Source organism: Lissotriton helveticus, chromosome 12, assembly GCF_964261635.1.
Source record: "Lissotriton helveticus chromosome 12, aLisHel1.1, whole genome shotgun sequence".
Classification (NCBI taxonomy): domain Eukaryota; kingdom Metazoa; phylum Chordata; class Amphibia; order Caudata; family Salamandridae; genus Lissotriton; species Lissotriton helveticus.
The window spans coordinates 856,404,010-856,476,098 of record NC_136073.1 but is presented as its reverse complement, the minus strand read 5'-3'; the positions used below and the strand labels follow the sequence as shown (position 1 = coordinate 856,476,098).

Sequence of the window (72,089 nt, the reverse complement as noted above, 5' to 3'; positions counted from 1 at the left end):
CCATAGTATATCATTTAAATATCATTCATTCGTGTAATTCATGTAAATATTCATTTTATGCAGGACGGTGAATTTAATCTGTTCGCTAGCAAAACCCCCCTGTTAGTTACGTTACCTCAGTCAAAATACATCCTTGTAAAATGCCCTAGCAATCTGTCCCCCCATCTATACTATCCCGGTTGTTTTGATTATAATTGTGAACAATGTGAAAGCAGCAGAGAAAGCTACATCGTATACCTCCCTGACTCCGCCCGAAATACGTGCTTGAACTCTTCGTCCTCTTAGAGTGTAGAAATGCTAATGAAATCGTATTTTTTGTATCATACGTTATGCCGCCATGAATGCTCTCAAGTTGCAAGGACCCTCCATGCGTGGTGTCATTTTTTGCACCCTTCCAGGACCTGATTAGCCTAAAACAACAAAGTCGCCAGATGTCTTGTTCTGAGCCAGTCACAAAGGCCGGGTTTTGGGAGGCAGCAGCATACGCTTGGGGCGCAAGATCAAAGATGCTGGAAAGTTACTTGCAGGCTCATAATGTGTGTCATCCCCATTATTAACAGTCTGAGAATGTGTATGCCTAATAAACCCCACCACTCAGCACCACCACAGCATCACTCAGCACCACCACAGCACCACTCAGCATCACCACAACACCACTCAGCGCCACCACAGCATCACTCAGCGCCACCACAGCATCACTCAGCATCACTCAGCATCACCACAGCATCACTCAGCACCACCACAGCATCACTCAGCACCACCACAGCATCACTCAGCACCACCACAGCACAACCACAGCACCACTCAGCATCACCACAGCATCACTCAGCGCCACCACAGCGTCACTCAGCACCACCACCTCATCACTCAGCACCACCACAGCATCACTCAGCACCACCACAGCACCACTCAGCACCACCCCAGCATCACTCAGCACCACCCCAGTATCACTCAGAACCACCCCAGTATCACTCAGCACCACCACAGCATTCTCAGCACCACCACAGCACCACTAAGCACCACCACAGCACCACTCAGCACCACGACAGCACCACCACAGCATCACTCGCACCACCACAGCATCACTCAACGCAACCACAGCATCACTCAGCGCAACATAGCATCAATCAGCACAACCACAGCATCACTCTGCGCAACCACAGCATCACTGGTTCAAATATGTTCTTTCAATGTTTCAAGCTGTTTTCAAGCTTTCACGCTTTATTACAAATCACAAAAAAAAAAAAATATTTCACTTCTGTTCTTGGATTTTCGTCACAATAAAAAACACTGAACATAATCTTCACAAAAGTTATTTACAAAAGTTTAAGCTATTGCCATTACAAATTAAATAAATTATTTAAGTATTAATTATTTAAAAAAATTAAAAGCCATTGTTATTTGTAATATCAATACATCTAAGTCACGTAAATACAAAACATGTTGCATTACAAATGCTATAGGTGTCACATTTGCGAAAGTTATAACTATTGGCATTGTAAATGACAAAGCTATTAATTTAGCTATTTTAAAAAATAACACATACATTTAAAAAAAATCATTTATAAGACCAATAGCTCAAACTTTCCTAATGCGAGCCATATTGCATTTCCAATGCTTGTTATATACTTAAGACCAGACCAAATACGATAAAAAGCCACAATACTTAAAAATTGTCACTTATCAAAATATGCTTTAAAAATAGTTCCTTGATGTCGATAGCTCCGTTCGGGGCTATCACGACGTCGTGAACAACAAATCCAAAAACAGTTCTGGCTGACCGTGGGGTCGCAGGCCAACTACGGGGTCAGTCAGACCCGCGAACAGTACCTTTCAGAGATGCAGGGCGATGGGGCCCTTGAAGTCACTCACATTGCAGGTCGAGCTCCTTTCTGATGGGATCCGGAGCGCTGGCGCCAACAGGCGTCGGGTGCTGCGGAGTGAAGCGTAGCATTGCGGCGTGCGGTGCCCCCAGGTCGCGGTGCGAGCAGCAGCTCGGTGGCGGCATCAGATGGCGGCATCGGTGAGACCAGGGTCGCGGTGCGAGATTGAGGCGGTGCTCGTCACAGTACTAGCAAGTCACGGTGCAAGCAGCGGCGTTATCGTTGCTGAAGCGATGTCGGCTGACGAACTGGAGTCGATGGCGCCGGCGTCGGTAGGCCAAGGCTGGAGTGTGGGATGAGGGTGGTGCGTCGTGTAACTTATGAGCTTTGCCCCCGATCCACAGTGCAGGCAATAGCGTTGATTTCAGCGGGAAGTGGAGGCATCAGGAAGGCCACGGCGTCGTCGTGTAGCGAGGCGTTGCAGAGTATGGGCCCACAGGTCGCAGTGCGAGCAGCGGCTCGGTGATGGCGTCAGCAGGCGTCGTCTGTGAGACCAGGGTTGTGGTGTGGCGTTGCGGCGGTGCACTTTGCATTGCCAAAGCTTCGGCATGAAGCAAGGCGGTGCAGAATGCTGTGCCCACAGGTCGCGGTGCGAGCAGCGGCTCGGTGACGGCGTCAGCAGGTGTCGTTGGTGAGACCAGGGTCGCGTTGCGGCAGTGCACTTTGCGGTGCCTTCAGGACACTGGTTCGGTAGGGTCATCGTAGACATCATCGGGGGCATTCTTCGGGTGACAGCACAAAACACACAGTCCCCAGTGCTGCTGGTCAAAGAACCTGAAGTCTTTGCTGCTCCTGAGACTTCGTGAACAGTGGGCAAGCTCTACCTCAAGCCCTTGGAGAGTCTCTTTTTTTTTTTTTTTTTTTTTTTTTTATTGAGATGGATCAGACTTTCAATAAAACAGACATACAACTTTACAAATATCAGCCAAAGAGAAAATTACAGTTTAGACATAAGGATTAAAACAAGTATACAAATATAGGTAGTTTTATACAGCTTCCAATGATTTATCAAAGTTCAAATAGCTTACCTTGCCAGATTAAATACCAGACAATGCAGGGACCCTTTAAGATCTATCAGCCAGTTATTTTCCTCCAGTTACTAAGGGGAGCCCAAATCTTTTTACCATAGTCTTTCTTCTTTTTACCCTTAAAATTATATAGACAATCTTCGATGTTATGTGTCCCAAGCAATCTCGAGAGCCACATCTGAAATGTAGGAGCTACCGGATCTTTCCAGGCCGCCGCAATTAAAATTCTAAAAACAGCGACGGACAGAAAAATAAAAGCTTCGGCTTCCGGTCCAACTCTATGATTTCCATCCCTGCCAATCAAAACAGTGGTTGGGGATAGAGGAATTTGACACTCTAGCAGCCCCGATAAAAACTTCTCAATTTCTATTAAAACGGGTTTAAGATTCTGGCAGGAGTAAAACATATGCATTAGATCTGCAGGACCTTGGCTGCATCTTGGACATCTATCTGTATCCCTTTTTCCCCATTGATACAGCTTAGCGGGGGTATAATAAAGATTAAAGACCATCTTATAATGTTGTGCTTTCAAATTAGTCGCTCTTAGTACTTTCTTGTTTAATGCCAGCGCATAGTCCACATCCACGTCTGGGTCCCCTATTTTTTGAGCCCATGCGCTTTCAACTTTTCCAATATCCTCTTCCAGACCTTGTAAAAGATAATTATAGCCTATTTTAATCTTCTTACCCCCTTTAATTATGTAATGCACAATCGGATTTAACTCCTGAATAGACACCCTAGGTCTAAGTGCCTTCACTGTTTGTTCTAGCTGATTATATAACAGCCAATGATTGGATGGGATACCAAATTTTTGTTGCAAAACCTCAAACCCTAAGAGATCATCCTTACACATAACATCCCCCAAAGACCGAATGCCCAAGCTCTTCCACAATTCACTATTTCTATTCTGTCCAAGATGTTGGAACGGACTTGAATTCCAAATGTCTATTGTACCATTGATTTTAGGGATCTTGAGAAATTTCAACAGCGCCTTCCATGCACCCCATGCACTTAACATTACTTTACTTTTACTCCTCTTAAAATACAAAACATTAATTTCACGTATTAGGACCCCCCTAGCTTTTTCACCCATTACTAATTCATAAATTGTGGGGATTCTGTGGGTACCAAATGGTACTTCAGGAGCATCATAGTACAGTAGATGGTTCATATGCAGCAGTAAGCAAACCCAGTGGTATAGCCTTAAATTAGGTGCAGATAATCCGCCTCCCTCCAAAGGTGAAGAAAGTCGAGCTAATGATCTTCTAACTTTACCATATTGCCATACAAATTGTGAAAACACTGCTTCCATTTTTTTCATTAAGCCTTCATCAATTAATAACGGTATGGCACGAAATAAATACAATATTTTTGGGAACATCGACATTTTCAGAACATTCACCCTCCCAATCAAAGACAGCTGTAGTACATCAATCCTCCTCAAATCTTTATCAATTGTGGCGAGTAGGGGGCCATAGTTTTCCTGAATAATCTTATCTACATTTGAATTAATTTTTACCCCTAAATAGACTGCGGAGTCCACATATCTTTGATCCCTTTTCTGAATGTTCTTAGTACAAATTATTATTGTTTTATCTGAATTGAGTTTGTATCCCGAACTGTTCCCAAACTCCTGAGCCAGACTACTTAGTTCCTGCATTGCCGCCTGCGGGTTGGTGGTAACAATTGCCAGGTCGTCCGCATACGCCAATAACTTAGTAGTATGCCCATGAGATATCACCGGAGATATTCTATCCGATGCGAGAATCTTCCTGATTAGCGGGTCTATATATAACGAGAAGAGTATAGGTGAGCAGGGGCAGCCCTGGCGTGTGCCTCTCCTGATCACTACCTCGTCTGATTGAAAACCCATTGTGGTAATTCTGGCTACTGGATCCATATACAAAGCTTTAATAGCTCTCCTGCAATTTTCTCCGAAGCCCCTTCTAACCAACACCTCCCACATGAAGTCCCACACCACACGGTCGAAAGCCTTCTCGGCATCCAACAGAATCATGGCCATATCTCCACCCATTGCAGCTGCCGCATCGAATAATGAGATTGCCCTTGCTGTATGCTCGGTAGTACCTCTCCCTGGGACAAACCCATGCTGCCAGGGTGAGACAAGTTGGCCAATGATCTTCGCTAGCCTTTTCGCCCATACTTTAGAGTATAATTTGGCGTCTGTATTTATTAACGAGATAGGACGATATGACCCTGGGTTCTCCTCTGGTTTTCCCTTCTTATGGAAGATGACAATATTGGTCTGTTTCCACGAATCCGGGATATTACCTGAACAGATTATTCCATTAAAAAGGTCTTCGAGCAGGGGGAGAATTTCATCTCCCAGGGCCCTATACACCTCGATTGGTAGACCATCTGGGCCTGCAGCTTTACCTGCTGCTAGTTCATTCAAAGCGATTTTAATCTCCTCTGATGTTATATCCATTTCTAATCGGGCCCTCTCTTCCTCCTCCAACCTTGGAGTTAGGGGAGACTGATCTTGCATAAATGGTACCACCCCTGGCTCCTGATCATACAGCTTTTGATAAAATTTCTGAAACACATCCATTATAGATTTTGGGTCTGTATATTCACTCCCATTATATTTAATCCTCCCAATTTTATTACGATTTAAATCTTGCCTAATGCGGAGCGCTAATACTCTACCAGCTTGTTCTCCAGTCTCGTATCTCCTTGCTCTTTGCGTTTGGTATTCACAAATCTCCTTCTGTGTAATTATTTTTAAAATTTCACCCTTAACCCGAGCCATGTTCCTGACCGTCTCCCCACTATCTCTACCTGAAGCTATTTCCTCAATATGACACCTCTCTATTCCTGCTAGATCTGAGGTGAGTCTCCCCACCTTACTTTTATCCTCTTTCCTTAGTTTTGCTGCAAAACTAATCGTCTCACCCCTTAATGCGGCCTTAAAGGATTCCCACACTCCATTTCTGGAAGCACTGTATCTATTACACTCGAAGAATTCCTTTGCCCAGTTTTTAATATGTTTAACAAACCTTTCGTCATTTAATAGTTTCCTTTCGAATGTCCATCTAGATGTTTTCCTCTGTACATTAGGGACCCTATACGTCAGAATTACGGGATTGTGATCAGAAATTATACTCGGTAATCTATCAATGTTTACCCTGCCAATTTCGCCAGTTGTGACAAAGAAGTAATCCAATTTGGAATACTTCTGTGCCGGGTGTGAAAAATATGTGTACCCTCGGTCTCCGGGAACTTTTTCTCCCCATACCTCCACCAAACCATGAGACTGGATCAGAGAGCTTATGGCCCTATTAACTTTACGTTTGCGGCCCGTATAGACACTGCCCCTCTGCCAGTCCGCCGAGATGTTCATATCACCGCACACTATCAGCGGGGCAGTCCAACTGGCCAGCTCCTCTTCTAGTTTGTCATATACCCCTGGGTCATCCTCATTCGGACCATATATTGCACACAGCGTGAACCCCAGATTCAGCTCCACCAGTACCCATCTCCCAGAACCATCTGTTTTACTGCGTTTCACTCCACCCAAATTGCTTTTAGCTAAAATAGCCACCCCTCTGATCATTGATGACTGCGATGAACATCCGACCAAAGTATACCCATACATCTCCAACATCCTTCTTTTATTCCAGGGGATATGGGTTTCCTGAATACAGACTATGTCTATATTATTTGATCTAATCAGATGACTCAATCTCTGCCGCTTCTTCCAATCATTTAACCCCCCAGCATTGATAGTACAAATCCTAATGTCTGACATTATTAAAGTATTTGCATTTCCTACCTTGACTAATTACCATGTGTCTGATATCTGCCCAGTTCCACTTCCTTTCCATCTCATTGTTTTTCAAAGATTTTACCCCCCTTCCCTCCCCTCCCCCACCCCTTCCTCCCTCTGCACTCTCTCCCTCCCCTTGACCAGCTCCAGAGTGGAGCTCCCCCTCACCCAACCCCCTAGTTCTGAGGCGCTCAGACCGATGGTCTGTGCACGTGATGGTTTGCAGCTCGGATTGAGGAGAAGAACCTGTGCCCTTTCACCAAATATCTATATATTTTTTTTCCCCCAATTTTTTATTTTAATACTATCACCCCTTACCTAATACAGTTCCCTCCACCCCACTATCTGTGTTCCTGTGTCCCCGTTTTATACTTTTTTGCGTGAATTGACAGGACAGAGTTACATATATGTTATATCCACTATTTCCACCTCATTTGAACATTTTAACATTTTAACCAGTTAGCCCCGTTTCTAAGCTACCTATGAGAATGACAACAGGAATTCTTTTGCCTTAATTTCAGAAGAGAAATATAGTGTTTTCCCATCTTTGATTATCTTCAGCTGGGCGGGATTAATCAGGTAGGCCTGCATGCCCTTATCCTGAAAGGGTTTGATCAGCTGCCTTAATCTCCAACGTCTCTCAACTGTAATATGGCAAAAGTCAGGGCGAACGAAAAAAGTATAGCCATCAACTGTCTTTTTTTTATCTGGCCTTGCCCTCTCAGAGATAGCTTGCCTCAAATTAAAGTTGCCCAGGAAAATTAATATCGCTCTAGGTTTGTCGTCCTCTTTCGTGTTCTTATGAAGATTAGCAGGGGTGCGATGCGCTCTCTGAACCTCTCTGTCAAGATCCCAATCCTTCAAGTCAGTAAAGGCATGTTCAAAGAGTTTTACAACAAATGATTTCATATCTGTACCCTCTGATCCTTCAGGGATTCCCAGAATGCGTAGGTTATTCTGACGCGATCTGTTTTCCAAAGATTCCAGCTTCCACTGTATATCAGTTAACTGCTTAGTTTGCCCATCCACCTTATTGGAGGCGGCCTCTGATTCCGCTTCAGTAGAAACAATTCTGTCTTCCAGATTGGTGACCCGCTCCCCCAGATTCACACACGCCTTAGTCAGCTTCCTGACCGCCCCTTGTATTTTTCTGACAGCTGCCTGAGATTTGCGACTCTCCTGTCTTGCTTCCTCACGATGCGCTAGAATCTCCTGATGAATAACTTCAAGAAGGGACATTTGTGCAGATTCCCCAGCTGGGCTAGCTGAGGCAGTATTTGTCAGTGGCTGCTGCTCTCTCTTCTGACCATGCGTTTTCGTTCTCAACATAGTTTTCACCGCTGTGCTCGGGGGGCTACCTTCATCCTGTTCCAGATCGCTACCAGTCTCTAAGTCGCTACCTTCTTGCTCCAAGCTGTCCTCCTCATCTTCCGACCATTCCCCACCCTCTGAAACTGAGAAGAATGCCTCGCTTGGGGCTTCCTTTTTGCCGCAGGGGTTCCCCCCAGAATCTTCCTCCAGGATCTCTTCTAATGCTTGAGGTATTAACACAACATTGACAATGGGATCCACTTCCGGAGCCTCTCCCTGCTGTTCTACCTCCTCTATGCTTCCAACAGTATCAGGCTGCCCCTCTTCCAAATTATCCGGGAGCCCCTCGGCCACCTTTGGTATACTCTGTGACTGGATCTGGTTAACATCACCCTTAATATCCATGGAGTGTTTGTTCTTACTCACTTTTTGGAAAATGACAGAGATTGGGGTGGTGCCCTGGGAATCAGAGTTCAGTTTGCCGCTCCCTTGTTGTTGTTGTACAAGTTTTTTAACTAAGGGAGAACCTTTCTTGTTGCCGTCTAAATCTACCAATGAATCCGCTGCAGCGGCTGCCTTCCTCCTTGCTGCAGCTTTAGCGGTAGCACTCATTTTCGGGGCCATTATTTCCCTCCTCCTCTCCTTGAGCCCAAACTGCCTTTTACTGCCTGGGCTTCCTGGGCTTCTAAAGCTGTCAGTATGCTCCACTTTCCCTACCCACGGAACCAACGGAACCTCCAGTGCGTTAGATTTCACTAGAGCCTCACCTTGTGAAGAGCTCACTTGTCCCTGCGGGCATGTATTAGCCTGTCGGGTTTCAGCCGGGCGGGGTTTTCTGCTCCGATGCACACTCCGTTTGATCAGGAGACCCAGCGCCGCTTGTCTAGTGAGGGCAGACACCACAAACTCCGCCGCCTCCGCCTCTGCTAGCAGCTAGCAGCCCGACAGCCCCGCCTCTCCGTCTCCTCGTCACCTGCAATACCTCCAGCAACAGCCGCTTCAGCGGCTGACGGCAGGTCAGTTTCATGCGGCGGGATTTTTTTTTTTTTCCAGCGGCGATCAGTCCCCCGCTTGTGTTTCTGCCTCCGATCAGCCTTCAGTTTCCAGCCGATGTCGCTATCGTTACCGGCATTCAGGCAGCAAAGGCAGTAAGGGGTTTACAGAGATCTCATTTCTTCATTATTTTCTTATGCACCTCCTCAATCGAGCTGCTTTCCCGGCCGTCTACACGGCCGCCATCTTGCCTCCCTGCTCCCTCCCTTGGAGAGTCTCACCAATTTGGTTGCAGAAAGTCCAGTCCAGGCCTTTCACTGCCCAAGACAGAAGCAGACACTGCAGGTCAGCCCAGCAAAGCGGTCGGTCCTTTCAGCAGTTTCTCCGGCTCTCCATCTGTACAGTCTTCTTGATCCAGATGAGTTCTAAAGTTCAGGGGTCTGGGACCCAGCATTTGTACACAAAAATCCTTTAATCTGCCAGGCTGAGGGTGTCGTTGTCCGGCCAGAACCAGTTGGTCCTTCTCTGCGTGAATTCCTGGCAGGAGGTGGAGATGGTTTTGTCAGAGCCAGACCAGGCCATTTGAGGTGCAAGGAAATCTCCTCCCGCTTTCCCCGTCGTTACCAAGGTCTATCCAGCCTTTTTCTGACCTACCTAGAGTATTGGGAGCCACCCTACTTCCTAGTCAGCTGTCGTCCAAAAACCAGACAGGCAATCCACATTCCAGCAGAGGCACACGGGATGACCAAGCAAAATAATACCCACTTTCTAAAAGTGGCCTTTATGAACTCAGAATGAAAAGGACACCCTCGCTAAAGGCTGCGTCTTTAGACGCTGAGTTCAGGCCTACCAAACTTCCTTCAGTTACACCTTTCTCGGGCTACGTATGTGGGTGGCACAATCCGTGCTGCAGACCCACAAGTAGCGGTGGACTCACAAGCCCCGGCACACGCAGTGCTCGCTAATGGGGACTGACAAGTAAGTCACACATCCAATCATAACACAATTTACCACGGGAGCACCAGTGCTTTACCACTGATCAGCAGTGCGAAAAGCGCGCAGAAACGTTATACCAGCAAAAACAGCATAAAAACCGGGAGGGCAGCAAGCAAAAACTCAGGGGAAACACGCCAAAAGATGCCAAGTCTAACAGTTGGGAGGAGTGTTTGTAATTTGGTTTAGACCTCCCGCAAGGATTTGAGACCCTGGAGTAAGCAGGGGTAGTACCTGAGTGGCAAATTGAAGTAGGGGTATTGTTATTCTGGAGGTGAGTTGAGTGAGGTCAATTTGTGTTCAAGGTTGGAGGTTATACGAGTTAGGTTTAGAATATCAGCCCTAATCAGCAGCAATTCAGATTTCATAGTGTTGAGCGTGGCTTAGGTGTAGTGACTCAAAGGAGACTTCTGGAAGGGGGAAGTCTTGAAGTGTAGAGAGTTAGTTGAATCAGGGTGGTTGGGGGAGCTGGCATTTTTGGGGTCCTAAAACATAGTTTTGGTAATGGTTGGATGGTCTGCAAGCAGTCTTGCTGGGTTGCAAGGGTGGGAGAGTGTAATGATCTTGTTGATAAGAGTGTGGGTGCGACGGTCTATTGGAGAGTGGGAAGTAATGGTATTGTATTGTAGTCATCGGGGAGAGACAGACTAGTCATCAGTGGAGGGAATGTGTTGTACTGTGGTGGAGTTTGTGGAATATTTATTCTCCACTTGGGGCGAGAGGTGATGCTCAACCTAAACACACATTCTCTAAGCTATTGCAAAAAGGACCGCAAGGTTCTGGTGTGGGCTACAACTCTCTAAGGGAGTTGAAGCCGACACTAGGTACCTTGAAGTCCTTGTGTGAGGAGGGAACCAATAATGAAGCATGTCACCTGTGGGTGAGTGAAGGTTCTCGTCCTAACAGCATGATGCTTTCGCCGGTCTTCTGATTATCACATGTGTTTTTTTAGATTCCTACACTATAGTTACCAGAAGTACAATTGTGTGAGTGGGTCATAACTTTTATAACCACATCTTAATACCCCCCAGCAGTCTATGTAATTCCTGTTTAGAGTACCTCATGTAACGTAACTGGAAAATATGTAAAGCGCTCTGATACCTGATTCGGTTTGGGTCTAGTTCGCGCTATATAAAACTCTGGGGGGAAAAAAACTGTGAGGGTCCTAGTGTGCATAATATAAAAGACACTAGAGCATGGAAGGGATTTGCTGCACATTCCTGCGAATGTCCTACCTTTCTCCTGTTTTAAGCATGATAATACATTCATCTCTCACTTCATTATTCTCTGTTCCATTCCTTCAGGAGGTGTCCTACTTTGTTAGAAACTAGTACGAGGGAGGTGGGTAGAGCACTGCATGGTGCAAGATGTGTTTGGATTGCTTATACTAAACTAAATTGTTCATTATAACCAGTGCATCCTTGCCCTGCATGTTAAATATAACAAATTCATGGGTGGCAAATAATTCTTCAGGGAAAAAGCGACAATACAATTTAGTGTCATTTAAATGACATTTCCTTGAAAGGAAGTAACCTCCTTTAATGGTTAACTCACTTTTCGATTTACTGTGAACCCAAGCAGTCAAGCAATACGTGTGTCAACACAGGAAGTTTCAGCTGCACTTTCTTTATATAAAACTTGCTTAGTGAAGACTGCCTCGAATTGAGGGTTCCTTGCCCAACAATATTTAGTTTGTTTGACAGGCAGATCTGTTGATGTGGCAACCCACAAGCACAGGTAGCGGCACGCCCTGTAACTTGTTATTGAAACCAGATGATCAACAGCATCCACAACAAACAGGAGCTGGAGCGTGCTGGTAAACCAAAATCACCATGATGACCACAATGCTATCAAACGTGACCTAGAATCCCAGCCATGACCAGCCACACACTCCACCAGCTGCCTTACATTAGAATACGACGACAAGCCGTGTTTTGCACACTACCACACCCCATGAACTGCCCTTTCACTTTTTACAGCGACATTCCAACTTCTACCCGAGCTAACCTCCCCTTCTACTCAGGACTCTGTACAAACCAGCGACTGCAAGAATGCGGACTACAATTCCCAGCGACCAATCTTACGTGGCGTCACAGATTTTGGTTGGACGAGTAGCTCGATGACGTCACAGAGAAGGCGCGGCCACAGAGAAGCCGGAAGTGGAGTGCAGAGAGCCCTTCTCCGGCAGCCCCTGGGCGTGGGGAGCGGTGACAGGTGAGTGTCCGGGGTTCAGGGGTCACTGGGGCCACTCAGGGCACTCCAGCTTCGGTACCACTGCCGTGACGTCACCTATGGACCCCTCTGCCCCCCACAGCATTGAATGACGAGGAGTGACTGAAGTGACAGACCGTTCTTGTAGGGCGTGCACAGTCAGGGGCAGTGAGCGCTGTGTACATGCAGGTACAATGAGAGTGAGGTCAGATGTGTGAGGGCCTGAGGGACCCATTTAAATTAAATACAGAATGAACGTTTTTTGGGGGATGGTCCAGGCTTGGGACGAGGGAGGCTACTTTGAAATATATGGATAAATTATGCCGAGTGAATACGAGTGAAATAGGGCGATACCCTCCAGATGAGGGTGAGTGACTGGTATACCGCGGTGCTCAGCCTTTCAAGCTTGTGACTGTGGTCCTCTGGCAGCGACAAGCTTGAAGTTGCAATTGAAATGAATTTGCCGGAGAAATAATTTGGAAGGTCACGGTGGGGCAATTCATGTTTTAATTTTTATAGCGGCGGGTGAGGTATGTGGAAGTCCGTCCCCTCTATTTGAGCTTACTTACGACACGTCATGCAGAGTCCCACAGCGTACATACTAATTTTCTAATGTTGTGCCCCACGTTAGTTTATATAATGACGTGTGGCAGCTGAAGATGTCGTACCCCCGCCCACCACGTATCATCATTGATCATATAATGGTGTGCTACAATGTCAACGCCCCCCAAATGTCATCAGTGGTCATACAATGGTGTGCTGCAATGTCAACACCCCCTCAAGTGTCATCAGTGATCATGCAATGGTGTGATGCAATGTCAACACACCCTTCCCCAAGTGTCCTCAGTGATCATACAATGATGTGCTGCAATGTCAACACCCCTCCCCAAGTGTCATCAGTGATCATATAATGGTGTGCTGCAATGTCAACACCCCTCCCCAAGTGTCATCAGCGGTCATATAATGGTGTGCTGCAATGTCAACAACCCTCCCCAGGTGCCATCAGTGATCATACAATGGTGTGCCGCAATGTCGGCAACCCTCCCCAGGTGTCATCAGCGATCATACAATGGTGTGCCGCAATGTCGGCAACCCTCCCCAAGTGTCATCAGTGATCATATAATGGTGTGCTGCACTGTCAACACCCCTCCCCAAGTTTCATCAGTTATCATACAATGGTGTTCCGCAATGTCAGCAACCCTCCGTAAGTGTCATCAGTGATCATATAATGGTGTGCTGCACTGTCAACAACCCTCCCCAAGTGTCATCATTGATCATACAATGATGTGCTGCACTGTCAACAACCCTCCCCAAGTGCATCTTTGAACATATGATGACCTGCTGCAATGGCAACACACCCCCTCCCCAAGTGTCATCAGTGATCATACAATGGTATGCTGCAATGTCAACAACCCTCCCCAAGTGTCATCAGTGATCATATAATGGTGTGCTGCACTGTCAACTACCCTCCCCAAGTGTCATCATTGATCATACAATGATGTGCTGCACTGTCAACAACCCTCCCCAAGTGCATCTTTGAACATATGATGACCTGCTGCAATGTCAACACACCTCCACAAGTGTCATCAGTGATCATACAATGATGTGCTGCAATGTCAACAACCCTCCCCAAGTGTCATCAGTGATCATACAACGGTGTGCTGCACTGTCAACTACCCTCCCCAAGTGCATCTTTGAACATATGATGACCTGCTGCAATGTCAACACCCCTCCCCAAGTGTCATCAGTGATCATACAATGGTGTGCTGCAATGTCAACACCTCTCCCCAAGTTTCATCAGTGATCATACAATGGTGTGCTGCAATGTCAACACCTCTCCCCAAGTTTCATCAGTGATCATACAATGGTGTGCTGCAATGTCGGCACCCCTCCCCAAGTGCCATTAGTGGACTTACAATGATGTGCTGCAATGTCATCCACATCCCTCCCCAAGTTTCATCAATGATAATATAATGGTGTACTGCACTGTCAACACCCCTCCCCAAGTGTCATCAGTTATCATATAATGGTGTACTGCACTGTCAACACCCCTCCCCAAGTGTCATCAGTGATCATATAATGGTGTACTGCACTGTCAACAACCCTCCCCAAGTGCCATCAGTGATCATATAATGGTGTACTGCACTGTCAACAACCCTCCCCAAGTGTCATCTTTGAACATATGATGGTGTCCTGCAATGTCAACACCCCTCCCCAAGTGTCATCAGTGATCATATAATGGTGTGCTGCACTGTCAACATACCATATAATGCTAGATCACACTATGTCACAAGTGATCCTGCAGTGACCTGTTCAACAGTGATCATGTAATGCTGAGTCCAGCATCGTATGAATACTTATGTCATTCATTTCGGTGTTTTGCAAAGAGCGATGGGATAGTTAGATACAATAGAACACAAATTGGACAAATAACAATGAAAATAGAGAAAAGGCAAAATGGTAGCAAAATTAAAACAGTGCATTAGACTTGCGTCTGGTAGAAGGGAGGTTCCCTCTTTGTCGCCCGTGGCCATCTAATGCCATGTTCCACAGCGTCTTTATTGAGTGTGTAAGGTCTTGCTCGACAGTGTCGCTAGCTGACATCCTATAATACAGCATCTTACGGTTTCCCCAGTAATTGTGTACTGACTAATGTGTGCCTCAATGTCACATTCCATTATATTTGTCACTAGTGCTCTGGTAATATTGTGTTTCTATCATGCTTGATTGTGCAGGATTGAGAGATCTCCCTGGGGAACTGGAACTGTCCTTGCACTAAGGAATCCACTCCATAAACTTTTAATTTTAGACGTGTGCAGTACAAATAGGAAAACTAGGTTTCTCTCATTTTCATAGACCATGCGAATAAAGTAGCATCTTTGGCACACTATAAGCTACGCATGATTAAGAAAATAAGTCCGTTTTTACCAGCAGCTGCCATTAAAACCCTGGTTAGCTCCCTGGTTCTATCGGCCCTTGACTACTGCAATGGTCTATTTTTAAACACTCAGGCCAGGGTCCTCAAAAAGTTGCAGTCGATACAAAATGCTGCTGCCCGTCTACTCTCCGGACTTCCAAAATTTGCGGCCATATCAGGAACAATAAAAGATTTACATTGGTTGACCATCCACAATAGGATTAAATTTAAATCCTTATGTTTAGTCTACAAGTCCTTAAACAACAAAGGTCCCCAATTTCTAAAGGACCAGTTGGTTCGATACCTGCCCCCTAGACAGCTCCGGTCCTCCAATCTCAATCAACTCATGGTCCCTCGATCCAAAACAGTCTCCTGGGGTGATCGTCGTTTCCTCATAGCGGCACCTAAACTATGGAACACCTTGCCCCAAGACATTAGACTAAGCCCATCACTCCTGCAGTTTCGCAAGAAACTAAAGACATGGTTGTTCAATCAATAACGGTTATCTCTGAATCACTCTGAACACTACAGGCCACACCAATCAATAAGTCTGCAAATCTCAGCGCCAAGACGCCCTCGGGTATAAGCCGCGCTTTATAAATGCTAAACATAAACATAAACATAAACATATAAAAGTTGCTTAGTTGCAAGAAGTTATAAGCATGTTCCAGCAGCATTTATTCTGAGGCATCGCATCCGCAACTCTGTGGAAGATGGTGTGCACAAGGTTAACATTCACATCGGGTACGCAGATCGTACCATACAAACGATAATACAAAGATAGATGACTAGTTGTAGTGTACTGCTCAGCCAGGATGTATGGAAATTTTGCTTGTAACTTATTGTACCAAGTTCTCCCTTCTCATTGTAAAGAAGGGAGAAGATGTAGTGTACTGCTCAGCCAGGATGTATGACGTGAGAGAATGTGGAATGTTAGAATGTCGTTTGGATGTCATCAGTTGCTGAATGGGCTGAGCAGAGCACAGACTCCTCCTGGTGGGGCTCTCCTTCATCTTGAATACAACTAAAATAAATACATCATTTAAATTACAAAGAATGGACTTTTTATTGTTCATTACACTAGTACCGCTATAACTTGACCTAAGTATGGGAAACTGAGCAGCTGTAAAGAGGGACACATTTTTTTTTAAAACACCTGTATCTTGGATTTTTAAGTGCTAACATCTACTTAGAAACAGAATGGCTAATCGGTGTGAGCGTTTCAATATCACTGAAAGCCGGTTTTGCCCGTTCCTGCTACAAATTACTTACTACAAAGTATAGCATAAACATGAGTTTAATAGAATAGTTCAGTTCAGTTCAATAAACTTTATTTGGGTTGTGAAACAACCAATAAAAGCAATTGCATAGTAAATAACACTCATTAAAAAACAATTTACAGCGACAATACCTTCTTACAAATAATGAATCTTTAAAAATCATTTTACAGAGACAATATATAGACTAGTTAATGGATTATTGTTGTCACTATATGCTCTATATAAGGGTTTGCATCGTTATAAATAGGTCTCCAAAACTCATTGTTCCTATAAACCACGCATGCATCATGTGCCTTAGTTATGACAGTTAATGCTCATGGTTAAAGTTTGGCAGCATGTGATAACGCCTTGATCAGCTTATTCCAACCTTTTGTATTTCAATATGTGGTATTTATATGGCGTGAACCTAGCCACAGTGCAGTGGAGCGCTGCACAACGCCCGAGGTAGAAACACCATCAACTTGCGATTGAAGGGGTAGCTGGTTTCTTAGTGTGAAAGCGGATGTTACTTCGTTATAATGTAGTTTTCCTTAACGATTGTTTCTTCAGCTCTTTACTAAATTGTAGCAGGATTGGTGTACTGGATTACGTACCAGACCCCGGGTGCATAGTTGGTGATGGGCTGTTGCCTTATTCTTTTCTTTCTTTTTTACATTTGATTTTCTCATATCTGATGGTGTCCCGGCTACATGAGTAAAGAGGGCCACCAGTGATGAAACAAATAAACAGGGGTGCCATTGTGATGTTTGTAGATCACGCAGCAGCTTATGAAGATTGCTTTTGTTGGCAAGGACAGCCAGTGGAACTCATGGGTGATGTTTCCCTGTTCATTAAGGCCCTGGTTGAGGCAAGCTGCTGCATGTAGAATGCCCTTAATGGGAGGGCAGGTCAGTGTGGAGTCTAGGAGACTGGGGAGCAGAGCATTGCCACCATCTAGATGCAGAAGTACCAGGGCTTGACTTGCAGTTCTGAAGTTGCTTTCTGAGAAGAATTATTTCACTTTTTTAACGGAGAGAGTTGCTACTAGGTTGTCTTTATTTTCGTTTGGCAAGAAGGAATTCAGTTTTTGTGGCTTTAAGGTTCCTGTAGGTTTGATACATCCTTGACGAGATGAGGTGCAAGCAGTGTATGTGACATTGGGCGTCTGTAAAAGAAGAGACTTCCAAACGTAGTTGTGTGTCATTGGCATATTGAATTTTTATGCTTTTTTCAGTGAGTACAATTCCAAGAGTCTACATGTAGAGGTCGAAGATGACAGGGGACAAGGTGGAACCCTAGGGAATTTCGCAGGTGATCTGCATCTTCTCGGATCTGGAGGTGCTGATGTGAATGTACTGGCGAGACTTCAGAGTGTTGACGAGGGTGTGGTAGTAGACAGTTCTGAATGCAAAAGCGAGGTCTAATAATATCAGGAGAGAGGGTTCTTCTTTATCTGTGGCCAGGAGGACGTCTTTGATTTATAAGTTAGGTATTTTACATCCAGATCAATAGTAATGCAGGAGATGGGTGGAGTTGGTGTGATCTTCAATTTGTGCATAGACTGCTTTTTCAATGATCTTCCCATTGCAGGGTTGATGAGTGATGGCCCATTAGTTGTCAAAGTTTTCAAAGTCTAGTGTGGGGTTTCTTCAGGAGCGGGACGATCTGGACTTGAGAGCCTTAGGGAAGATGCCTTGAGTGCAGCAGCCATTAATCCTGGAGGATCGGGGTGAGAGAATGTCTCCAGAGAGGGCTTTGATGTTGTTCTGTTTGAGAGCCAGTGTCATATGGTCCATTGTTTCTTAAGCATTGCTACCGGTTTGGCTTTGGTCAATTGCTTGAGGTCCTGATCATGATTGGTCTTCAACTCCTATTAGCACCCAAAACCTCATTATGAAATATATGCACTTAATACAGATCTTTGTCCCCTCGATTTGCAGCAGGAAGAACTAGACCCAATCAGAGGATGAAAATTGCACAAAAGCGCTGTTTGCACATATAGGAATTTTAAATAACTGGCACTATTTGTATGTCGTACCCCATTCCCGGGTTCACTGATTGCAAATTGCACTCCTGCTAATTTGCTAACATTGTGCTATTGCAAAATTATGAGTCTGGACTTTGCACCCAAAATATAGGCAACGTCGTAATCGAGCCTTAAGTCTTTTGTCCGACCCTTGTATGTTGGGCTGTTTGGAGACATCCATGTTGCTTTCAACTTTATTTTAGCAAGAGAGACAACTTGATCCATCAATCTGTCTGTAGCTGTCTCCCCAGTCTTAAATTGCAAGAGTCCAAACAGGCAATCCTTGTTTGTATACAGTATGTGTGTGCCTGTTATTTGTCCTAGGTAGTTTCCCGACCCAAACATTTACTCAGTACCTGGTTGTCCTGTGGACAATGTATAGTATACTTGATAATAGTGCAGCACAATGGTAATAGTCACCGCTAAAGGTATGCCGAAAGAAGAAAGGAGAGTACAATGCTGTTTATGTAAGTATTGCAACTGTATTATGATGTAAATAAAGAAAGTGCAAGGTGTCCCAAGTGAATTTAGAACCTACATATTGAAAGTGACAAGTTATGACATAGAGTAAGGTTTCATAATGAACAAAAACGACCTTTTGATAAGTACACAATAATTATTAGCAGCCTTCTGACACATTAGATGGGGCTGAAAAACTTTTTGTTTTAAGTGCGTGTCAACAGCATTTTGACCCCACAGTCAGTAGGGGATCTCATCAGGACCTAACAATGAGGGACACCTGGAGCAATCACGATAAACTGGCAGAGTGGTGATGTGTGCACCAATAATGGGAGTGACTCAGAACAGAGTATTGGGAAAGGGGATAGTTACTCACATGGGGCCCAGCTGGGCACCCTGAGAAGTGAAAGGGAACTGACAGTCCTTATGGAATGTTGCGGCTACACTAGTCCGTGTTCAATCCAGAAGTAAAACATTTCAGGTCGTGTTGTCAATTAACTTCCAGGGTGAGGAAATCGAGAGAGGTGAGTGACCCATCTCTTGTTAATCTAAGGCAGTGGGCCTCCGTAGTTATTTAGCATGCCCATCTGAAGAGGACCGCCAAAGATAGCCTCCTGTTAAATGACTACCCTGGTTCCTGGTGAATAGGGTGGCCTTTGTTTCCCTGAACGTGTAATTGTATTGCATCAATTTAAACCCAGTGCTTGTTGAGACTCCACTTATGCAACAAATCCTGTTATAGTCTATGTCTGTCAAACCTTCCCCAGGGTCCTCTCCTTCACCTTAATGCCTTCAGCGCTCACACAGACTAGGGCTTTTTTGACAAGCCCAAGTGGTAGACATAAAAACATGTTAGCACAACAGTGAAGAAGCAAGACGCCTACCTATGTAGGAAAAACTCAATGTATTGATAAACCAAGAGATTAATGCTTAAGTGACAGAAGCGTGAAAACTAAACATAACTCATTCAGGAACTAAGCAAGTGCATAACGGGAAGCCTAAAAGGATATAGGGATGCTCACTAAATGCAGGTAATGTAACATCATATCTAAAGACTAAAGGGATGCTCAAGAAGAGAGTTATAGGGGACCGAAAAGAGATCATCAGAAGCAGACCCAGGCAAAATTTCCGTTAAACCAATATGTTTTGGGACTTTCACGTTATGCTTATTTCTAGAAGTTCCCAAAAGTAATGCCACTGCACCAAGTAGGGTAATTCTGCTTCATTTGTGGTGAAAGTTTCCTGCAGGAGCAAGACAACAACTCGTGCGACAGTAGCGCGAATGGCTGTAGGGCATATCACTTCCATCATAAAATAACACCTTCAAGTTCTTCTCTCTCACACGTCTTAATTTGAATATACAACTGAATCATAAAAAAAACACTTCTAAAAATCTCATACATAGATTAAGTACAAAAGCCACAACAATTATATAGACTGCTGCGATTCTAGAACGGTTAAAAACTACACACATAAAAGTACATTTGGCAAGTTTTATAATCTAAGGCCAATACATACAGCTTTAAAAGTTAATGATTTTGTTCCAATGTAAGGCACCTTTTTAAAAAGAAGAAAATGCCAGCATCAGTTACATCATAATCTGGTAATAACTGTAAATGTAGTTAAGCCTTTTCAAACTGCTGAAATCCCATGGTTTTTAAAAGTGGTAATAAGTACCTCTGGCATACAAAAAAGAAATAAAGTTCATAAAAATAATACCAGATATTCCAAAGTTTGGAGGGAGCAGCCACTGTAAAGGAATACCTGGATCGAATCAAGATCAAACTGGCCAGGAGGAAAAGAAATAAGTGGACGTATTGAGCCCAGGCGGAATTTTCTCTAGGGGTGATCTTTACCAAGGTTGTCCACCAGTGGAGAGAGAGGTCCCAGGGCCTGGAACAGTTTTCAAGAGCAAAAGAGATCTAGTGGTAGGTTTCTCAAGCCTCTTAGACTCCTTATCTTCTTTTAGCCGATTCATAAGCCGTTCCCTGACTAGTCTCCTATTTCCCTTATAAAGAAGGTGGAGTCTCATGAACAAATCAGGGCAACATTAGGTCCAGGCAGTGATCTTGATGTAATTTAACCACTGTATCTTGTGACCATACTCACACCCACGGCAATCTTCAGTTGTGTCCCTGTTAAACGCAGCGTGCTCACCACAACCCACAATAACAATGGGGCCAGTTTTACACAGTCCTCACATAACCAAGGCCCAACTCTTCTTGGAAAAATAATGTTGAGCTGTTTGGGCCCAGACCCAAAAGTTTCCTACAGAAGACGTTCTCCTCTTGCTGGACGACCTTACAATTGCGGTACTCCCAAATTGCGGCACCATATATAAGTACAGAAAGACATTTCATTTTGTTGATTTGTAATAAGGGCAACATGAGTTTACTCCTTCTCGATCATGAAAATTTAAATAAAGCGCTACAAGCTTGACTAAAGCGTGTACAGCGAATGGATAGACTAGTAAGCCAATTAATATGTTAATCAAATGTATCCCCCAAGTAAGGAAATGCAGGCACCCAAATGGCTGTTGTTTTTGACATGTACGTTTTTTGAGTTATTTTAGCTCAAAATGCAATCTCCCGTCCAAAATGTAGCGCTGAATGCTGGTTTTGCATTTTGAGTAATTGAGGCAGAATTTTGGGGAGTTGCACAACAGCAATTTAGTTGAATTTTGCATACCCCTTATCAGAAGTTGTTTTAGGAAATGAGTAACATGGTTACTCTGAGGACTAGGCCAACACCAGGAACAGCTGAGTTGGTTTCAACACCTGGAATGTAGATGTTCAGGAAAAAAGTATCAGGGTCACAACAAAAGGGCCATCGTATACATCAGCAAAGTAGATTTTAAGAAACAGCAGTATAGTTCCTAGATTCAAGAAATGCATGAAGCAGAAGGAACACATTTCCTTGAGTTGCCTGCACAGTGCACATTGAAGGAAGCAGCAGCTGGCACAGGCCGTAGAAACAAATACCCTAAACAAGCTGCTTCGTCGGTGTTACGAACAAAGCACACTCCTTTCTGGAGCTGCCCTAGTAGTAATCAGGGAAAAACACACAAATAATGGACAGAATGCGTAACAAATCAAACATTCACCCCAGCCAAGATATCTGGGTTAAATCCATCGATCTTTTTTGATCACTACACCACCCCAGTTCGGACCCAGCCATATGCTAATCAGTCTTGACCCTGCTCCTCATGGGAACAGTCCGGCCCGAACTGCCAAGCCAGGTCCTCCCTTAGTAGTATTCAGGAGTAAAACTTTTCAAGACACTGCTTTAACTGAGTAAAGCAAGCGACAGATCTGTGCAGCATTCACCAGTGCTCTTGTCTACCATGTAGTGCATAGCGTACACTGTGAACGATGCTTTCAAACTCTGGTTCTAGAAGCCTTTAACATGTTAATCGAGAACACACATGTTCTCAGCTAGAGGTGGGTCCTTTGACCACAAGCCCTAGCTTTCAGGACATGTTAACTTTTCCTGGCTTTGGTAGCCATTGGAAATGCAGCTACAACATTAAAATGCACCTTGGAAGTTGTAGTTTCTGGTTGCGTGATACCACCATGAAAACCATGATTCCAAGTTGACCATCTTCGTTATGAAAATAGATTTATGTCAGACAATCTAAAAACCCAACTACAAAAAGAAATCCAAATTAGTACCTACACTTGCATGGTAAATCATATCATAAATATTAATAGCAAAAGGTTGACTTTGGGCACAGTGGATCCTTTATGGGCTTCCAGGTGAGGTCATTATTAGGACATAGTTTTGGCCTTGAAAGGGCAGGGGAATGTCATCATGCCCTTTAGTCAGCCTTCTTTACAATTATTTTCTGAAGTGTCCCTTCCAATGATGTATGGATGTGAAGAATGGCTGTGAAGAGATTACCACTGCCTCTTAGTTTGAAAAAAAACAGAACTGCAGAAGTGGGTCATCAAGTGAAAATGGTTCGACTTGGTTGAGGTGCTAAATAATCCATGAAAGATAAATCGGTTTGAGATTTTTTTGCAGCTAATGATGCCGTTATGTATATTCATTCATAGAAGGATTTTGGGTCAACTCTTTTCCTCCATTGGTGTTTTTTTATTATAATTTTTGTTTTATTAATTATGCACGTAAAGAAGAGCAAATCAAGCAGTGCAAAAGTCTCAAGCACAGGTACTTCACGTCTCATGTAAGCAATGTAACAGTTGTCGATGATGAGCATCATCAAGCATGACAAAATAGCATAAGAGGAAAGTACATGACTAGGAACACAATACTTCCTTGTCCAAGTCACCGAGCTAGTGCAAAATAAGGAAATCAATCATGACCAGACTTGGCTGCCATATCACCTGTACATAGCGCCACTCATCACGCACGGGTCACACCTCATCATCCGAGCTAGAATCTAAGTTTGACTCCTCTTCGCAATTACATTTATCAAGGAGAAGCCCCCAAGCCAGGACCTCCTCCGTGGCTCCCTTGTTGGTGCGAGAGAGGCGCATATGTTTTTCTTTAACCACCCCTCTCCCTGAGAAGATCCCTGAGCCTGGAAGATGTCTACAGTGTTCTGGATCCCATCAACCCAATGGGCACTTGCCCTTTGGCTAAAAGGAACGCAAGTTGAGAACGTTTATATAGAATCTTCTGCCCCTTGGGCCTCACAACCATACCCAACATGTAGGCCACTGGGGTATGGGGGGGTCACGACGCCTTGATTCTAGTCATTACCTCCCCCAGAACCCCTGAATCGCTGCACAGGCCCAGGTGAGATGTAAGAAGGTGGCACTCATCGCACTGCACTGCACACACATTCATTGGTGTTTTCAACTATAATCCACATTTTGTTTCCACAAGCCAAACACAACAGAACAGCATGGAACATGTGAATTAGCCCACTTCAAACATTTGCTCTTGCACGGTTATAGATGGGATCTTCACCCCTGATAACATGAGCACATCGCCTAAAAAGAAGTAGACTTCTGTGCCAGTGCTGATGAACCAGCACTTTACTTTCTTCTTATTTATTCAAAGTTTTGTATAGCGCGAACAAGATCCTTACAGATATCAGAGCGCTTCACAGAGACATGGGTAGGGGCAGCAGGAAAGAAGAGGGATAATGGGAGCAGTACAATAGTCACCAACATAGTAGGATAATAATAACGTACAGAAAACATATCAATATACAAACAAGTAGACAAGTAATATAAGACGGCACAAGTCATTAATCTCACTGCAGATGTTTTCAGGTAAACCTAGGATGTGTGAATGGCTTATACCAAGTTCTTAGGCTAGAGAGAACACTGAGTGGGGCATCGGGAGGGTGGTTCAGTGGACCAAAGTGTATCATATGTTGGTCGGTAGTAAGAGGTAGCGTAGTAGTGTCATCATCAAGTAGAAGTATAGTGCCAATGGACAAGGTGAGCAGTGGTACACAGCGAGGCAGAGTCTCTGATCCAGTACTTATAAAGTTCAGGAGATCTTGGCCAGAAGGATGGTTTTCACCTCTTTCTTGAAGAGTGCAGTGGAGGAGATAAGCCTGGTTTCAGGAGGGAGCGCATTCCAGATTCTGGGTGCCATTCCTGAGAAGGAGCGCTTGTATGTTTTCTCTTTCCGGAATCTACGAGGTTTCAGGAGTAGATTTTTTTGTACTTCTATTGGATCTCGAACCTCCTGATATAGACAACTTTTGAGCGAGGTAGTTGGGTGCCTTGTGGTGCAAGGCCGCGTGTGTCATAACTGCAATTTTTAGCTGTATTCTGGCTTCAAATGGTAGCCATTTTAGAGACTTTAAATCTGGGGATATATGCGAGTGTTTTCTTGAGCCAGTAATGAGTCTCGCAGCAGCGTTCAGGGAGGCTCTTAGGGGTGCCGTTGTGGATAGCGGGAGTCCGCTGAGGGCCACAATTCCGTAGTCTATTCGCGGGATGACTAAGGCTTGTACAGCAGTTTGGAAGTCTTCGGCAGGGAGGAAGGGTTTAATTTTCCTCAGTGTGTTGATTTGGAAGTTAGCTCCTTTTGTGGCTTTGCTAATGTGCTGCTGCATGTTGAGCTTGGCGTCGAGTGTGATGCCTAGGGATTTCGCCGAGTCCACGACGGTAGGTTGGACATTGAGTGCTGTTAGGTTATTGAGCCAGGTTTGGGCGGTGGAAATTTTCGCCGGGGGTGAGATGAGTAGGAACTCAGTTTTCAGAGCATTTAGTTTGAGGTGATTATCGGCCAGCCAAGATTGAGTGTTAATAAGTGTGGAATTCAGATGTTTGATATCTTCCGGGGACTGTAACTTTATGTAAAGTTGTGTGTCGTCGGCGTACATATGGAATTGGACATTGGAAGCTTGGAGCAAGGTGGCGAGCGGTTCCATGACGAGGTTGAACAGTGTGGGGGAGAGGGAGGATCCTTGTGGAACACCTAGATCTGCAGGCACAGGTGTAGATAGCATATTGTCGATCTTGAACTTCTGCGACCGGTTATGGAGGAAGGACGAAAACCATTTGAGAACAGTTCCCGATAGACCCATTCTAGTGCTTAGCAGCTCCAGCAAGTTCTCATGTTTGACCGTGTCAAATGCTGAAGAGAGGTCAAGAAGGATGAGGAGGCAGGACTCATTGCGATCAAGTATTTGGAGGGCGTCATCAATTATGTGCGTCATAGCTGTTTCCGTGCTATGTTTCGCTCGGAAGCCTGATTGATGAGCGTTGAGGAGGTCAAAGTGATCAATGTGTTTAGTTAGTTGGAGTTGGACACATTTCTCCAGCAGTTTGGCCAGGGTGGGGATATTGGTGATGGGTCGGTAATTGTTTAGGTCAGATGGATCAGCGGTAGGTTTCTTGAGTATAGGCGTGACTTGCCCCACCTTGAGGGAGTCTGGAATGAGACCTTGTTGAAGGGAGCTGTTGATGATTTTGGTCCAGTGAGGGAGGAGCAATGGGATGAAGTCTTTTACAGCATTAGCAGGAAGGGGGTCAGTGAGGTGATTAGAGGGCTTCAAGGTGCAGAGCAGTTTGTGTATTGCTTCTTCCGAATAAGTATCGAAGTGTAGCCAAGAAGCCTTGTTTTTAGGTTGAGTGTTGGACATCCGGGTGTGGTTGGTGAATCGGCTTACATCCATGATGAGATAATTTCTTATGTTGTCAGTCTTTAGCTTAAAGAGAAGGCTTCACAGTGTGGGGTTTCGCTTGTTGTGCCGTTTGATTGTAAGGGTTGTGGCTTTGTTTGAGTCTTGATTAGTTCGAACAACTTTCTTGGCCTGTTTTTTGCTAGGTCCAACTGGCGGCTAAAGAAGTCCGACTTTGTGCGCTTTATTTTCCTGAAGTAGGCATTTCTCTTGTTCTTAAGCATTTTGAGATGCAGTGATGAGGGGTCAGATCTCCAGGTGCGCTCTGCCATTCGCATAGTACGCCTGTCGTCATTGAGTCTCTCGTCATACCAGGGGTTAGAGATTTTGGTGGAGACTCTCTTCAGTTGCAGTGGGGCGACTTCATTGACTATTGTATACATAGAGTCAAGGTAGTGGTCGGTCAGTAATTGAACATCCGAGGCACCTGAGGGGGGGAGGAGAAGATTGCCGATGTGTGGAGGCAGAGAAGAGGGGTTAAGATTCTTCATGTCCCTTTTCCATGTTTTGGATTTGATTGGTTGAGTTGGGTTAGGTTTAACTTTTTCGTTGATAAAGAAGGTGATAATGTGGTGATCTGACCAGTCGCACTGTTGTATCGCCTCCAGTTGTGTAGAGTTCTCTTTGGCGATAATGAGATCAAGTATCGAGCCTTTGTCGTGTGTTGGTCTATCGCATATTTGGGTGAGGTCAAGCGCATTCAGGAAAGTTTTGAGGCTATTCACCACTGTGTCTTTCTGATCGTTCCAATGAAGATTGAAGTCGCCCAGGTAGACTTGGGTGGTCTGCCGACCGGCATTGGAAGTGATCATGTCCATGAGTTGTTGGGTGAATGTGAGGTTGTCCCCAGGCGGGTGATAGATGAGATGTAGAGCACAAACTTGTTTGCCCTCGCTGGTGATGTCGAGGCATAGGAGTTCACAGGAGGAAAGGGAGGGGGAGTTGACTTTAGTAACGGAAAGGTTGCTCCTAAAGATGCATGCAATTCCCCCGCCCGTTTTGCCAGGGGACCTGTCTAGCCTAATGATGTGATAATTAGGGGGGACTAGTATGTCCATAATCGGGGTAGAGGCTTCAGTAAGCCACGTTTCCGTTAGAATGGCTAGGTCCAGATCCCTAGCTGAGACGAGATCAGCGATGTCGGAGGAGTGTCTCTGGGCCGATCTGCAATTGAGTAGGATGCATTTGAGTTTGGGAGAGAGAAGGGTGGTCAAGCTTTCTAGGGTGAGTGGAACTTTTCTGAGGTTGTTAGGGACGGAACCTCTGTTGTTGTGTGTTGGGAGCCTCAGAGGGTATGTAAGAATTGTGGGTATGGGGATGTGTGTGTTGGATCTTTGTTTTACCGGGCCTGGGCCATAAGAGCGTAGGAGAGAGCATATGTCGTGGTCCGACAGTGAGGTGAGGACACGTCGGGGGCGCTGGGAGTTATTGCGAGCGGGGATAGTCGGCCAACGCGGGTGACGTTGGAGGCGATGGTATGTAGGGAGGGTGCGTCGTTTGTAGGGTAGAGGGCAGGTGGGAGGCAGACTGGGCTGTGAGGAGAGAAGGTTTTTAATTGAGTGGACATCTTTTTTGATTTGTAGAATATCTTCTTTGACTTGTTGAAGGGTGGATAAAGTCAGGTCAGGAGGTGGATTGGGGATGGGGTTGGTGGTGAGAGCCATTGGTGACTGGTTGAGTAGTGAGCTGAAGAGCGGGCAGGGTATCGAGGGGGGGGATATGCTATCGTTGTTGGGAGGTTCTGCGGTGCTAATGAGTGGGATGGCATTCAATGTGTGGGCGTGTTTGTGGGCGAGGGGTGTGGGTGACGTAGGCGGTGAAGGCGGTGGGTGGGAGGCATAGGTAGTGCCATCGGTGAGAGACGGTGCTGGTGAGTAGAAGAGTGAGTGAAGGCTGAGTACAGTGGGGGAGACAGGAGGTTAGTGAGGGCTGAGAATAGGAGGTAGGAGAGAGGGGGATGCTAAGGTAGAGGAGATGGTATGTTCTGTATGTTTTGTAGGGAGGGTGAGAGTGTCGTGGGTGCGAGTGGGGAGGGGGCTGGGGAGGGAGAGGTGTCCACTGTTGGGGGGATGGGAGGGGGGGGGTGGATAAGCTCCGAATGGTGGTGTGATCCGTTGGTGGCGTGTTGTGGGTGAGAGTTGTGAGAGTTGTTATGTCAGGTGTGAGAGTGTCGTGGGTGAGAGTGGGGAGGGAGCTGGGGAGGGAGAGGGGTCTGCCGTGGGGGGGATGGGAGGGGGGGGGTGGATGAATTCCGAGCGGTGGTGTGTTCAGATGGTGGCGTGTTGTGGGTGGGGGTTGATATGTCAAGGGGGGGAGGGGTGGGGGTGTGTGAGTGGGGGTAGAAGTGTCGTGGGTGAGAGTGGGGAGGGAGAGGGGTCTGCCGTGGGGGGGATGGGAGGGGGGGGTGGATGAACTCCGAGCAGTGGTATGTTCAGATGGTGGCGTGTTGTGGGTGGGGGTTGATATGTCAAGGGAGGGAGGGGTGGGGGGGTGTGAGTGGGGGTAGAGGGGGTCAAGTTAGTGGGGCGGCTAGTAAAGGAGGTGGAGACATTAGAGACTGTTCTTCTTGGGGAGTGTGGGGTGTTAACAGCAGGTGGGCCATTTACTGGGGTGTTGGGGGTAGAGGTGTTGTAGGTGGGGGCTGCGACGTCAGGGGTGATAGTGCTGGTGGAGTTCTGGGTGTGGGTCCGCAGCTTGGAGAGTTGCTCTTTGAACTTGGGGAACAGGTTGTCTAGTAGTTCCAGGTTTTTGTCCGTGGATTGAATTAGGACAATCCCGTTATTGTAGATAGTAATGGTAGCCCTGCTAGGGAAGAGGTGGGAAGGTGTGATAGAGAGAGTTAGGCCATGAGTTGTTTTCCTGGTGGAGGAGACGGTGAGTAGGGTTAGGAACACTTTTCTCCATTGGGCTCTGCGTGAGGTGTGGAAGATGAAATCAGTATTCAGGGCTCCACTGCCCTGTGAGAAGTAGGTGTCGGCAAAGGGTGTGTCAGGGTGCGACCCCAGGAAGTTATGTTTAAAACGTTTAGTGGCTTTTTTGGTGAGGGTGGAGGGGTAGTTAATTCTAAACGTGTGCTTGCCGTTGGGTTCCATATTGGAAGGGCTGTGATGTTGGATGTGGGAGATGTAACGACAATAACAACTGTCAGCCGTTGGCAGAGGAGTGACACTAGTGAGTGACCAAAAGTATATGAGGTAGAAGTCAGTGCATACAGGAACAAACAGTGCGAAGGTGCAACTTACAAAATGTATCCTATATGCGAGGTAGCAGTCAGCTTACACTATGTACAAGAGATGGGAGGTAGAACCGGATAGGTGGAATCACCTTTACCCATCAGAGTGTACGAGGTAGCAGCGGTGTAGTCTAGGTGTAGATGTAGAAAGTGGCTAGGTGCAGCTTACTTGAGTAGACGAAGAGAATGAGGTAGAAGTACTCAATGCAACATCGCGACGGTGCTGATATCGAAGAACCAAATAAATGGGTAGCGAACATTGAATGATGGGAAAAAGTGAAATGGGAGCAATCTGCGCAGAATGTATAGAATACTCGTAGAGGTATAAAACTGCAATATAGGGCGGTCACCTAATCACACAAGATACATATACAATACAAATACTAAATATAATACTAACAGAGTGTAGGTGCAGATAGGTACAGGTAGGAGTACAGTACTGCGATAAGAGGCAGATACTTAATCACATACATATGAGGTAGTAATCGGTGAATTACAGGTGAGGATAAAGTGACGTGGGTACAGAGCAGTGCACAGAATACAAATATAAGTACAATAAATGTGTATAATAGAGTAGAAAAACAAAAATAGCAAAATAAAATAAAAATAAAATACAATACTGCAATACAAAGCAGATACTTAATTACAGTGTTTAGATACAGAGCTATGTAAATAGTCAGTTCTTAGGGGCTGGGCAAGCTGTGAGAGTGACTAGTCCATGATGGCCGCCGAAGAAGGTGAAATATTAGTCAAATATGGCCGCCAAATAGGGGGGGATATATCCGATAGTCCTCTGTCAGTTGTTGTTGCTTTAAGACCAAGGAAGGGCTATTTCAGTTTCTATTTCAGCAAGCCCAGCTCTGACTTGTTGGGAGGGAGTCTTATCTCTGTTTTTTTTTTTTTTGATGGTCTTGTCTTGTGTGGAGGAGTCAAGCTGGGGAGCCTTCATTCGTTATCCATTTTTTAAAATTAATCTTTGTGTGTTTCAACTATGTCTCCAGGTTCTAGAAAATGTAACATCAGTAGTACATTTTCGTTGTTGAAATAAGAAAAATATTTTCCTGCAAATATATACATTTACACAAAAAAGAATTTCTAACCGGTTTCAATTACACTTGCCTGTTGAGAAGGACCTAGATTGATCTAATAAAAGTGTGTAACAGATTGTTTCTATTTTTAAATGACATTTTTTATTGTAAGCAAGTGGCCAGTCCCTTTTTTTTATTTTAGTAGGGGCTAACAGGCAGCATAAGCACTCTACTTGCACAAGACTTCTTGTGAACTTAGTTTGTGCTTGGAGCCTTTACACTGCTTACCATTAGTTGACTTTGTCACTTTTATTTGCTTGCTTTCTTTTCGACAGCTTCCCTTGTTCTTCTTGTGTTTCTCCCTCCCCTGGAGCATAGCCCCCATACCTTCCTTTGGCTTGGCTGACTGCATCCTTCCTCTGCTCACTTTTAGATTACTGTTTTATTATTTTTGGTAAAGCACTTCAAAAGTGTGCATGTGTTTTCCAGCTCTTTTCTTACTATACTTCTTCCCCCCCACCAGCCTGCACTCCTCTCTTGCCTGCTCCTCTCCCGCCCCAGTCGCCGCATTGGTTTCCCCCTTGTGTGCTTCTTTTTCTTTTTTTTGTTTTGGGAAGGTCACGCAGCAAATTACAAACCTTCCATAAAAAAGCTCTTTCTCAGTGCTTCCATTTTTAAATGTACTAATTCATCTTGGGTCTCTAAAATTAACAAGCATTTGTAATGCAATAGGTCTTGTATCCACACAAGTTTAAGCTATTGGCATTGTAAATGACAATGCCTTTTTTTTAAATTATAAATCTTTTTATTATTTTAAGACAAAAAAAAGGGAATAGACATATCCGGTGCCATGCGTACATACAGAATAATAGGGTGAACAGGAACCATAACAGGATAGACGTGGAGCAACAGAGGAAGCCCTGAGAGGCCCGCGCTAATGAACTTGAAATATGACTTGCAACATTACATCCGATAAACTATTTAAATGCGGACTCTCAAGACCCTCTCACCCATAAAACCATAAATACAAAGATTCATGACAGTCAGATACTAGAATGTAAAAAACATAAAATCAGGATATTTCGACAGTATGACATATAAGAAAAAACTAAAAAAGAAATCGAAAAAAAGGGGAAAACCATATGAGCGATAACAGAAAGAAAACAAAAACCCATCCCCCCACCCTGCACCCCTGCAACGGCTATCGCCTAACCCCCCAAGCAGTGTGCCTGTCGCCCCAACTAACTAAGTTCTAAAAGAAGAAAAGAGCGACTGTGGAGGAGGGCAATTCCATATAAGCTCCCGGTCCCCCCCCCCCCCTGCCAGAAACCAGCGCCCCCTATGATAAAAAGTCAAGAATATCTATAGTCCCAAAGAAATTCAATTAGGGGGAGCCGTGACGCACCGCCCAACCTCCCGCGAGACAAACGGCCACGAATTCCACATCCATTAGGGCCGTAATACCAACTACAGTCGATCATTCTCAACCCTGGCCCTTCCGAACCTTTGTGTGAACCCCTCCCATCGCTTCAGCAGGAGAGTCAAAGTGAAAAAGGAGTCTGAATAAATGCAATACAATACAATTCAAAGTCAACAAGTGGCCAAGAACTGCAGCAGCGTAGGAACATTCCCTCACGGATGGATAGTCCCAATGTAGTTTTCTCCAAGATCGTAAAATCACTAAAGAGGGAGAGGATGAAACAGAAGTCCAGGGACAGTCACCCAAAGGATTCTCCGGGGAGGGGACACAAATCGGTTTTCACAAAATTAGCAATGATGGTAAGCAGGTCGATACGTTCAAAACACTGGGTTCGGGATTTACCAAGAGACCAACCAAGGGTTGCTGCTCCTCTTGTCGCACGGGGTCCTCGTCCGGGATCAAAATGGTTGTAGTCAAAATCGCAGCTTGTGATAATACCTGTGATGTAGCAGGGTCCGGTTCCACGTACTCCACAGCCAATAAGCCCGTCATCATTTTGTGAAACAGGGCATCCACATGTGTGTGAAATGCCCCGATGGCTGCCATTATGGTTTTTAGCGACGGCTCACTCTCCGTCCGATCCATCCCTCCACGCTCAACAACGATCATGTTCACTGCCCCCGAGGAGCCGGCTTCCCCGGGGGGAACAGACAGTAGTGGAACGGATGGCGTCGGAGGGGGCTGACCGGATTCTGCTGCAACAATATGCAGCTCGTTTGCGCGAGCGAAGACCCCGACCTACCGAACCCCGGCCGAGTTACACCGGGTCCGCGGGTCAGGGACCACCATCCCCGGTTACTGTCGTGCCACGTCACTCCTCCCTCAATGTTGATCAGGCAAAATAAGCACCGTCGAGATCGGGCGAAGAAAAAACCTCCACCACGTCTGGGTGAGCAGCGGTTCATCTACACGGGGGTCGGGCGTTAAATCAGGATTATCGACAGGATCTTCAGGCAGGATACGGAGGTCGGCGGAGCCGGGAGCCTAAGCGGCCATCTTGGTTGCTAGCGTAGCTCCTCCCCCTGACAATGCCTTTTATTTATATTTTTAAAAACCAAAACATAAATAAAAGGCATTGTTATTTACAATGCCAATAAGGTCAAACTGCGTAAATGCGAGACCTATTGCACGGCAAATGCTTGTTTTGAGTGTGGCCATACTGTGTCTGTTTTTGGAAGTGTATCGAACCATACTGCATTATTAATTACTCTTTTAGACAAATTTTCATCACTTTGTGCATAGGTGCACATGTATTAACAGAAATAAAAGGCAGTTTACGATAGAAAGGTCAAACCAATCTTTAAAAGAAGGGTTATATAAAAACGCATTTGAAGGGTTTTGCAAGTGTGTAGTGGTGTTTTGTATGCTCGTCCAACGCTGCGCAGCTTTTTTTTCTCTTTTACTCAAGCAGAGATGAGACTCCGAGTGGCGCAGCCAGTAAGGGGAGAACGGTTCACCTTATAAACCTCCATTTCACTGGAGCTCCACGTTAGTAATTCATGCACGGGCATTAAAGAGTCTGTGGGGCATTGCTGTAGTGTCGGGGGCGAGCCAGGAAGCCCAGTTTCTTCCCTGTGTCTGCAGCGCCGAATTCGGCAACTCGCGGCAATGCGCCATCTCCCTGACAGACCCGCACAGAAAAGATGGCGGATAGCCACCAAGAAACCAAACCGCAAGCACAGGCGCCCGCCAACTACAACCTTCGCAGGGCTTCCATTGGGCCAAACTGCGCAGCCAGTGCACGGAACTCGCACATGAATGTGCATTCCAACACGATCCAAGTGGAAGCAAAAGCCATAAAAATAATTTTCGAAATATGTACTTCATTAATAAAATTATTATAACTAAAAAGCGTCCTTTCCCCGCTTTCGTTCTACAGCCTCCACCCATCCCTGAAATAAAAAATCTCTCCACGGGGAGCAGGCCTGCCCTACAGTTACGCAGATGGAGAAAAAACGGCAGAAAATGACTATGGCATAACATTTGCTCAGAGTTGCTCGCGATTAAAAGCTATGTAAAAAGTTGCTCAGACACACAGACTCACTCGTAAACATACACGCCCCCTATAGATACGAAATTCAGTCACCACAGCCGGCAAGCAGGCAATCCAGACCGGATGGGCCGGACGAAAAGGAGACAGGGCGTAAACAAAAAAATCCTCAGTTTCAATCGGAGGCCACCATTTTACATAAACGATAATGCCAGCCAAATGAAAATGAGGGGCGTGGCTTGAAGTCCCCTTCTGAAATCTCCTCGAACACAATAGCCCTCGCAGAGTGAGTAGCGCATGCGCACTGTAATAATAGGCAAGACCTGAAAACAATTGGCATCTACTTATTTTCGTGGGTACTCTCATTATTGATAACACATGTAGCACCTATACAATGATGCAGTCGCTAGTAGTGGCCATCTCTTTCTGCCATGCTGCGTAATATTTTTGTGGATGTACAGCCACGTCGAAATGCATCAACAAACCCAGTAGGTCCCTATGGGTAGACCTATTCAATTTGCCAATGCTTGTTGATTTTGGTGCCATTGCAATGATTTTTTTTTTCTCTATGTAACTAGCGCACTAGCTTGCCATGATCAGACCTGGTGGCTTTTCCAATGCATGTAAAGCAACCTAGTGTTATCCAAGATTGTGCTTTTCAAAAATATGTTTTGTTGAAGTTATAACTTGTTATGTTTCTCTCTCTTTCAGTGGTTCTGTAATAGATACAGTGGAGAATCCGTCCCGGATACAGCTGGAGAAGCCGGGGTAAAAAGCTCTCTGCTGCTTTGCTGAATATGTATTAACAAATGGGCAAAGCTGGGATGACAAACTTCCTGCCAAATCCTGGAGCTGGCACAAGTCACTTATGAAATGTCAGAAAGCTTGGGGTCACTCCGAAGCCTGGATGATATCTATCGCGGCTTATCTGGATTCCCGCAAGATAGGCTTTGTGAACTCCAAAGTAGGCTGCAACAAGGGCCGCCCACAGATAGCCGGAAACTGCTGGAAGCCATCATTCTCAAAAGTTTAGGACAGCCTGAATCAGCTCTGGAATTACTGAAGTCCATGACAAACATCAAAGCTGCCCAATACGTTGCTAATAAAGTACAAAATGAGAACTTACAATGCAGAGGCGATAAAGTCTCACCATCACCACAAGACCCAGAACTTCTGCAGACTGCTGAACAGGTATGCGTATTGCTGCAGAAAGAGAATATCTGGTGTGATCCAGATCAGCCTCGCACATTAATTTCCGGACTAGGGTTTTCTCCAAGCCCAACATCACCTAGAGTCAAGAGTCATTGCATTCCAATTAATGGAGCAAAAAGGAATCCTAGCACAGCATCCGAATCCCTATTGGCTTCAAACAGTGTGGATTCCTTGAATAGTAATTTAGCCATTAGCGCGTCACCTACAGCATTATATATAACTGATATAGATCCCCGTGGACACCAACAGAGAACTCCAAGTGAACTGCTTAATGGCGCTACGCTCTCATATGTACAGCAGAGAGGAGGAGGCGGTGATGTTGCAGGGTACGTAGATGACAACAGACGTATGTTAGTTACCCATCCTGTTAAAGACATAGAAAAGACAGGTTCTACTGATAGAGCGCGCGAGGCCACCCGGCCAATAGTTTTCGCCGTTTCCGGCTTCAGGGCCCATATACTTTTCAAATCACCATATACATCGATCAGGTGACTTCACGAGCTCTATCAAGTTGGTGTGTGTGTGTTCCCTGCTACCAATTTTCAGTGCACCCGACTTACCATCCACCGATGCGGGTGCCTAATGACCACAATGAATCAGGGGCCTAGCTGTAAAAGGAAAGGCAGCAAAATGCAATTTCAAATGACATTCAATATTGTTTAAATGACCACGGACAACTGGAAGTTTTAAAATGTTTATCTAAAGTTCAATATTTTCTTGCATGAGATACAGTAAAATAAGGCAATCAATAACCAAAATAACGTAAATCACATAGGCAGAAAGAAATAATGACAGAGTAACCATCAAAGTACTAATAAAATGTAACGAGAAAATACTATGTAAAGTCAGTATTATCTAAACAGGGATAGACTAAGTGTGTGTGACTATAGAAGAACTTATAATGAATAACACGCTTCACTTAAGGTGAAAGGGCCTTTGAACAACCTAGGCAACGAAGTTCTAGACCATATCAGAAAATGACACACTGCTATGCAAAATATAATCTCTAAAAGGTAGGGTGACATGGGAACATATCATGAAAAATATGCAAATGACTTTCGTTCAATAGTTTGCGGTAAAAGCATGGAAAATCAACATATGCAAAGGTGTCACTTTATTGTAGCAAAAGGTAGAAATATAGAAAGGTGCAAGTTTAAAGAACTTAGAGCAGTATTTACCTAGACTGGTGTGGAAACCAAACCCTGGCCACGGGTCAGTTAAGGACAGGAAACCCTCAAGGAAGGATACCCCTCAAAGGACAGCAGGTGCAGAATGGACACCCCGGACAGGACAGGATACCCTCAGATTAGGAATCAGGACAGGACCTCAGGACAGGACAGCAAACCCTCAGGACAGGACCGCTCAGGACAGGACCACACCCGCAGTTTGGAAGCAACGCCTGCGTTCCACCCTCTCTGCAGCTATCGATCAAGACCCCGATTGGGTCAGCGAACTCCCAGCTAAGTGCCTTGCCAGCACTTTAAGGTTCAGTAAAACCTTAGTCTATGGTCAAATTCGGACAGAGTGCTCCGCAGCGCTCTGTATCTTCAGTCACCTATTGAGTGCGTTGGGTCAGTGACAGGTCAGCTAAACCAGACAAGTCGGACGGTTCACTAGGTGAACCCAGGGTAGATATACAGTTTGGGGACAGTGTACCACCCCCCAATGTTGCAAAGTGTCAGAATCCCTCAATTTCGATTGGTCCTAAGGTAGGGTTTGGGTAACACACCAATCACAATACACGATTTGAAGCCTTCATTTACATATTTGGGTACCGCCTAGCAGATTTGGGGTTCCCATGAGCTAACAGTAGCGCATCAATACATTGTATCATATAAGAAGCCACATTCGCTGTTCTCGCAGGGCAGAGGTGACTTTCTCAGGAGCATCTCGCCCATCACTGCCAGCTGGCTATGTTCCATCAGCCAAGGTCCCTCGTGCTGCCGAATGTCGCACAGGCGCAGAAGGGACCTCCAATATGGCTCTCCTCTCACTCAGACCCCCATTGCCCGCGGTACATGAAAAGTAAGCGAAAACAAATTAATACATAATAATGTCATTATGAAAACACATCACAGGGTTGGTACTTTCAACTCATCATCAAGAAATAAACTTATGCAATTAAATGTTAGCTACATTGAGACGATCACAAGAGCAGTGGCACGAGCAGTACCACATGATAAGCACAGCTATGAATTACGCATGCGCATAACTTTCCCTCCACTTCTGCAGACGCGTCAGGACACGTGAGTGTGGCTGACGCATGCGCAGTAACTAAAATACAAGCGACGGCCATTTTAAAAGGACATGGATTAATTTCTTTAGAAATACACATAGGCAAGCGTCTTAAACTTTACTCAAACTTAATATAAACGTTAGTAAAACATACACGGGTTACCTTGTTACACATAAACGAGGTTCTTGATTTCGGCAAGCCGCAAAATATGCAAAGCTTTGCTTCATCAATCCCCTCTTTGATGATATTTACTATCATCACAAATTATAATGGAACCAGATGCCAACTTTCTTTCACACTTTATAAAGTTCTATTTCTTCCAACAACCGTTCTAACTTTTCTCTTTCAGTTTTAGCAGGGTGAGAAGTCTTCACCTTTTTGTATATCTGATCATTCACTTCCTCTAATTCAATCTCATCCACACTTCGTTTCACTCCTCTTGCATTTATCTCGTGCTTTTTGGTGCGCTTGCGGTATTTACAGCATAAGAAAATGGAAAGTATAATAAGACCTATAATACCAATTGGCATCAGAATTTTGAATAATAAGCTTTTACCTATGCCAGCAAGCCAATGACCTACATTTGAGAGACCATCTACCAGTCTCTTCCAGGCACTATCAACCTCGAGTGGTTTGAGTTCCTTTGCCAAATTAGTAATGTTTTTCACATATCTTTTGATCTGCACACTTTTGTCCGGAATATAAGTGCAACAATGTTGCGCCTTCAACATCCGGCAGACTCCGCCCTCTTTCGCTAATAAGGTGTCAAGAGCAAGTCGATTTTGTAAAACCATTGATCTGATCGCAACCATTTCAGTATTGACCAGCAGAAATCCATGAGCTGTTTCAGTAGACAGCACATCTACTATAGTAGACAATTTGCAAATTCTGTGAGTGTTCAGAACCACTCCCACTCCAGGTATCAGTGCACTGAAAATACTACCCATAATTTCACCTATACTTTCTCTTTTACTACGCACTAAGCCATTAGTATCTTCATTGCTTCCAGCTTTTCCATTCACATGGTATATTTTCGGGAAAACAATGCCAAAGTAGCAGCTTCCATACCAGTGATCCGGCAATTTGAAATAAGCCTTGTCCCCACAAATATAATAAATTCCAGGAAACACAGGCTCTGACCCATTTTTGAAACCCCAACCTCCAATTACCTTGTAATTATGTTCGCATTCACTGGAACCAATGAAAACATTATTATAATAGCTAGTCTTCTCGCGGTGAAGACATAGCTTGCCTTTCTTTTCAAAATCCAGCAACAGAGCAGGACCCGCTCCACCAGATGAGGTGCCTTCCATGTTTTCTGCCCACTTTGGCTTTTTCTGACTTTCGTCATTAGCCTTCTTCTGAATTTTAATTCTCCTTTTCTCTGCCATGTTCAGGAACATCTTTTCCTGCTCACGCAAAGAACAAGTCAAGTTATCTCTGTGTGCATCTGCTATGTCAATGTTCCCTATAGTCAGAAAGTAGTCTCCCATATATCTTATGGTGTCAGTTTTGGTATGTTACAGGATTCAAGTTCCCACGTATAGGAAGTTCAGAAAAGATCACGTCATTGTTAGAGTAATAATACTGTAACGGTCCCCTTTTGTAAAATAAACTAGCTAAAATGCTACAGGAAATTCCATATGTCAATGGCAGATGATGGTATGTCACGCCTTCAGCCACCGAAGTAGGCAGCTTCATGCAGACATAGCAATCTTCAATTTCCATAGTCTCTACATAGTGTATTAACAAGTTTGCGAAAACATTCAAATGTGTCCTGTTCTTCATGCCATGATAATGTAGTCCTTTCTCATCTGATGCTTCTAAGTCTCGTTTAGTTTGTCTCAATGCTCTCTCATGTCTTTCTACACTCTGTGTTGTCAGCTCCTCATTGTCAGTATTTACAACTTCAGTAGGGACAATGTTAGTATCTTTACTTACAGCAAAGGGAATGAAAATTGTTAAACCTATCCAGATAACTATCAGCACTACTACACTACATATACACACCTTGCAACACGTCTTAAAGCGGCTGCAACTAGGACTACCATTCACTGTTGAATCAGACATTTTAGCTCAGAAGGAGTGTTCTCACCCCTCTTTTTTTACTTTTTACACAACTAGCTTACTTTGTGCAAATTCACGGTGGCTCGTCTTCCTCTTCAGCTGAGTACTCTGGGACAGGTTCTCCGTCACTCACGTCAGTTATATCAAGATCTTCAAGTTCTTCCAAAACCAGTGTCCATTCAGGAGACTTGTACTTTTTGTTTTGTCTTTTTATTCGCTCACTCCTTCTTTTGGAAGAGTCTTCTTCTTGTTCTGCTATTCGAGCACTTCTTCTTGCTTCTGCACGTTTTTCTTCCACTGTCTTTATCCTTAGTCTCAGTCTTTTTACAAACCTAGGCTCAAGGTTGTTTCTTTTCTTTAGTCTCTTAGTCGGTACTTGGACTTCACTTTCTTTTCTTATTCTCTTATTCTCTTTATCTTGTGGTAATTCTTCTCCACTTTCTTCTCCTACTTCCCTTATCTGACTAGTTCCAGGGCTAGCATCAAATTCTTCTGCCTGGTTACTAATCTGGCCTTGTTCAGGAATATTTTGTTTTTGGCTTTCGATTGTCTCTGTTTCTGTTCCTGTTTCCTGAACCCGTTTTTCTAACTCTACCTGATCCTGTTCAAGCACTTCGATCTCTTGATTTTCTTCTGCTCGAACTATTACTCTATGTCTAGTCTGTCCCTTATCCACATCAGGAGTTAATGGAGGAGTATCAAACACTTGTTCTGTATCTTGCACTGGTTCAGTATCGGGTACTTGTTCAGTATCGGGTACTGGTTCAGTATCGGGTACTGGTTCAGTATCGGGTATTTGTTCAGTCTTATTCACTGGATCTGTATCAATCACGTGCTCTGTCCCTGTCTGACCTTCTCCTTCCTCAGTTTTGATTTGAATCTCAAGTGGCTGAGGTTCTTCGCCTGTGCCTTGCTGTTCCTGACTAGTCCACTCTCTACCTTCACTAAGTCGTTCTCTTGTTCTGATAGGATCTTCGGTCAGATCAATCATCGGTATCCATTCTTCTGGCCATATGCTTGGCAGCTCGTCTTCAGCTACTCCTGGCTCAGTTTCCTGGACCTCTTCAGCAGGCTGGTTTCTTGGCAGTTCGCAGTCAACTACTCCTGGGCCAACGTCTGCTGTTCCTGCAACCTGACTGGTGCTGGGCTGCTCGTTGTCAGTTGCTATTGGTCTGGCTCCTTCAGGGTCCTCTGCTGGTTGCCCTGGTTCTTCAAATCCTCTGTCTGGCAATACCTTCTGGGTGTGTCCGGCGTGGATCCACTGGGGAACACCTGCGACTTTCACTGCAGTGGTTGTCACCAGGATTACTTGGCGTTTCTTTCCCCACCTTGGTGCCAGACAGCTTGATCGAGTGTGCTTCTTTATTTTGACCCAGTCTCCTGGAACCAAGTTGTGGAGAGGAGTCGTTGGATTAAGGATGCCGTCGTCTCCAATCTGGCGAGAGATAGAACGCACTTGGTCACCCAATCTTCTGCAGTATTCAAGCACCAAATCATCAGTAATACTCAACAGTTTGCTTCCTGGCACCCATGCTTGTCTCATCACTCTTCCCATAATGATTTCATGGGGACTTAGGCCTGTCTTGCGGTCTGGAACACTTCTCAGTCCCATCAGGACCAGGGGCAGGGCCTTCACCCAGTTCATGCCAGTAGCATCTGTCAGCTTTGCTAGTCTGTTTTTGATAGTTCCATTTACTTGTTCCACTATTCCAGAAGCCTCTGGGTGGTATGCACAATGGAGTTTCTGCCTTATTCCAAAGGCCTTACAAAGTTCAGCCAGTATGTCATTCTGAAAAGATCCACCCTTATCTGATTCAATAATGCATGGTATTCCGAACCTAGGTATCAGTTCTTTTAGTAAACACTTCGCTACTGTCAGTGCGTCACTTTTGGGAGTAGGGTAAGCTTCTACCCATTTCGAAAATACGCACACAATGACAAGGACATATCGCTTTCCTTCACAATGGGGCATGGTGATGAAATCAATCTGTATTTTTATAAAGGGACCCCCTGACCTCCCAATCTTGCTCAGTTCAACCATTGTCCTCTTGCCTGGGTTCATCTGTTGACATGACAGGCACCTCTGGCAGAGGGACTCTGCTACCTTCCTGAACTTTTTACTGTACCAAGTCTGTTGAAATACCAGAATCATGGCATCCCTACCAATGTGTGATCCTTCATGTATTAATCTAGCCATTGTGCCAAGCAAGTGTCGGGGTAACACAGGCATACCAGTTGGACCTATGATGACGCCATCCACACGTCTCGGTCTACATCCATCCTCCTTCCATTTCTCTCTTTCTTGCCAAGGAGCCGACTCCTGCCACTCTCTCACCTCATCCCATGTAGGCACTTCCTCAAACACCTGAAGCTGGCAGCTGGTTCCTGGCCCCCCTCGTTTTGGATTTATAATATACCGATCTTTGGCACACCATTGAGCCACTCGATCAGCATAATCGTTTCCCAGAGATACTTTGTCCATGCTCCTTTTATGAGCAGCACATTTTACCACTGCCAGTTCTTTGGGCAACTGGATGGCCTCCAAAAGGTCATGAACAACCTTTGCATTCCGAATGGGAGTACCTGAGGAAGTCATGAATTCCCTCTGCAGCCATAATTGGCCAAAGTCATGCACAACGCCATAACAGTACTGACTGTCAGTATACACTGTTATGCGTAAATCCTTCCCAATTTTGCAAGCCATTATCATGGCTATCAATTCGGCTACTTGTGCAGACTTGATGTTATATAGGTAACCTGCTTGTTCAATTTTTGTGAAAGACACTACTGCATAAGCAGCACTCAAGCCTCCTAATTCATGTCTTAGACAGGAACCATCCACAAATAATTCTTTATCATGCACAGGCAATGGTACTTCTTTTATGTCAGGGCGTGGCTTGGTACTGAACTCTGTCAGATCAATACAATCATGTTCATCATCATCCCCACCCTCCATTTCCAAGGGGTCGGGGAGTAAGGTGGCAGGGTTCAGAATACCGCACCTAACAATGCTTACATTTGCTGCACCCACAAGAATCCTCTCGTATTTAGTCAGCCGACTAGGGGTGAGATACTGTGTTTTAGTTCTGGTCAATAGAATTACCACTCCATGTGAAACATACACAGTCACAGGATGTCCCATGACAATGGACTCACTCTGTTCCAAACTTGCACAGGTAGCAGCTACTGCTTTCAGACAGCCTGGTAACCCAGCAGCTACTGGGTCCAGTGTGGCAGAGAAATAAGCCACAGGCCTCCTGGTCGTGCCATGTTCTTGAGTCAGGACTGACAATGCGCAATTATCGCGAGTGTCACAGAAAAGGGCAAACTCTTTGGAATAATCTGGCATTCCCAACGCAGGGGCTGTACACAGACAGTTTTTCAATCTTGTGAAAGCCATTAGACTTTCATCGTCCCACTGTACAACATCTGGCATTCCTCTTGTGGTCATTTTTATCAAGGGCCTGGCTAAGGCTGCAAATCCCAGAATCCACTGCCTGCAGTACCCTAATACACCCAGGAACATTCTGACTTCTTTTTGAGTACGGGGCAACTGCATCTTTTGAATTATTCTCACTCTTTCTGAAGTGACTTTTCTGACACCCTTTTCTATCTGGTGTCCTAGATATTTCACTGATTTTGCACAGAACTGTAGTTTGTCAGGGGCCACTTTATGCCCTTTCTCACACAGATGATTTAGGAGGGCAATGGTGTCAACTACACAGTCCCGGTGACTTTTAGACGCCAGTAGAAGGTCGTCTATGTACTGGACTAAGACAGAGTTCCCAGGTAAGGTCAAAGTCTCTAGACATTTCTTCAAGATCTGATTAAAGATAGAGGGGCTCTCTGTATACCCTTGAGGGACCCTGTTCCAACAATACACGTGACCCTCGAAAGCAAATGAGAAAAGAAATTTGCTGTCGGGGTGCAGGGGTATCGAAAAGAATGCATGACACAAATCAATCACAGTGAACCACTCAGCATCCCAAGGAATCTGGTACAGAATTACTGCAGGGTTCGGGACAATAGGGCAGCAAGGAACTACAATTTTGTTAACCTTTCTCAGGTCCTGCACTACCCTATACTTGCCACTAGGCTTTTTGATGCCCATAATCGGTGAGTTGCATGGGCTGCTCATCACTTCCTGTATGATGTTTCCTTCCAATAGTTTTTGTATTTCCAGAGTGACACCTGCTTTCACTTCAGCATTCATTCGGTAGGGCCTAGTGTTAGGATATACTGCATTGTCTTTGATGGCTATTTGTATGGGGTCCACATCTTTCATCAAACCCACATCCTTTCCAGTGAAATCCCACACCTCTGGCTTTACGGCTTCCTGTAGTTCTTGGGGCAAGTCCTGCAGGGTCAATCTTTTAATTTCTGAGTCAGGTCTAAGCAACAATAATTTATAAATGCCGTCTTCATCTGGGGTCTGTATTTCAACACCCTTTGGTGTGCAAAAGATGGTACAGTTCATTTTGCACAGCAAATCACGTCCCAGTAAATTTACTGGACTGGTGTCACAGACGACAAATCTATGCATCTGTTTAAAATTTCCAATTGAAATCTCCATTGGTTCGGTAACAGGAGTACTAATCAATTGATTAGATACACCTACTACTTGGATATTTTCTCCCGAGAGGGGTAGGTTTGGAACGTCCACTGTTCTTACAGTAGAACGGGTAGCGCCAGTGTCCAACAGAAAGGTGACATCATTTCCGTCAACCTTTCCTTCAATATATGGTCCAGACTGGTCTACCGGCAAGGAAGCGCCAAGTACGCACTCCTCGTCCTCCCCTCTCAGGCCCCGTCAGTCCTGATCGTTACAAAGGAAGGTATCATTTAGCAGATACTGCGAAGTTGCTGTATTTCTGTTCTCCCCGCTTTCCCAAACCTCTATCTCTTCATTTTCTGCCTGTCTTCCCCTGTATACCTGCTTGGGTGCTCGAGGCACCTGAACTGTTTTTACCTGGGGTTGAGTCTTTCTTGGTCTTTCTTTCTGCGTCTGTGGAATTAAATCAGGAGTTGTCTCATTAACATCGACTAATTGGGGACACTCGTTTCGCCAGTGTCCAATTTCGCCGCACTGATGGCAGGGAAATGTTTTCATAGCCTCTTCCCTGCTAAATTTGGGCCGGGGCTTTCCTCCACCCCCTCCCCCAGGACTTTTGTTCTCAGCATTTTTAACCATGTTACTCAATTGTTTTTCCTGTTGTTCTGCGAGCTTCACCTGAGCCCACATAACCTTCTCCTTAAGGGCCTTTTTCTTTTCTGCCATCTCGTCCTCACAGTACTTAGCGTACCGCAGGACCTCATCCATTTTCTTAGTATGCCAACAGATTTTATTGTCTTTTATCCACTGACAAATTTCAGGTCTTAAACCATTTACAAACCTGTAAATAAAGTGTGTCATATCCTTCAGGTCGATGTTGTCAATACCACTGTATGTTTTAAATACCTGCAATAACCTCTCATAGAAAGAGTGCACTGTCTCGTCCCTTTCCTGTGTTGTTCTATCTATTTTTGTCCAATCAGTTTCCTTAGCGGGCACCTTTTCTTTCAAGTGCTGAATTACCTGCTCATATTTTCGCATGACATCCTTTGATGGCTCCCCTGTTTCTTTGTTTCTGGGGTACTCTTCACTGGGCCAATCTATGTTTATTTTACACTGGGTCCATAAATCTACTGGAACCACAATGTCGAAAAACCCATCCAGGTCTTTCCACAGACATTTCTGTACCTTCACGAACCTCTCCACCTGCCGGTACCAGTCAACTGGTTTCTCTCGTAATTTTGGAAAATCGTTCGTGAAGGACACAATATCCTGCCTAGACCAGGGGACATGTACATATTTCCCTCCTGGAACTTCGCGCATGGGGCACAACTGCTCAGGTTTTTCTACCTCTCTTAAAGCAAACTCAGGAGTCACTTGTCGGGAGCGAACCTCTTCTCTCTTTTTCGCCCACCTGCTTCTCCATCTTTCCACATCTCCCCATTTCTGCAGTACCCCCATTAATTCTTTAATCTGCAACTTCTTCCCTGCCACATTCAGGTGTTCTATATCTTTGTCTGAGAAGTCTGCTCTGTACGGTTTCTGTAAGGGCTTGGATTTTGAGATATCTACCCCCATACTAACTGCTGTTTCGGTCAGTTTTTCATGGAGTACTCTGGTGTTCCTTGTAAAGCTTTTACATATGAACGACAATTCTTCTTCAGAGTAGGTATTCAATCGATCCAACCCCACATTTCCTGCCATTAATTCTTCTATTTCGACCCTCAGCTTGTAGAGATCTAAAGGCTTTGTTTGCGGAGTCTGCTTCTCTAATTCACGACTCCAACTCTCAATTTCATCCGGAGTTACCAGAGAGACATTCCTAGTACCTGTTGCTGTCTCTAATTTAATTTCTTTTGTATTAAAAGGGTTATACCTCTGCTGTATTCCCTTTACAGTCTGTTTGTTTGGCAATTCCAAAAACGCAACTTCAGACTCACACTCACTGGACTGATCATCTATGATGATTGGTTCCTGTCTCGGGGTTGCTATGACTGGGGTCATGACTGGAGTAATCGGATTTCCCTGACCATTTCCGTATAACGGGACCACCGGTCCAATAGTTACTGGAATAGTCAATGCCTCAGGACTGGTATTTATCTGAGAAATTTTCTGAATTATTTCTGTTCTTTGTCTAGCTAGAGCCTCTTGCTCCTTTTCCACTAGTACCCTTCTTAAAGTTGTGTCATGTAATATCTGTGGGGTCAATGGAGGAGTAAAACTCGGGGCAGTAGGATGCGTTTCACTTGGTCCTCCCCCATAATTTGGTTTCGGGAATAAAGTTCCAGTATTAAAGGACCTGCGCTCTTCCCCATATGGAGGTTGAACAAAAGGCAGTCCCGAATTCGAAGGTTTCTCTTCGCTTTCATACAAGGGTCTGGGAAAAAAGGTTTTCGTACGTGAATATTTTTCTTCCTGACTTGCGGGCACTTTGGGATATATGTCCCTTGTTTCCGTCAGTTCGGGTTTTTCAGGATAGGGCAATACTTGACCACCCCCTCCCAGTCCCAGGAACCTGTCTTCTTCCTTTTGGAAGTGGCGTCGGGGAACATCTCCTACACTGGAAGGTCGGGTTCCCTCATTGTAAGGTGGCGGACTTCGGGTACAGATGTCATCTATTAATTCATCATCTGAATCCCCCAGGGCCCCCCAATGCTTACATTTTTCAGTACTTTTCTCACCCGCTCCAACGTTATGACATGCCGGCATCATGGGAAACAGACCCTCAACAATCATGCTCTGCCTCCACTGTTTCATCCTTTTATCCCTGGACTCCTGTTTCTGCCTGGGGTACCACTTGGTCAAACCCTTGTCCATTCGGGGTCTTTCTCTTTCAAAAGCTTCAATCTCCCATTCCTCTAATGCCTCATACTGCGTTAGTCTTGGTCTGGGATGCAGTTCATTCATTCGGGTTCTTAAATTAAATAAGATCCTACCATTGAAAGTACCATCTAACGGAAAAGCCAATACTCCGTCATCTTTTGTGTACTTCACCCAATTCTCCAGCCACACACAGGTATTGTACCCTCGGTCAAACATCATGAATGAGGCGGGAGTATTGGGTGCTGGGACAAGAACACCTTCCCTAGATTTAATCGGTTTGTCCGTTTTAAAATAATTTTTCACCTTATTTATAAGGGACATTTTTCTCTTGGTTCCGTACATAATATCGTATCTGTTAGCCTTCCACTGATCCCTTTCAAACCCTAGATGCCTTGGATCAGGTCGCGTCTCTGTAGTCCGCGAGTGCCACATACGACTTCTGCGCTAACTTTGTTTACAAACTACCTCCAATCAGAACGCGCTTCAGAAAATTCGTGCAACCAATGGGTGCGCGACACAAAATAAGCTCCGCCAATGGGTGCGCGGCCCCTTCGTGAGACAGTTCCCACGCTCCGGCGCTCACCCCTCCTTTACAATTTCAGCTCCGCTACCCGCCCGCTGCTTCTACCAATCCTAGCGCGGCACAGAGTGACGTCAGAGGCGCTTCGCGACTGACTCCCTCCCTTCACAAGGTAACGGAAACTTTCTTTCTTTTAAAGTGCTCAGTGCTTGGTTATTTTACAACAAATACACATTCGCCACAGTGCTCAAGTGTCTAGACAGAGAAAGATTTCTTTTACTGCAAGTAAACTACTTCCATTTACTTTTCACTCGCTGCGGGTAGATCTCTTCCGCCTACCCTTCACTCTAGCATCGGTGAACCTGTTATTCCCCTAAACTCATCCACTTCTTTCCGGGATATGTTCCGAGTTTAAGGTTTCTCAGCGGACCCCTCTGCTTTCACGCTAGCTCCGAGGAACCTGCTACTCTTCCGATGTGACCCTTACTAGGTTACGCCACTATGGGAATTTTGCCAATGAACCCCGTTACTGTCATTTATTCACACATGTATTCAGAAAACCCTAGTTAGTGCTTCCCGGTTATCCTAACCTGCACCTAACTTTCCTCGAACCTGTGACCTCAGGACAATGGATTCTATTCACCACTTGCCCTTTCAATTCCCCGGGGAGTTCGGACAACAAAAAACAAGACGGTTGACAATTGCATGGATTAGTACATATAACAATATAAGAACAAGAATAATGGCAATACAGTAATTCATAAATTTCAGCAGCGTATTCACAAGAGAGTGATCAGTTCCCTCAGAACAGCCGCTCTTTTAGCAGCATTAATATAATAGCAGCTTCCGACTTAACTAGTCTAACTGGTCCTACCTAACCTTTAGCTAGTCCCTAACCATCCTCTGATCTACCAGAAAACTGATAGAGCGCGCGAGGCCACCCGGCCAATAGTTTTCGCCGTTTCCGGCTTCAGGGCCCATATACTTTTCAAATCACCATATACATCGATCAGGTGACTTCACGAGCTCTATCAAGTTGGTGTGTGTGTGTTCCCTGCTACCAATTTTCAGTGCACCCGACTTACCATCCACCGATGCGGGTGCCTAATGACCACAATGAATCAGGGGCCTAGCTGTAAAAGGAAAGGCAGCAAAATGCAATTTCAAATGACATTCAATATTGTTTAAATGACCACGGACAACTGGAAGTTTTAAAATGTTTATCTAAAGTTCAATATTTTCTTGCATGAGATACAGTAAAATAAGGCAATCAATAACCAAAATAACGTAAATCACATAGGCAGAAAGAAATAATGACAGAGTAACCATCAAAGTACTAATAAAATGTAACGAGAAAATACTATGTAAAGTCAGTATTATCTAAACAGGGATAGACTAAGTGTGTGTGACTATAGAAGAACTTATAATGAATAACACGCTTCACTTAAGGTGAAAGGGCCTTTGAACAACCTAGGCAACGAAGTTCTAGACCATATCAGAAAATGACACACTGCTATGCAAAATATAATCTCTAAAAGGTAGGGTGACATGGGAACATATCATGAAAAATATGCAAATGACTTTCGTTCAATAGTTTGCGGTAAAAGCATGGAAAATCAACATATGCAAAGGTGTCACTTTATTGTAGCAAAAGGTAGAAATATAGAAAGGTGCAAGTTTAAAGAACTTAGAGCAGTATTTACCTAGACTGGTGTGGAAACCAAACCCTGGCCACGGGTCAGTTAAGGACAGGAAACCCTCAAGGAAGGATACCCCTCAAAGGACAGCAGGTGCAGAATGGACACCCCGGACAGGACAGGATACCCTCAGATTAGGAATCAGGACAGGACCTCAGGACAGGACAGCAAACCCTCAGGACAGGACCGCTCAGGACAGGACCACACCCGCAGTTTGGAAGCAACGCCTGCGTTCCACCCTCTCTGCAGCTATCGATCAAGACCCCGATTGGGTCAGCGAACTCCCAGCTAAGTGCCTTGCCAGCACTTTAAGGTTCAGTAAAACCTTAGTCTATGGTCAAATTCGGACAGAGTGCTCCGCAGCGCTCTGTATCTTCAGTCACCTATTGAGTGCGTTGGGTCAGTGACAGGTCAGCTAAACCAGACAAGTCGGACGGTTCACTAGGTGAACCCAGGGTAGATATACAGTTTGGGGACAGTGTACCACCCCCCAATGTTGCAAAGTGTCAGAATCCCTCAATTTCGATTGGTCCTAAGGTAGGGTTTGGGTAACACACCAATCACAATACACGATTTGAAGCCTTCATTTACATATTTGGGTACCGCCTAGCAGATTTGGGGTTCCCATGAGCTAACAGTAGCGCATCAATACATTGTATCATATAAGAAGCCACATTCGCTGTTCTCGCAGGGCAGAGGTGACTTTCTCAGGAGCATCTCGCCCATCACTGCCAGCTGGCTATGTTCCATCAGCCAAGGTCCCTCGTGCTGCCGAATGTCGCACAGGCGCAGAAGGGACCTCCAATATGGCTCTCCTCTCACTCAGACCCCCATTGCCCGCGGTACATGAAAAGTAAGCGAAAACAAATTAATACATAATAATGTCATTATGAAAACACATCACAGGGTTGGTACTTTCAACTCATCATCAAGAAATAAACTTATGCAATTAAATGTTAGCTACATTGAGACGATCACAAGAGCAGTGGCACGAGCAGTACCACATGATAAGCACAGCTATGAATTACGCATGCGCATAACTTTCCCTCCACTTCTGCAGACGCGTCAGGACACGTGAGTGTGGCTGACGCATGCGCAGTAACTAAAATACAAGCGACGGCCATTTTAAAAGGACATGGATTAATTTCTTTAGAAATACACATAGGCAAGCGTCTTAAACTTTACTCAAACTTAATATAAACGTTAGTAAAACATACACGGGTTACCTTGTTACACATAAACGAGGTTCTTGATTTCGGCAAGCCGCAAAATATGCAAAGCTTTGCTTCATCACTACCTCTACTGGTTCAGGTCTGCAAGTATTTAAAGAGCCAACCATTCAGCACTTTCCTGTGGAATGTACAGACATGCCTGGTACCAGTCTGCTGGTTTCGGAGATGGAAAGGGTCCCAGCCCATTGCCCAGAAAAGACATCTGCATTATCGTTCATTAATGATACTAAACCAGTGACTTCACATCCCTCTACATTGCCAGTGGAATGTGCATCTCCTTTAAAAGAAAGAAGTCGCAATCTGTCAGCACCATCTACTCCCAGCCTGCCGATAGTAGACACCAGCCCTCAAGAACAAACTGAGGTCAAGAAACCACCATCCTCATATGTCAGTCCTCCATCAACCGAGTCGGAGAGGACCGAGGATTGGTTTTTCAGTTTTGTAATTTTACATGTCCAGGAGGATGAAGAAATTGCCTCTAAAGTTCAAGGCAAGTTGGAAAGTTTGGGAGTTAAAAATGGGACAACCTTCTGTGATGGTTTTGCACGTCCTGGTAGTTGCCGTCTAACATGCCTCGAAGAAGCAATTAATAACTCTGCATTCACTATCCTTTTACTGACAAAGCAATGGACTTCTCGTTGGGCAGATTTCCAAACAAACACCGTTCTCATGAACGCCATTAAACGCGGGCACAAGTACAACACAGTTATCCCATTCCTACCACGTACAGACAGGCTGTCGGAGAGTGATATGCCCATGCCTCTGGGTGCACTGACTCCCCTGGATGAGAGCTCACCCAGGTTTTGTACGAAAGTGAAGAAAACGTTCACACCCAGGCAAATTGAAAACCAGAAAATTATCTGGAGACGTGAAGAAGCAGTTAGGGTAACAAGGGAGAAAACCGAGGATCTCAGGTTAGAAACAAAACAGGCTCACGAAATTCAGGACGCCAATAAGGATTTGATTACAGAACAACATAAACATTTGCTTAGCCAGTCCAGTACTTTCACGTTGCCCATTGTTTCCGGGTGAAATGCCAGGATCTTTTCCGCCATTTACCCATGGCGTACCCTCATTTCAGCAAATGCAGTGGGTGAGTGGCACTGCACCTCCAGCTTGGTTTACATTTTACCCAGGGGGGCCTGGTGCAATTCATAATATGCGTCCTCAGTTCAATCCACATTGTCCATCCGGTTCTGTCGCATTTGTCTCCCAGATGCTCCCTAGTGGAACCCAAGGGACACAGTATGCCTCTGGGGTCCAGCACCCAGTTATTCAAATTCAGCATGCAAGTCATGTCCAAATTGGTGACCAGAATGACAATTGAAAGCACAGCTAGAGAAGAGGAGAAGACCAATGAAGAGGAGCAGGAAGAAGAGGAGGCTGAGAGTCTGACTCTTACCTGACGTTTGTTGAGGTGAATCATTAACCGGAAGGAACATCACTTAGAAGAGCATTCAAGGCTCCAGTGTCTTGAAAGCTGTATCGCAATAACACTTACAGGCCCGTCTGTAAAAGTTATTGGACGACGATGGACGTTGTGATAGTGACTCCGTACTCCTCTTTGAGAAAGGTCACCCCAGCCTTCCTCATTGCTCATGGAGATGGGAACATCAGGACTGCAGACAGTGAGGACCGCTTATTGGTTGAGCACAGCAACTTGTTAGGGCTCGTCCTATTCCATTCCGCAAGGAATGAATAGGACGAGACTATTGGGGCTAAACTAAGAGCTAAACTAAAATGCGGATTTCCAGAAGTGCATGTGGTCTCGTGAACGCGCTTCTATCCGCCTGCCTCGCATCACCACATGAAAGCCATTTGTCTTCTTTCACGGCCGCGAGGCCGTGCATGCTTCAAAGGGATCCTCTCACTTCTCCTCGCCGAGAGCTTCACATTTCAAAGAGCTCTCCACCGCCTCCTCCCTCCCACCCCCAGCACCCTTGCTCCCTCCATCCTTCCTCTGCACTTTGTGCTCGCCCTCGTTTCCTCTGTCCCATTCCTTCCTATTTTCTCTCTTCCACAGTCTCTTCTTCCCTTCCCTTTCCTGGCTGTCGTCTTTTCTCTCTTTCGAGATTTACCTCTCTGACTTATAAACATCGGGTATTTCTCACTATCGGGTAACCTCCTGAATATTTTCATTTGTTTACATAGTATGAGTAACATTTAGATCATATATTTGTATGTATAACAATATAGCCACATTCTGCATATTCCCCTGCCACAAAACAGTGACACTAAATATAAAATCATGGCTTGCACACGAGTTACAAGTCCCATCGTACTGAATGACAGCAAACGTAAAACGCTTTAGTCCAACAATGTTGCCATCTTGTAAGACAATTTACTGCTTGATTGTTTTTTACAACTTTTAAGACTGATTTGAATGGTGAGCCAGCTTTGCGCATAAACGGCCAGTATTTACATGCAAGAGTGAGTGGGGAACATGGACCAATTTTGGGAGAGTCAGTAAATCTCATTTTAATAGGTTTGTGTTCGAAGCCAAACCCCCAACTACACACCTAGCGCCCACAAATATTAAGAGGCGCTCAGTCCACCAAATCGGTAATAGCGCCGGAGGTACATGGGGCCGGGTGTGAGGTTGAAGGAAAATGTATTCATTTCCCTGTGCGACTTGCTCCGCTTTGTTAGCATTTAGTGTGACATTCTCTTTTCACAGAGCACTGTATAAACTGGCTCGCTTCTCTGTGCTATATGTAAATATAATGCTGCGAAGGATGTCCCAATGAGAACACAGGAAATGAAACTGATGCAACAAAAGGGCAGATCACATGCTTTTCGGGTTGGGCAGGTCCAGCCCCCTTTAGATTAATTTCACGCTTTGCATCATGGTACTCGTAGTCTCTCAATTGTCATTCATTCATGCTCAGCACTGTAAGTTTTCACAAACATACAAACATATGCTGATTTTTCTTTAAGCTTTGTCAAAAAAAGCTTCTACTCACAGTGTAGACAAGGGCAGGGAACAGAATTGCCTCTCCGGGGGCGCGCGCACATTCGCGCAGGCACGCACGGCTCCCAGCACCACCTTCAGATGCTTGAAAACATGAGAGCTGCCCGCCTGTAAATGGGCTCGTTCAACATTAAAAAGTGATCGGCCCCGTTGAGAGATTCATCATTTCACACGAGGCATTATGGGACTTGTAGTCTCTACATTTTCCATTCAACTTTTCACCATTGTAATTCAAAACATGTACATACTTTGCTTTCTTTTATGCAAAGCAGTTAAAACCCCACATTTCTGTGTAGTTAAATATTTTTGAAAGACAAATGGAAGAGTTCTTTAAATGACCACGTTGATAAGATTTCCCTGCTGTCTCTTGTCGGGAATATCACTTGAAAGATGCTTTTACAGCCAATTAATCAATAAGCCACAAAATTAAGGAAACACATTTAAGTCGCTCTTACGTCTTCTTTCGTTATATTAGTTCCACATTTCTTTTTACTTTTGCACTTTCTATTGCTACCGGTAATAATGATCGGGCAAGTGAACAAAGTGCAGATAGCGCTTCACACCAAAGAGGCGCTATGCTGAGCACAGAAGCAAACCGCGGGGGCGCTCTAGGCGCCAACATTACCTCACAGCCCGTGCCCCTGCATACATAGTACACTATCACTGTGTTCTCTGGGCCTGGTCTTGTAGTGCCTGCATGCTTACCGTGTCTCAAAGCACTTTGAAACGGCAGACAGGCAGCATACGAGCGCTACATCACAATTTGTAAACAAACAAAGCAGTTCAGACACTCTTTGTCACTCCTGTCCTTAACAATGATCGGGCAAGTGAACAAAATGCAGATAGCGCTTCACACCAAAGAGGCGCTATGCTGAGCACAGTAGCAAACCAGTGTGTAAAAATAAACAGTGTGAAAAAAACGAGACCAACCACCTCTCTGTTCGTAAAAGTCAAAAATCTAAACAACGATGCAGTTAAACAAAGCACGCTGTTTTAACTTGTGAGTAAAATGAATTAGAAATTCTATACCCCCAAGTGCCTCTCTCAATGGGTGTAGGTGGGGCACCCATCTGGGATTTTCACTCGCTGCCAACTTCAAAACCCACATAGAAATCACTGCAGTCTCGCCCAGACGATGACAGAAGTGGCATGGTTTAGCCTTGAATCTCACAATAGTGAGGTGAAGTATCTTGAGCTCTCAGAGCATACATGCCAACATTTCAGAAGAGAAGAGGGAGATTAAAAAAAACAAGCATTTACAATGCAATGGTTACGCCTTTGGAAAAGTTAGAGCTATTGGCATTGTAAATGACAAAATGTGTATTTATGTGTTGGTTTTGAAAACAGATAAATAAATGGCATTGTCATTTACATTGCCATTAGCTTAATCTCTCGCAAATGTGAGACCTATTGTACCCTACGGACGAGCTCAGCAGACAGCAATTAGTACCACACACACACACCCAGAGCCACACACACACACCAAGAGCCAGCCACACACACCCAGAGCCAGCCACACACACACCCACCCAGAGCCCCCCACACACACACACACACACCCAGAGCCACACACACACACACCCAGAGCCACACACACACCCAGAGCCACACACACCCAGAGACTGCCATAGTGTACGAGCTATTACGCCTGCAGAACGCAATGTGGTCTGCCTGTATCTTGCTGCCTATATCTTGTCTGACTTTTTTTTAACCTTCACATATTTTGTGTGCTATGAAAATCGAGAATTTAGCTGAGCAATTAGCATTTCTGTCACTTTAAGGTGGCAACAGGGCACCCTCGCTCTGTCCCATCAGCCCAGCCACTTCTAGAAAGTTATCCCAAGTATTTGTATTTCCTGCACCCCTGTCGCGTCGCCCCTGGCACCCTCGGGTCTCCGCACCTTCCAGAAAGGTCAAGCTGCATGTCAACAATAAACACACGTCCCAGGCCTGCCAGTCCGACCAATGCTTTGCCCCTGGACGCCTTTAAATCTATATTTGTGCATCAACAGGCCCCAGCACGGCGCCACTGCACGAGCACCGACCCTCGGAGCAGATTCTGCCTGTGCCCCTCAGTGCCGCACTTTTATCCACCTCGGAAGGATGAAAGGCTGCGCTGACTGCAAGCTAAAGACCAACCCCTCACTCATCAGAGAAAATGGTCCTCACACTGGCATTTAAAGGGGGACCCATCTGGAAGTGCCAGGCTGCCAGAAAGGCTAGTCCAACACAGGGCATTGTTTCTTTCTTCATTCCAGCTCATTCCTCCACCCTACACTTCCTCTCTTTCTAGCTCACCTTGGCAGGTGTTTTTCATCTCTGCTTGCTCCCTTTGTCACTGCTTTCCTCTCTTTTTCTTCCTCTTTCGTTCTCCCTCTGCTGCATGTTTTCTCTTCCCCTGGAACATAGTCTGATGATTAACAAGCATTTACAATGCAATGGTTTTGCCTTTGTTAAAGTTAGAGCTATTGGCATTGCTCTTGACATTATTTTAATTTATGTTTTTTTAACATAAATAAATGGCATTGTCATTTACAATGCCAATAGCTTAATCTCTCGCAAATGCCACACACAAACACCCACACAGAGCCCCCCCCCCCACACACACACACAGAGCCCCCCCACACACACACCCACACAGAGCCCCCCACACACACACCCACACAGAGCCCCCCACACACACAGCCACACAGAGCCCCCCCACACACAGCCACACACAGCCACACAGAGCCCCCCACACACTGCGAGCCCCCCCCCACACACACTGCGAGCCCCCACACATTGCAGGCAACAGAGGCACGTAAACAGCTCTTAGGCGTAAGGCATTCTGAATCATAATTTGAGTAAGCTGAGGTGGGGTTGCTTTTGGAGAATTGTATGCTAGGAATGTCATTCTATTGTAGAAGACCAAGGCAAAAAAAAGTAGAAATAATATTTCAACAACAATAGAAAATGTAAGGGAAATATATTTGGAGTTTCAAGATCATAGTTCTGACCTATAGAGAGAATATTTCAACTAGGAAGTTAAGCTACTTTGTTTAAGGATATCCAATTCCCTAAATTAACACTTTAGAAAATACTGGAATAAATAAAGGAAAATCTGCAGAGCCAGTTGGTTTTCCGGAAAAGATATACTAGTTATTAGAGGAATAATGAGTTACTGTAGTTCAAGAAGTTATAAACACAATTTGTCTCTCTCTATGTGTATCTATCTATATATATATATATTTTTGAGAGAGAGATATATTTTGTATTACTAGCATCATAAAAGTATGTTTGGCATTGACTTACTGAAATGTGGAGAAGCGTACAGTCAAGTACACAAAATCGTAGGTTTACACTGATACAAATGACACAAGTCGAGTTGTGCACGTGAAGTGCAGTGTTTTCAAAAGTGTGCTTTGCGACATTCCTAACCAAAAGATAAAGATCTGCCTCAGCATGAGGGTGGGTGTTGCCCAGGATCCTACATAGAGATGCCCGTTGCCTACAAAGCGTGGATCATTTCTCGCCTCCTACATGCATTATTTTTATGATTTTTCAGTGATTCCAAGTTTTCCATACATGCTATAAAGCATAGACTGCATAAAATGCGGAACATGGAATTGTTTAGGAAAGGGGTAGAGGGTCAAACAATGGAATGGAATTCCTATAAACGACCCTTCGCTTGGGTAAGTAACGCCATAGGCTGGCAGATAAAGTCTCTGTACATTTTAACCTTTATGAATATGCAATCCTACAAGTTTAGAAAGTGCACACGTTCTATTGGCTAAAATATGTAATTTGTGAACAAGTAATAATCTCAGCTTTGACATAATTCATGTGAAGTGTGGGTCAGGAAACCAGTGCCATTTGCCCAATATATAGGTCGTAGCTATTGCTTTGCCAAGTTTTCCCTTGTAATCTGCGCTTCGAAATAGTGACTCAGAGAAAGTGAAAGTCAGCTGCCATATTCGTACTCTGAGCCAATCTCAGTCACCCGCTCCAGCATTCGCAGAATCTTTCAAGCCTCGTGCCAGTCATTGTAAGCTTCCAACCTCTGAGCTGTCCTTGCTGAAGGAGTGGCCTAGCAGGAACCTAGCATTGCAGACTGTTCAACGGATTCTAATGAATCCGAAAAGTACTGCACGTAGCCTTATCTTGACACTGAACTACTGTTGCTTTGGTCCGAGTTTTGCATCCTCAAATTGCGTGTAGTTACAAAACGAGCCCTCCATTTATAAAATCCAGCATGAAAACCAGTCACTTAAAATCGAACTAGAACCCCTTTCAAAAGACCTTTTCTTTTCCCCCATCCACTGCAGGTCATCTCTTCATGGGCACAATCTTCTCCAAGTCACGTGCATGCCTGAAGCTCTATTAAAGCATTTCTGCAACTTCCGCACAGCTCATTTCAAAGATCACAAGTACAACCATCTTTAAAGCCAAACCCCTCATGTGCAACCTCTTCTAGCTCACCTACCAGTCCCAAACATGAACTGCCATACAACCTCCACTCACTAGTGACAACACCCAACTCCTGATAACTTATTCTACCATATTACTGGAGTGAAGGCATGAAATGGTTTGCTTTAGTGCCTAAGACTACTTCCAAAAACACTGCACTAAGCCCTAACCTTTGGGCTGGAGTAGTGTTGCCCATCATAAAGTGCTTCAACGCACTGCCAGGGGGGAGTATGAGCTATAGAAATGAATGGCACTCCTTAGCATTGCAGGAACACCATCAGCAAATGCCTGAAAAAACTCAGACAGCTGTACCATTGCCCAGAGTAGGATTCTGGAAGCAAAATGGAATCAAAAAGTCATTACCCAGATTTAAACAGTAAGAAAATCAACCCCTGCCATAGAACACCTGCAAGTGAAGCAATAGTTACACAGCAAGGAGTGCAAGCTTGCGGAACAATTGCCTTACCGTAGCCTTCAGTGGTGGGGCTTCGGAAGCAGCACTTGGCTCTCATCTGCATTTTTAACACTCACTGACCTGATCCAATGATTGGCGAAAGCAACATTCCTAAGCCCTTTCCACTTGTGGATGAGCAGAACACAAGCTTAGCAGATTTTTTTTAAATAAACACGTTATGGGTGATATGGTTTACAATAACTAGAAACGATAAGGGTAGCTCATTGGAGATAATGAAACGGTCCAACGATACAGGTTGGCACAAGGAGCTGCAAGTTATGACTTGTGCAAAAAGCCTCATCGACTTCAAAGAAAGTAGGCCATCCAAGTCGAAATGCTCCACTAAGGGCCCCCAACTCTTCCGGTATCTACTCAAACCCCATATATTTTCCATGTAATTAGGGCTTTAAGTGGGCCGGGTCTCGGCTGTGTTCCGCACCGGCAGTTTTACAAAGCAGGTGCCGAGTGCAGTTCCTATCGGAAGGTAAATCACCCGACAGTGATCTGAATCAGCAGTGGGGCAGGAGGGGTGAAGGGCAGAGATTAGGCTCTAAATGCAACAGGTCTACGGCCTTAGAGCCGCTGCATGGACTCCTGCGGTCCAATATGAGCAGCTTCTAGATATCTCAAGCCCACCATAAATAGAATTACATATTTTCAACATCCTTAGTTGGGCGTTCGTTATTTCACAGTTTCACGACTTCAAAGAAAGTAGGCCATCCAAGTCAAAATGCTCCACTAAGGGCCCCCAACTCTTCCGGTACCTACTCAAACCCCATATATTTTCCATGTAATTAGGGCTTTAAGTGGGCCAGGTCTCGGCTGTGTTCCGCACCGGCAGTTTTACAAAGCAGGTGCCGAGTGCAGTTCCTATCGGAAGGTAAATCACCCGACAGTGATCTGAATCAGCAGTGGGGCAGGAGGGGTGAAGGGCAGCAGTTTAGAGATATTCAACACGTAATGACGCATGGCCACTATGTATCGCTATGGCTGATGCACGTACAACCCAGGAGAATGTGCTCCAAGGGCCGTGGGCTTGTCCTGCTCATGCAGGGGCAACCTCACACTTGGAACCGTGCACCCTACCTTCAGGATTGAAATGCCTTGCCTTAAGGATGACTTACAGGCTTTAATTGCAGTGACATCAGACATAAGGAAACATATCAGACGTAAGTGGTGCTAGCACCAGCTTACACAGGCTGCAATGGGGGCTGAGTGGTCACTTAAATCTTGCACCTATCAATTCGTAGACAGATAGAATCTAAAGAGAAGACAAGAAAAATAGTGGATACAGTAGTCCTAAAAGCAGTGATGAGACCAGCACAAACCCCTAGGTCAGTGTATGGGGAAAAAAAGGGGGGGGGGATACACAAGTTAAGGATTCAGATGTTAAGGATTCAGATGTTAAACATATATTAAAAGCGGCGACATTGAAAAAATTGTCCTGGAGTAGCTCACATCTCCATCATGTAATTGAGGGGCATGGGGTAGACAATAAGACACAAGAAAGACGCTGTATAGTAGCACCAGGGTGAGCTGGATGAAGATGTGGGGGGCGGGCTCAGGAGAAATGAAAACCTATTCAAAAGGTACTAAGCAAAGGTCTCACCTTTAAAGAAAGAATAGTCTCTTATCTTTACATCTTAATAGCCAATGTAGTCACTCCAGTTTATTGCGCTGGATGTAATGGGAATTCCCAGGGCATCATCTTGACCATATGCAATAACCTATTATATATAAAACTGTGTAAAAACTAATGTATATTACCCAAAGTACCTAATAACAAGCGATAATCCCAATCTCTTGTAAATCATAATCAAGGTAAGGTAGAATCACCACAGGTTCAGGATAACCTCGTATAAACCATGTTAAGTGAAACTCATTTGACATCACCCATCATAAGATAAACAAGAATATGTCTCTGTAACGAAGCAACGTCCATGGGTGAAAAGGCAGTCTTGGTGTAATCAGGTAAAAAGCTTACAGTATACAAGTCATTATGTGCATGCGCCCAGGTCTAAAGGCCTAGTAACAAATCATGGCTGTAACAATTGAACATGAAACCCCCTATGAGCTTTAGAGTATTTTAGCCCTATGATATGAGGTAAGCTGCTCCCAATATAATGGTATATTTAAGTCAACATGGGCAGTACACAGTAGCCCCTGAGAGCGTGAGCATGTCCCAGTGAACAATACCCATGATTCGTGTTCCCTATGTCTCCAGGAGCCCCGTAGAGTCCCATTGGTGCAACAGACATAATTGACATCAGAAAATGCTTTCATCTCAACCATATTAATTAAAATTCAGTGTCCCGCATTGGAAACAGCGCGTGCAAAGAAAACCATTTGTACCCCTGTGGTGGGCGAATAGTCAAGAGAGTTATATTGCAACCTGTTTGTCATCATGTGGTCACAACTATGCTTCCTACGCTAAACACGATGTTAGCACTCATGGTCATGCGAGTGTTAAAGTGAGGCCCGCCAGTACTTAAAAAGGGAAGACAAAAAAGCATAGGGCTCACAGCAACAAACACTCCGTAAGCACCCTAACATGCGAGTACAATAAAAATTAAATGTACACATATTGGTATTAGCCTGTGTAAAGACCACAATAGCACCACTGTACCAGGAGCCCCGTAGAGTCCCATTGGTGCAACAGACATAATTGACATCAGAAAATGCTTTCATCTCAACCATATTAATTAAAATTCAGTGTCCCGCATTGGAAACAGCGCGTGCAAAGAAAACCATTTGTACCCCTGTGGTGGGCGAATAGTCAAGAGAGTTATATTGCAACCTGTTTGTCATCATGTGGTCACAACTATGCTTCCTACGCTAAACACGATGTTAGCACTCATGGTCATGCGAGTGTTAAAGTGAGGCCCGCCAGTACTTAAAAAGGGAAGACAAAAAAGCATAGGGCTCGCAGCAACAAACACTCCGTAAGCACCCTAACATGCGAGTACAATAAAAATTAAATGTACACATATTGGTATTAGCCTGTGTAAAAACCACAATAGCACCACTGTAGTCTGTGCACAGTAAGAGATGGTTGAGTTATAACATGCCAGTATATATACATGCACAACTCTGCTAACTAGTTTAAACACTCCGCTCTCCTCATGGCAATGCGAGTGTTTAAACATGCCCTGCCAGTACCTAAGCAAAACCAATACTAAATATGATCTTTACTTGTCCCCATAACATGTGAATAAAACATGAATCATATCTTCAACTCAGTAGCAATTAAAGGCTTCTGTTACGCCCTAAACGTAGAAAAGAAAAAGTATGTGTCCTTACCCTTTCCACAAGTTTGTCTGTAAGTGTCCTCGTAAGAAACAATTCGCTCACTGGGGCTTATATTTAAAGCCCGAAAACCGTCTCCCATTAACAAACGTGCAACCAATCACTGCTGTCAAGGGAGCAAGTTGCTTGGGCCCATGTCTTAGCAACCTGTGCTGCAAAACTAATGGCGGCGGTATGAGCTGTGAGCCCTCCAACGAAAATGTAGCGAGAAAATACAGGGCGAGTGGCAGCCGTCTAGATGAAACAACAGAGGAGATATCACCAACCGTGTGGGGTGACTTAAAAGAAAAGGGGCATGTTAATCTGCACTCACCTTCGAGTAGAAGGTCCTATTAATGGAGCATTTCATAAGCCATACATGCAGCATACGAGGAGCTGCTGCGCCGTGCAACATCGAACAGTTTAAATGACTGCGTTTACCTTTCCAATTCCCATTTCTCGGCTTCACCACCTTTCTAGAGGTTCCAAAGTGTTGGGTTAGCATAAACATAGTGTAACCTGGAAGACCGGTGCCGGCTCAATGGCGGAACAGATTCGGGGGCGTTCCCGGCTTTCGGCTGACGTCGCGTGACGTCGGCAAAAGCCAAAGAATCTCGGGAACGCCCCCGAATCTGGTCCGGCATTGACGGACAGGCCCCTCGTCCAATGGCTAGGCTCCATTTATGGAGCCAGCCAATGAATGACGAGGGCCGACCCAAACCCACACTACAGTTCTCATCAGGTTTTCGCCTGCGCGAAAAAGATGCGCAGAGCGCATCTTTTCGCCAGGCAAAACCTAACAAGCATTTACAATGCAATGGTTTTGCCTTTGTTAAAGTTAGAGCTATTGGCATTGCTCTTGACATTATTTTTATTTATGTATTTTTTAACATAAATAAATGGCATTGTCATTTACAATGCCAATAGCTTAATCTCTGACTTACTGTGTATCTCGAACGTTGAGGGCACAGTGACCTCTGACCCACTGTAGGTATGGCAGCGACTTTAGCCACGGTGTGCACGTGCCATCTTAAAAAGTCACTCGAGGACGTAGCTGGCGGAGGGACGAATTGAAACGTGTCTGTATGACAACCCTCTTGCACACGTATGACACCACTACCTGCACCAAGCCTATGGGTATCGGCATTTTTACTCGCGCCGTTTCCACATGTCATTTTTCCCCCTCATAAAGTTGACTTCCGGAGAAATAACAGGAGTACAAAAATTAATTGGCTTGAAAACGCTTCATTTATTGTCTTTGCCTTCAAGAATATACACTCATCTACAAGATGAGACAGAGAGAAAAGGAAACAGGGTGTTAAGGAAAAAACAAAACGTCTAGCAGTTTAATTTTCCACTTAATGTGTAGTGCCGAACAGCAGTGCCTAGAAGTATGTGCCATCTGGGGCAGCAGTGTGAGAGGCCATTTACCCTACGCTTTCCTCTTCTCCCAGGCATCTTGGCTGGCTCTTCCCTATTGAGTGCAGCGGAAGCAGTTCATTGGATAAATGGCGGAGGACTGACAAAGGACACCGAGCAACCCCCATCTCCCCTCTCCCTCCCCCACAGGCACATAGACCAGCTCCGCGACTCCTCCGCGGCGCTGCACACAGACTATATGCCACAGTCGACTGGTCCAATAACACGTTATTTAGAGCAAGTGCACTAAAGATGCATTTCCAGGTATTCATTACTACAATACAAAGCTCAAATTCCATGGTATTCCCCACAGTACAGCGAAAATGAATGAGAAAAATGCTCCCAGTAGTCACAAGGCCGTAAACAAAAACACTTGCACCCTGGTGTGATTAAATACAATTTATAAAACAAATGCACATAAAAATACAAAGTCACAAACCTTATCAGGAGAGAGTTATGTGCTGTTTTTTTACCAATGCTGAAGGAGGGGAGGGATGTGACATCACAACCAACTTGAGGCTCAGTGGCGTAACATTAGGACCTGCTGCCCCGGGGTGAGGTGGGGTCCTTGAGCCCAAGGGGCCCTCTCCGGCATTATGCATGGCCCGGACCCGAGAGCTCCTGACTGGGTCTGGAGTGGGGGGTCCTTCATGTGCTTTAAAGGGAGCCCCTTCAAGATTCGTTACGTCACTGCTGAGGCTTAGCATCTCAAGAATCATGGATGAGTCTTCCCACACTCAACAATGATAATGAATGTCATATTACACGCTGCACCCTAGATAGATAGACACACTCACACACACGCACACATTCACACACTGAGTGCAATATACTATTAATTACATCAGCATTTAATGTATAGATGTACCTTGTTTCCACCCACTGGAAAGTGTTTGATTTTGCTAATTTTGGTTAAAGCAAGTGCGACTCCAAGTAAATGAAAGAGTTGCTCTGTTGAAAAACATCTTGTAATACAACCGCTTCTTAATTGGAGACCCCCAGATCCAAACACTCGGGACGAATACCAAATGACGCCGCTCCTCCCGCCCCCATCACTGAGGCACTGCTGACAGTGAGTGCGCTGGTTCACATGCACGCTGCTATCTCCGCACCACCCCCTCACCACTCCAAAAGAAAGATGCCAAGTCTGCATAAGTGTTAAATACAAAAATGGTACCTTGGTGCACACGGTATGTATACTAATTTGAAATGATAAGGAATAAAAGTAAAATACTCCCTATATTAGTGTTTGTATCACTGTGACCAAACTAAGTATATATATCTCTTTTTTATATATATAGTCTCCTATCTCATCTTGACCCACAGACACGTTAGAGGTTATTATCAAATGATTTTTATTTTTTCTTTTTATCAAATAAAAAAGTTTATATATCTCTCAATTATAATTTCAAACACATTTGTATATACAAATACTTTTTACATATATACAACAAAATAGAAGCCCTTCGTTTTGAGTTAGGATGTCTCAACAAAACCTAAAACAGACATTCCTATTGAGATCACGCAGACTCATATGAGGAAAACAATTAGGTCGAAATGATTTAAACCCAATGTCTTAAAGATCCCTCATCACACTATTCAAATTAATCAAAATTATTTATATGTATCTGCCGTCTCTTTATGGTCGACGCGTTTCAGCCAATCAATTCTGGCCTCTTCAGGACTAGGGCTATTTACAATCCATCTGGATATCGAACCCTGGTCTGCATTTCCAGTCAGGATTTTGAACGTCATCGTTTCAGTTTGAAGCCCAGCATCTTCAAGCTTCCCAAGGGACAGTACATGATTATTCGGCGTATGCCTTGCCTCATCAGCCGCAAAACAGAGGCTGATATCGCCCCAACTCACTGCATAAGTGGGCTTGACTTCTGCCATCAAAAGCAAAAAGAAGTCTAGGCTCAACAGTCACACTGCCAGAGGAAGAGAAAGTACCGGCAGCCTTGGAAAAAGAAGTCACTGCGACAAACCACTGCTGTCATCAGGTTAAACAATTCAGAATGCAACACCAACCACTAAAGTAACTGCAATAGCTCCCTGAAATCACTGTCCTGGTTGAAAACGGAAAACAATACGACTGTGAAAGAAGGAGCTTAAGAACAAGCAAGCACTGCTCTCGTCATCAGTGCTGACACTCGGAGGAAAACATAAGAAACAGCAAACAAGCTGCCAGCAGCACAGACAGCGGTGGGAACGCGGAGATCTGCGGGGTTTTTAAATCCCAGCAGCAGAGCAACCAGCCAGCCGGAGAGAGCACGGGCAGCAGCCAGCACAGGGCATGTGAAGAGGCCCCGAACCAGGGACTGTCTGGGGGGACGTGCCCTGAATTCCCGAAAAATCCTCCTAGTGACACAATGAAAACCCAGCGTCCCTCCCCGCCGCAACCCCTGACTGGCCCGTGTGCCCCGACTAATGACAACGTCCCAGAGATCAGACAAAGAACAACCTCCCCTCCAAACACAGCCAGCGCAGTGCCCATCCTTTTTTGGGCTGCTTGCACTACTTAAAACGTTCATCAAACCAAAACAAAGGTCCACATACAACCAAAAAATAGTCCAAATACTGGCCTATCAAACCAGGACTTCTGGCACTGCCAAGACTGTCCGACCCTGAACCAGGTAACAATTCCATCAAAGCCTGTGACCACCTTAGCTGACTCCAAAACCTACTTACTCAGATAAACATGTATGTGTTCATTCTGCCGATTTTACGCTGGTTGGTTCGATGTTATCACTAAGTGATGTCATCACAAGATGTGAGGCTTCTAAGAGCCTCTGACTTTTACGTCTTTTCATCCTTCCGAATATTTTTTACCCCCGTTTTATGTTTCTCTTAGACTGGGCGATTCATCTGGTATAAGAAAATACACCTCTGTGGCCTCCCCGTTGATGCAAGGTGATAAAAGACACGCTTTTTCACGAACCAGGCAAGCAGGGTGGCTGCGTGAGTTTAACGTGTGTGGCAGGCACTGATGAATAGGACCCCAGTTTGAGCTCTCACGAGAACTCAGCGTTCAGACCTTCCGAGGTCGGTAAATTCAGTGCGATAAAGAAGGTAGTTTTATACCGGTTATTTATAGCACTTGGAAATTGTTATTATTACTTGGACTGGTGATTGTTCTCCACTTGCATTTTTTGTCAGTGCTCTGTTGTTTCTCAGCTAATTTCACGCTCAACGCCTACTCATACACAGAGGTGCTCATTAAATGCACCCAAAAGTGCCCCCTGTCAGAACACAGTCTTCCTGTGTGAAACTTCCAACCTCTCCCCGTGTCCTGTTGAGCGCTGTATATTTAATGTTTAGGTTCTAAACGAACCCTCCATTACGAAGGAATAATGCCTGTAATGTAGGGTGTGGGTGTGGCGCAGCGCCAGAGCAGCCGGGGATCCGGTTTGAGTCTTGGCGTCGGCCCAGCCTCCCGTGATTCTCGGCAAATCACTTAATCTCCCCGTGAACATGGACAGCGCTTAGACACCCCAGAGGTGATTTGATAAACTGCGCTATATAAATCTACAAAGTAACTCGTTCCCTCGGCGTGTGTGGCGGTCCCACCCAGAACGAACCACAGGGTTGGAAACAAGAAAGGCGTCCCCGCTGCCGAAGATGACTGAATGGAACACTTGATGGCTATTCTCTGTGTAAGATATCACCGCACGCGCTACTAGCATTCGGAAACAAAATATCGCCGTGATCAAATGAAAGACTGGCCTTAGCGTGGATGTTACACTTTGTGAAAATGTGACTAAGTTCAAGAAGTGCGTGAAGACCAAAGAGTCCACAGACTCGTGAAAGGTTCGAAAAGCGCACGTGCGTGTGTGTATAAAATGTGCAAAGGAATACATAAGCAGTTAGCACCGACGCGAGGAGCTTGTGTTGGTGTAAACAAGTTGCAGACTACTGAAATACACCAGAGCCTCTGAAATGCTGGGGACAGCGCTGCGCTAGAGCTGCTGAGCCCGGGCCGATGACAGGGAGGGAGAGCCGCGGGGTCCTAGCGCCGGGTACTTCCGTCCGAGGGATGGGGCATTCCAGCAAAGAGCAAGCACTGCCGACCACCAGAGAGCCGGGCCTCCACTGGAAGCTGGCCTGAGTCGGGGCGAGGCTGCAGACGACGACAGCCGAGCTACGCCAGCCTGCAGCAATGAGGCGTGGGCACGGAGGGCTGCGAGCAGAGCGAGGAATGAGGGAGCAGCGTCTGGCAGGCAGGGTGACCATGCCGGACCAGATTCGGGGGCGTTCCCGGCTTTTGGCTGACGTCGCGTGACGTAGCCAAAAGCCAAAAATTCTCGGGAACGCCCCCGAATCTGGTCCGAGATTGACGGACGCCCCCTCCTCCCAATGGCTAGTCTCCATTTATGGAGCTAGCCAATGAGAGGAGGGGGCGTAGACCCGACTCCAAACACAGCTCATAAGATGTTTTCCTAGCGCATGCGTTCTTCGTACGCATGCATCGCTAGTCAAAACCTAAAAAGTAGCACCGGTCCCAGCAAATAAGTGCCGGTGCCCCACCGCCTGCACCCACCAGCACACATTTGGAACCAATGCCGAGCAGGCACTGTCTCTAGATATTCCTGCATGTTTTCAAAGATCACTATCAAGCTGTTTTCTTCAGCTTGTTTTCCAGCCCTGACTGGTGGTAGCGCTAACCTTTCACTTTCCATCCAGCTTGTCTATGCGCCCGGCTTGTTTTCCAACTCCAGTGTTTGAGATGCTGGAATTACCCAAGTGGTAGTTAGTGTTCACTTTTTGTCCTGCTTTGTTTCTGTATAACATGTGGTTGGTGTTGTCACGCAGGGCCTACCTGGACCATTGTTCCCCGAGAATGACTCGAGCAGTATCTGAAGCACAGGTCTCCAGTTGCTGTACTTTTCAATGGATTCTTCTTTTCCATTGCTAGTTGCCAAAGTCCTTCACTGCGCATCCCTAGCATTGTGCAGTGCTGGATACATGTGGATTTGTGTTTCCTCAATTTTTCCTGCTTATATCATTGCCAGTGAACTAACCAATCCTGCTTTCTTTCTCCCTGCAGCCCTATAGTGTCAGCTGGGTCAGATTATACTTCTTACTGCAATAACACGAAATCACGACTACATCTCCTATGATGCATTGGATCCAGGACTAGACAATATATGGTCACAGTTCAGGGGCAACTCCGGTCACTTTTTTCTATATAGTCTTGCCAGGGTCTAGACATTGACAAAAAAACACCCACCTTCCTAGACCCAGCACATACATTTTTAGGTCCAACACGTACCTATTTTTTTTATCCAATTTATCTGTCCTTACTCGGTGCTCTCATCTGCCCCCTTAAACTGTTCAAAGTGATTGGCAAGGTATGGGGCGGCCCCTCTCTGAGTGCGGCTGTGTTTTATCCTTTGATAAAAGGAGATGTGGTAAGTGTGGCTGTAATCCGGGCTCCAGTTTCAAAGGGGAATCCACCAGCCAAGCGGCGTCATCCTTCCAAACCCGGGCAGGCGAGGCGGGAGGGAGGCGCGCGCGAGGGAGGGACAGAGATGGAGAGATGGGGAGAGGGCCATAGTGTGCGAGTAGATAAAGTACAAAATGTAGGGCCAGGGATAAAGGGGTGAAGTTTGAGGGATGAAAAAATACGCATCAGGGGTTGATGGATACGAGGGGTGAGAGAGTGTAGAGTGAAATGAGAAGGGGGGCATGTGGAGGAGTGGGAAGAAAAAGACTGAAATCGCGGAAGACGGCTAGGGAGGCGGTAATAGTGTAAGGGAAACAGCACATGTGGGGGGACAGACGGGTCTGGGGGTCAGGGAATAGGGAAAGTTGCGGAAATCGAAGAGGTCACAGAGGGAAGTAGACACGAGGGTGGTGGAAAGGAGATATAGAGGAGAAAGAGGAAAGACGGACAGAGACTGGAGAGGGGGAAATCAGGGCGGAGAGAAATAAGGAAAGAAAAGTGGAAACATGGAAAGAGGATGGGGAGAAAGATACAAAGGAAGGGAATGTGTGATAAAGGCGGGGAGATGGAAGTTGGCAAAATGATTGTGTAAATAAAAGCAGTGAGAACAATGTAGACGAATGGATTAAGAGGGTAGATCGTAGAGCGGAATAGAGAAAGTGAAAAGAAAGGGGTGGAAATTAGGCTAACGAAGAGCAACGGGTCGCCTAGAGTAAGGAGACAAAAACAACAACAAACAAGCATTAAGCACGGGCACACGGACAGCGGGGGGGGCGGGAACGGGCAAACGGACAGCGGGAGGGGGGCGGGTTAACGGCACGAACATAATAATGTCGGGAACGGGCAAACGGACAGCGGGAGGGGGGCGGGTTAACGGCACGAACATAATAATGTCCTGACCTGTACAAACAAGCTACTGCCCAGCCGCCATCTTCAGAGAAACGACGAAAACAAACCTTGACGACAAAAAAAAACCCCGCCCACAGCCGCATGACGTGGGCAAAAGCCTAAAATTCTCGGGAACGCCCCCGAATCTGCTCCGGCTATGACAGACAGATCTCTGTTCCAATGGCTAGCCTCCATTTATGGAGCTAGCCAATGGAACAGAGGGGCGGGACATGAGCACACATACTCTAAACATAAGATTTCGCCTGCGCGAAACGCTGCTTGCGCAGCTTTCGACAGGCGAAACCTAAAAACTAGAACAATGTGAACACTGTAGGCAGGCACAGTGAAGTGAAGCAGGGGGCGGGGGAGCGGATCCCTTTGAAGTAGCTCACGGCCTCGCGGCCGTGAAAGTGAAAGCAATTAGGCTTTGATGTGGACGCGCGTTCCCCTGCTCCTTTTGGCTCCCATTTCTTCCTTAAACTATCCCCCCCCACCCCCAGCACCCTTGCTCCCACCATCCTTCCTCTGCACTTCGTGCTTGCCCTCGTTTCCTCTGTCCCATTCCTTCCTATTTTCTCTCTTCCACAGTCTCTTCTTCCCTTCCCTTTCCTGACTGTCGTCTTTTCTATCTTTCGAGATTTACCTCTCTGACTTATAAACATCGGGTATTTCTCACTATCAGGTAACCTCCTGAATATTTTCATTTGTTTACATAGTATGAGCAACATTTAGATCATATATTTGTATGTATAACAATATAGCCACATTCTGCATATTCCCCTGCCACAAAACAGTGACACTAAATATAAAATCATGGCTTGCACACGAGTTACAAGTCCCATCGTACTGAACGACAGCAAACATAAAACGCTTAGTGCTACAATGTTGCCATCTTTTAAGACAATTTACTGCTTGATTGTTTTTACAACTTTTAAGACTGATTTGAATGGTGAGCCAGCTTTGCGCATAAACCATAGTGGTGAAAACAGGAGCTGAACCAGGCGGCGGATATTGCCAAGTGCATGTGCTCGTGCACGAGCTTGCCAATTGCTCCCCAGCCGCCTTGCATCATCGCATCAGACCCGCCACAGCAACGCCGAGAGCTTCACATTTCAATTTTTATGTAAACATGCTCACATTCTCATTCACATTTTACGAATCACTTTATAGAAAAACATCACTGTGGGGCAACACTCATGGCCAACACCGCATTACTTAGGGACACCCTTACGTCACTCATGGACACCGGCACAGTACTTTCGGACACCCCCACGCATCAATAAGGGACACCACTGCATCACTCAGGGACACCACTGCATCACTCAGGGACACCACTGCATCACTCAGGGACCCCACCGCATCACTCAGGGACACCACCACATCACTCAGGGACACCACCACATCACTCGGGGACACCACCGCATCACTCGGGGACACCACCGCATCACTCGGGGACACCACCACATCACTCAGGGACACCACCGCATTACTCAGGGGCACCACCACACCACTCAGGGACACCACCACACCACTCAGGGACACCACCGCATCACTCAGGGACACCACCGCATCACTCAGGGACACCACCGCATCACTCGGGGACACCACCGCATCACTCGGGGACACCACCACATCACTCGGTGACACCACCACATTCCTCGGGGACACCACCACATCACTCGGGGACACCACCGCATCACTCGGGGACACCACCGCATCACTCTGGGACACCACCGCATCACTCTGGGACACCACCGCATCACTCTGGGACACCACCGCATCACTCTGGGACACCAACGCATCACTCTGGGACACCACCGCATCACTCTGGGACACCACCGCATCACTCTGGGACACCACCGCATCACTCTGGGACACCACCGCATCACTCTGGGACACCACCGCATCACTCTTGGACACCACCGCATCACTCTTGGACACCACCGCATCACTCATGGACACCACCGCATCACTCAGGGGCACCACCACATCACTCGGGGACACCACCACATCACTCGGAGACACCACCACATCACTCAGGGACACCACCACAATACACTGAACATAACATTCACAAAAGTTTTTTAGTAAAGTTTAAGATATTGCCATTATAAATTAAAAGTACTTTTATTTAAGTATTAAATATTATTTTAGAAAAAACAATTGTTATTTGTTATATCAATACATCTAAGTCACGTTAATACTAAACATGTTGCATTACAAATGCGATATGTGTCACATTTGAAAAACATACAAGTATTGGCATTGTTAATGACAAAGCTATTAATTTCGATTTTTTCTAAAGCAATACATAAATAAGTTGTCATTTATAAAACAAATAGCTCAAACTTTCCTATTGCGAGACCTATTGCATTGCAAATGCTTGTTTTTATGAATGGTACTCACTTGCCTGCTGTTCTGGGCCGTGTTGGCAGGCAATCATGTATCATCAGATCTACAGATATCAAACACTGCTGAATGTAGGCAGTGGCCATCATCCCTTGGATGGGGGATTTCATTTGTTTTGTATGTTCTTCTGCACTTCCTTAAATGCAACCTCAAACCTGGTCTCTATGGAACACCAAATGCAATGGCTAGAGTATTACTTGGTTGCTTGTAAACTGCTCTTTCATCTAGGTTTCAAGTAGTTCTCTTAAAGCAAGTTCTTAGAGACTGTTGAGTATGTGGCTGTTGCAAAGTCATCCTGTGCCCTGGGCACCCCCACACTTTTTGCTGACTGGAACTGGTGGTAACTGACTGACTGACCCTGGGCTCTGTTTAACGAGGCCCTTGGCCAGTGCCAAGCTAAAAGGAAAACATTAGAATACAGTTAAGACACCCAACATACACTAGGGTACACTATGGTATGGTGGGGTACCCCCCTGTAATTGGCATGACCTACCCCATAAGCCCCTAGTATGTAATAGGGCAGGGGATTGAAACTACCTAGAAGTCTCCAGTGTCCTGGGGTATGGCAGTTTAGAGGCCAGCAGATTTTCTGCACCAGCATGTGTGTAGTGCTGAATCCTGAGGTCAGTTTAAAAGTAGCACTTGTTGCCAGGACAGCTTTTAAACCTTAAATTGTGCCCAAACTCGACTTTGGGGGTAGGGGCCCTTAAAAATGAAAAAC

The 72,089-nt window shown here is 45.3% G+C and overlaps 1 pseudogene across 1 annotated transcript; it reads left to right on the top strand.

Moving 5' to 3' along the window:
• Positions 1-12,159: 12,159 nt before the first annotated feature.
• On the top strand, positions 12,160-54,244 carry LOC144798634 (TIR domain-containing adapter molecule 1-like; annotated as a pseudogene). The gene is made up of 3 exons (XR_013603586.1): positions 12,160-12,212; positions 34,423-35,314; positions 50,121-54,244. The product of XR_013603586.1 is annotated as a TIR domain-containing adapter molecule 1-like (transcript).
• Positions 54,245-72,089: the final 17,845 nt, after the last annotated feature.